Source organism: Ictidomys tridecemlineatus, chromosome 16 (assembly GCF_052094955.1).
Source record: "Ictidomys tridecemlineatus isolate mIctTri1 chromosome 16, mIctTri1.hap1, whole genome shotgun sequence".
Taxonomy (NCBI): domain Eukaryota; kingdom Metazoa; phylum Chordata; class Mammalia; order Rodentia; family Sciuridae; genus Ictidomys; species Ictidomys tridecemlineatus.
Window position 1 is genome coordinate 3,751,463 of NC_135492.1, and position 72,089 is coordinate 3,823,551.

At 36.8% G+C, this 72,089-nt stretch overlaps 1 pseudogene across 1 annotated transcript; it reads right to left on the reverse strand.

Annotated features, from left to right (window-relative positions):
* Positions 1–17,286: 17,286 nt before the first annotated feature.
* On the reverse strand, positions 17,287–45,399 carry LOC144371452 (cytochrome P450 3A9-like; annotated as a pseudogene). The gene is made up of 13 exons (XR_013431449.1): positions 45,243–45,399; positions 43,260–43,355; positions 42,160–42,212; positions 40,550–40,649; positions 37,644–37,772; positions 37,309–37,397; positions 36,480–36,628; positions 29,819–29,946; positions 25,012–25,078; positions 22,595–22,755; positions 21,003–21,229; positions 18,479–18,641; positions 17,287–17,850 (listed from the first exon to the last, which is right to left on the reverse strand). The product of XR_013431449.1 is annotated as a cytochrome P450 3A9-like (transcript).
* Between the last annotated feature and the right edge of the window lie 26,690 nt (positions 45,400–72,089).

The window sequence follows — 72,089 nt, forward strand, 5'->3', positions numbered from 1 at the left end:
ATTAGGAAATTAAAGGCACAAATCACCTCTTTAGTTAACCATGTTGATGTGATTAGTTTAGTTGGCTTTTTCACTACTGTGACCCTGACAAGAACCACTGGACTCACAGTTTCAGAGGTCTCAATTCATACATGGCTTACTCTGTTTCTGTGGTCTGCAGTGAGGCAGAATAACATGGCAGAAGAGTGTAAAGGAATAAAGAAGTTTAGGGGATGGCAGTAGGAAGCAGACAGAAACTCCACTAACCAGGGACAAAATGTATGCCCTGAAGCCAGGCTCTCAGAGACCCACCTCTTCCACCAATACCCTACCTGCCTACAGTTGCACCCAGTTAATCCTTACTGAAGAAATAATGTACTGAGTAGATTAAGGCTTTCACAGTCAATCACTTTATTTCTGAACTTTCTTTCATTGCCTCACATATGAGTTTCCGAGGGACTCCAAAATCATAACAGTGATTCTCATGTATGTTGTGGGTGAGAAATAATAAGTGAGGATTGACAAAATGGGGTCACCTTCCAGTTTTCTAGCTCAATGTGGAAAAGATGGGGAGATGCCACTCTACCCATGCGAGTCAGCAAATTAAGTACTGTAAGTTTTTGCTTCTAACACTTAAAAATAAATCTTCCTGTTGCTTTGTTTCATGGGTGATATTTTTATGTTTCACAGGGAGACCCCCAATTATGTGGATCTTACAGCCTGCCTAGTATAGTGTTGAACTGAAAAATGTGAATAGAAAAATAATGCCTTTTCAGCAGGAATAGTAGTATGGAATTCTCAGATGGTCAGAATTTTAGAATTAGAATATGATAAACAAGCCTCAGTGTTTGGGAGAGATAATCTGAGCAGAGTTTAGCCTTTTTTTCTGGATGCTGGTTTTGAGCTCATGAATTTGTGTCTAGTAATCAGGACCTGAGTCAAATTCCTAACCATGTTAGTCCCAAATGCAAGCCACAAATTCACATTTCTTTTGGAAAATTCCATTCAGTTGACTTAAATTTCAATAGTTTTTAAATCACCCAATTTCTGCTCATTTGACATCACTAAATGTGCTTTTGCCGAAAAAACAATACTCATATTGTGTTTAATTATGTGAAACACATAGATAAGAATGTTTGATCTCATTCATAATTTTTTCCTTCTAAGACTTACAGACAGGGTATTATCTTTGGAGGATAATAAAAATGCAGAATGCTTTTGTTTCATCTCTCAAATCCTCTAAATGTACCTTCCATAGTAAAACTTGAGTAGTGCCATAGAAATAACCACAAATTTAGACATTAAGAAATTATGTATGGGCAAATTATCAAACTATGAATAGTTGCATTTCTCAAGAAATTGTAGTTTTAAATCTATACATGAACATTTTTTAAATAGCTACTCATGAGATCTAGTTATGAATAGGAGTGTTTGAATGTGCTTGATTTTTTCTCTTTCACAGATTTTTGATCAAATATTAAATACAATATAAATATCCTGGAATTGTGCAAAGGCAAATTAAACATCTCCTTTATGATATGTACAAGTCTGAACAACATCATGAGCATCCAATGCAGATGAACTAGATATTTGAGCTGTTCCACTGAGGCTCTTGAAAAGTTGACAGCAGAGCCGCAGGGAAAACCTGGCCATGCTCAGGGTGGAGCTTGCACACTGTTTCAAAAAGGATGAGAGCTGGGAACTTCCTCCAAAAGAAGTGCAGTTTTACCAATGACATTAAACTGGTATTTTCTTTTTGCCAAAGACAAAAGGGAACTCTACAATACTTACCTTGCAGTAGTGCAGAAACATTCCAAAGAAAGACAAAGGTGTTGTCTCAGAATTTCCCAGCTTCTCAAACAGCACATGTAAATAGGTTCCACATGTATAAAGTGAGAGACAAAGCCAGGTCACTATGATTGTCATTCTATATATAAGAGCCTGACCAGTCTCTTACTCAGAAACTAGACCAAGCAATGAGGGAGGTAACATATAGGTGATATATAACAACTCCAACTCACAGAGAGAGAAAGTGAGCACATTCGCTCCTTACCAACTCCATTTAGAGAGCTCCCCTTAGCCCAAAGTCATAATGATGAGATAAGAGAAGTTGAGATTTTATGCCCAAATTCTTAGGTTTATACTCAATACACATTCCCAGACTTGAGTGCTTCTGCAAGGTCCAGCCTGGCATTCTGACAGGGCATTTCATTTGCATGTCTCTTTTGTATGTTGGCCCTTCCTTAATGTAGTATTTCCCAGTCTAAAAAGGGGGTGATTTTTTAAGTTACTTTGATGAAGGGATTTTGCTTAACACAGTCTATTCAATCACAGAGGGCCCATTGAGAGCCTCTGGTGACATTTTTTTCTTACAACTTGGTCATAAAACTTTGAGGTTTTTCCTTTTTTCTCTGCAATGCTCCTAGTTCAGCATCCAGCCCTTCTTTAAAATTGACTTCATATGAATCCTTGGAAGCAGTAATAATATCTTTCTGTTGAATGGCAAATGTAGCATTTTGAAACAATGAGACTTCCCTCTACCTCACACAAATGTGAGCCATGTTGAGTGTCACCCAAGTCTGTTGTCAGACAATCTGGTTGCCTTGAGCCAGAGGGAAGACTGAGTTCCCTATGTCCTCTGAGTGGTACAGTGAGGAATGAATGACTGAGGAATCATCTCCAGGCCATTCTCCCTCTCATTGAGTCTGTTCCTCCAACTGTGATGCTCAGATGGCAGCGCAGAGGCAGGCATGCTCATGTTCATCAAGGTGGCCAGTCACAGCACATTTTGTTTATTGCCCCCATGCATCAATTCCCTTTGTATGAAAACCCACAAAGGCTGGTGCTTCTTTGGCCTGGCTGGCCAGCAACTCAGATGTGTCATACTTAAAATCCCATGACAGAGTGTTCTATGTCATACAATCCCTGCCCCACTATCCCAAAAGATAAGAGAAACACGGAATAAAAGAAATGGTGTACAAGAGAGTCCTAGCAGCTATTTTAACCATGAAAAAGCTAGTTCTGCAAAAGTGGCTCCATAGTGGCAGAGGAGAAAACTGTGGCATGGATAAATTGCCCAGTATGCTCTATAATTCCTCTCATCTACATGGAGGGGGACTCTCCAAAGTTCAGAACTGTCCTGTTAACTGAGAAGAAAATATGCAATATAAAATAAGAACCCATAATGTGTTTCAGACAGTTGAAGTAAGAACTTGCTGCTGCTTTTTAGAGGAGAATGTTTAAGGCAGTGTAGGTTTCATATATTCTGTACAAATCCTGCCATTAAATACTGTGATAGTAAAAGCAAATGTGACTCCATTTTGTTTTGTGCCTCCATTCTATAAAAAGATCATGCCAAGTAGAAGGGTCATGACTGGGTCAAGATGTTCTTTTCCTTTTGCTATCAAAATTATTAAGGACATAGAACTACCTAGTGGGGCATGGTTACTATAACTAGGGTAACAGGGCTCTTTTTCTATAACTGGGGTAACTGAGCCAACTGTGATTGGTTAGGCTTCCTACTGCTTGACTGCACTCTTCTGCTTCTGTAACCTGGCTTCCTTGCATTGGCTGCACCCCAAACATCCTTTTTGTGGTTTTCAGGGTTATAAGAAGCACCCTTGCAATTGTTCAGGGCTGATCAGGGAAACAGATTTATATTCTGTTCTGTGGCCACTAATGTGCTTCAATAAAGGCTTGATTTGATTATACAGAGTGGTCTGGAAGTCAGTTTATGAAACCCTGGGATTAAGCTTTAACTATAACAGCTGGGGGCTATAGCATCTTAGGATGCTCCTCGTGCTGGCCTGTCAAATATGATGAGTGGACTCCTCTGGGGAAAAGGCAAGATTGGATGCAGTTGCTTACACCTTTCCTGGGACAGGATGAGATGTTGTCACTGTCTCCCTGGACCTCCCAGTGGGCTCTTACCTTTGTCTGTGGTAGGATGAGTCATGACTCTGCCCCATTGGAGGACTTCCTGTGTGACCTCATCTATCTGCATCTGGGGGCATGAGGAGACATTGTCTGTGTCTCACTGGAGGCCTCACTGTGGGGTCTCATCTGTTCCTGGGGGCAGAATGAGACGTGGTCTCTGCCCCATTAGAGGTCTCCCTATGTGACCTTACCGATTGTTGCTTGTCCTGCATCTGTTCTGCTGTTTGTTGTTTCTCCAGCTTCTGCCTTCCTATTTGTCATTTGTCCAGTGTCTGTTTGCCAGCCACCTGTCTTGTATTTATCTGTCCCTGTGTTGTGCATGGTTCCTTTTTTGTTCTCACAACTGCTCTTCTCTCATCAGGACTCCTTCTCTTCACCATCATCATGGGACAAGGAAGCTCTATAGAGATCTCTACCTGGACCCCTTTAACTTATTTTCTTAACAATTTTCAGAACTTTTGTTTGTTGGTTTGTTTCTGTTTGTTGCCTTTGTGTTCTGTGTTAATTTCTGCCTCAATTGTTTCTAAAGAGAAAAAAATGGACAACCAATAAAAAAATGAAACATAAATTACATCTACACATATATTACAGTAGATGGGGTAGAGAGAGAAGATGGGAGGGGAAGGGAGGGGGGATAGTAGAGGTTATGAAGGGTAGCAGAATACAACCATTACTAATAGGGCATTATGTAAAAATGTGGATGTGTAACCGATGTGATTCTGCAATCAGTATTTGGGGTAAAAATAGGAGTGCATAACTCTCTTGAATCTAATGTATGAAATATAATATGTCAAGAGCTTTGTAATGTTTTAAACATCTAATAAAAAGAACTAAATTATTTGTGTCAGACAGGGAATGTGGCTTAAGTGGTAACGCGCTAACCTGGGATAAGCGGGGTGCTGGGTTTAAACCTCAGCACCACATAAAAATAAAATAACAATATTGTCTCCACCAAATCTTCAAAATAAATATTTAAAAATTCTCTCTCTCTCTCTCTCTCTCTCTCTCTCTCTCTCTTCCTCTCTCTCTTAAAAAATTTGTGCTATCATAAAAACAAGGTTACTATAAATTAAAAGTCTCAACAGGTATATACATATAAGGAGTCAAGAGGTTTCAACTACATTTAAATTAAAAACTATAAATAACAAATATTTCATCTTATTAAAATAGAATAATTTACCTAAATTCAGGAATGTATAAGGATTATTTCAAGGTATAAACAGAAAGAAGGATCAATGGATTAAAATTATTAAAATGTTCTAATATAAAAATATATTTAGTAAAAATCTAATAGGTTTTTAAAAATAAGGTAATGTTTCATATGTATATTATATTCTGCTAGCTAACATTCATACAGAGTCAGAAAACAATATATGTAAACTTTATAAAATAATATCTTAAGAGAGAGACAAAAATCAGCTTTACAACCATTTCAAAAATTGTTCCAGGTAAAAAGTCTTTATGTAGTAAAGTATAATTTCAATACATATAAGTAAACAACAAAAGGGTCTAATTAAGTAATATAAAGGTCTAAAAATAAAAGATAAATATTAAAAGATTTATATGTTAATAAGTTGGTGATATATGTAACACAAATATTTAAAACTATTCAACGTCTTTCTCTAGAGACAAATACTAATGTACTGATATATTTATATGCTAAAATGACAAAACCTTTTAAAAATATTTTTTACATTGTGTCTGTAAATTTTATCCCCTACAACAAATAATCTTGGTTAAACAGCAACGTTTATTTTAAAGTATTGTTCTACATTACACAGTCTAGATTTTTCTTTAAAAGATAACCTTGGTTAATATAAAAACATCGATAAAAGTGTGGTACATTACTCTTCTTTACAGATTGAATGTGTTCATATCCTTCAGGTATGCAAGTCTTTAAGGTAAAAGGTTAAAGGAACATTTTGTCAAGTTGGTATTCTCCAAACTAAAATTGTCTGTAATGGTAATTTAAACTTATAAGGATAATAGATTTTATTGGGGTTTTATTTATATTATTTGATGTTTTGTAACCAAACTTTCTGTTACCTTTTACACTGGGATATAAAAATTTAAAGGCATTTTAAGAGATAATGATAGTCTAATCTGTTTAAATGTTAATATTATAAAAGATTTTTGCCACATTTCCACATAAAAGAAAGAGTGCTCAGCCTTTTTTAAATTAATGTTTCAGATGTATGTCATATTGTGCTAGCTAACATTCATACAGAGTCAGAAAGCAATATATGTAAACTTTATAAAATAATATCTAAAAAAAGAGACAAAAATCAGCTTTAGAACTAAAACACTTTACCTAAGATTTGTGAAGAGCCCTGCCTTACTTAAGATAAGGCTCTGCCTCCCACCTTACAGCATGTCAAAATAACTTCAAAGTAGACCAGATTTCAGTTAATTTAGAGTTATATTCAAAGATTGATTTTATTAAAAATATTACTATGATCTCAAATAAAAATATATAACTCAGCCAAGGTTCAAAATTATATACAAGCTAGATATGTTTTTACTATTGTCAATTTCACTTTCTATTTTCATTATAACTAAAAAAAGTGACCATGACACTCAGAACAACCAAGAGACCTTTATTGTGGCAGTGTCTGATTAATAGGGAAAAAAAGAGAAAGAGAGAGAGAGAAAGGAAAGTTTGAGAGAGAGATAAAGAGAGAGAGAGAGAGAGAGAGAGAGAGAGAGAGAGAACAAAGGGTAAGAGAGAGGGAAAGGAAGAGAAAGAGAATGAGAGGGAGAATGAAAGAGAGCAAAAGTGAGATAAGAAAGAGAGAACAACATAGGGGTACCTGGCAAGAGAGAGATTTTATAGCCAAAATCTAATCGGCTCTCTGGATCTACAAGCTGCCTTGTTGGCATACAGTGATTGTATCACTGTATTTTCTAGGGGTGTCATCTTCTGCCTTCAGGCAGACCAGGCAGGGGTCAGATGTGAGTTTCCATTATACCAGATGGGTGAAAGTCGAGTGTTCAACCTTAAGTGGGGTTGAGTGTTCAGACTTGAGGCAAACAAGCAAAGCTATAATTTGTTCAGCCTGCTCCGCAACTAACAATAACTGATGCCTGTTAATGTGTTATAGAAGTAAAACTTCATGAACACACAACCTAAGCTAATTTGAGATGTTAATCCATCATCTGTAGACAGATAATAATTTAAAGGGATTAAACTAACTGAAAAGGGACTAAAGTTATGGTTCAGCAGTAGAGTGTTTGCCTTGCATGAGTGAGTCACTAGGTTCAATCCTCAACATTAAATAAGTAAATAAATAAAATAAAGATATTGTGTTATGTAAAAAATAACTCTAAAGTTATAAACATTAAAGGTAAAACAGTATTCTCAGTATAAGACTGATAAAACTGACTTGCTGGATTTTAAAGGTCAAACTTAAAAATTAAGGTTAAAATAAAGGGGACAAGAAAACCAATATTTGGCTCTTGCCCTCTGAGTCAGCCTGAACCCAGGACAGAGGGAAGAGCTTTGCAACTCTGGGCCTCATAACCTCCTGATAAGGGAGATTAATGAGACCACTGAAGAAAAGAGAGCCAATGAGTGTACATGCTGCAAAAAGGAGGATCATTAAAAAGGGAGACATGCCTGATGCTTCCAAGGGAAGCCACATGGTCAGCAAGACCTTGACCCATCCTAATGCAGATGGCACTAGCAGAGCTGAAATGCTGCTCACAAGTTCCCCAAGAGTGTCCTCCAAGGAAACTCAGCTGACTCTTACCAATAGATAGGAAAAAGCTCAGTTTGACCAGCTTGGTCTTAAACACCTAGAAAAAAAAGTTAAAAACCAAAGAACAGCCATTCCTGGGCATTTAAAATAAACAACGTTATTTTAATGTAACATAAAATGTACACTTGTGTTAACACCCCTCAAAATAAGTAAGACTGGAGGCAACAAAATAAAAATTCTTAGGCAAGAATGCCTGATAATAAAAATTGCCAGAGTCAGAAGTTAAAGTCAGTTTAAGGCCTACATATTTTCCTAACCTCATACACAAGTAGACTTAATCAGTGTTTGCTAGTATAATTATCTTCCCCTAAGTAACAAAGAAATCTCTACTGAATGTAGAGGTCGTGCCAATAAAGATATTTTACAAAAATAAGATGACATCATCTAACTTAAATAAATGTTGTGTCTAAATTTCTGATAATTCTGACAATGTTAAAGATTTATGTCCAGAAAAAAAAGGACCTTATTAGGCTTTGTTAGGCCTTGTTATGGGAACAATTTCTCAGGTCTTCTGCCTTCTGGTAAACAATTATTAATTTCTATCATTTTCATAATATTCATGAAAAGATTTCAGATGCTACAACTGCTATTTTGCATTAATCTTATTTACAGTACTCATGTCTTTTGTTTCTCTCATAGAAGTGCACACCCCCAGGTGAATTTAAAATCTGTTCTTCCTGAACCAGATTTTTACCATGTATTCCTTGACCCTCTCAGTTTCTACAAAGGGACTCCAAACTTCTTGCCCATTGAACATTGCTCTCTCTCAGCTCAAAGCAGTAAGAACAGTCATCGCCCTTTTACTTTACAGCAGTAGTAGGTCCCTAGTATTAGAAAAAAAATTATGGTCAGTATAGATATTCGCCAATATGTCTAGCTCAGGAAGCTGTACCTGGGGAACTACCCCCATGATCACCCTGTGTGATCTCCCAGAAAGAGACACTTGCTTCCACAACCCAAATTATAAGGGGGACAACTCCCCGTTTGCGAAAAATTATGCTTCCCAGTCCCACTACAAACTCCTTGCCTAAAACTCAAAACTGTCAATAACTCTGATTTATGTAACCTACTATTTTGATGGAGAAAAACGAAAAGAACCTGGGCTTACTAAAAGGCCAGGGCCCACTGATTTATCAACATAGACAGGCTGCCCCCATTTTAGTTCTCCTCCTGGCTGGTATGGGAATAGCTGGTTCAGTATACTGCTTTGGGAACTGCAGCTCTTATCACAGGCTCTAAAAATTTTAAGTCCCTCAACCATAGAATAGATATAGATTTAGGAGAACTAAAAATGTCAGTCTCCAAACTAAAATTTTTACTAGACTCTCTGACAGAAATAGTATTTCAAACAGATGAGGTCTAGATCATCTCTTTCTAAAACAAGTAGGATTTTATATGGCCCTAGGAAAAATGTGTTGTTTTATGCTAACCATTCTGGGAAAATAAAAAAAAAAGTTTGGTGCTAGTGAGAAAGAAACACAAAACATAAGAAGCTTCAGGCAATTAGTTCCAAAACCATTTTTCATGGTCTCTTTGGCTGACTACCATCATCTCAGCCATAGTTGGACCCATAGTCCTTCTCCTGATTGGGACTACTATAGGGCTCTGCCTATTACACAAGAGTGTAGGTGAGGTTCGATTTGTGGTTCTGCAAGCCTAGCATGGTCCCTTAGACACAGAAGGATGAAAAAGAAACTGAGGCCTAATGATGTGCAAGTTTTACATCAAACCTACTAAAGCCAGTGGGAATGTGATAGTAAAAGCAAATGTGACTCCATTTTGGTTTGTGACTCAATTCTGTAAAACAACCATGCTAAGTAGAAGGGTCATTACTGGGTCAATATGTCTTTTCCTTTTGCTATCAAAAACTTTAAGAACATGGAACTACCTGGTGGGGCATTGTTTCTGTAACTAGGGTAACTGGGCTCTGTTTATGTAAATGGGGTGACTGGACTCACTGTTATTGCTTAGGCTTCCTGTCACTTGACTGCACTCTCCTGCTTCTGTAACCTGGCTTGCGTGCATTGCCTAGACCCCCAAACATCCCTTTTGTTGTTTTCAGGCTTATAAGGAGCACTCTTTAAATTGTTCAGGGCTGATGGGGGGAATAGCTTTAAGTTCTGGTCAGTGGCCACTAGTGCACTTCAATAAAGGCTGGGTTCAATTATATGTGACTGGTATGAAAGTTAGTTTATAAAACCATTGAACAAAGCTTTAACTATAACAGTAAAATAAAACTAAATTACATCACTTCTAGATGATATAGATTTATTCTTTCAACCTGGAGTGTAGAGGAAAATTCTTTAAAAAGCCCAATTGAGTCTGGGTTGTTTGTCAGGTTGCTAGAAGATTTTATATTGAGGGTAAATAAGTCTCTTTACTGATGCTAATCTCCCAGAGAGAGGAAAGATAATAAAAAAGAAAAGAATAAAACTTCTTAAAATTTCTGTCAGGTATTTTTGCTCTAGATGCTCATCATTTAGACATTTCTGTGAATTTGAGGGTGGGAGAATTGAGATTTTGGAGGGAAGAATGTGCTAGGAGAGGTTCACAGAAAAGAGAGAATTGTTCAGTCAGCCTCCCTGGGAATCTGAGGGGCTATGGTGCATTGTACAAATGGTTCTACAGCCAGGAGGGCACAGGAATCACCATATTAACAGGTACAGTCCTCCAGAATATTTTTAGCAGAAAACCCAGAAGATGAAGAGACAAAAACCAAAGAACCTGGTTTTCCCCAGAATTCCCAAAGCTTGAAAGGGTGAGGTTTCCACTGCATGTGAAAAGAACTTATGCATGATCTGTATCTTTTGAATTCTGATTCATCACTCTACGTGTAAACTCAGAGCCAATAAGATAATCCCTGGGAATACACCTCTCCATGAATCCCCAAACCCATAGTAAAATAGATTTCAGGACAGGGAGAAGCTCAATCAGTCTGCCTAAGATCAATAGAAATTTCTTAAGTGTTCATGGCAATTTCAATTCCATCATCTATTTTGATCTTCCCAATAGTTCAGGTAAACAGTAACCTGATTAGGCCTCCAACTCCAGGCTTCTGGAGGACAAAATGCTGGACAGTGACTCACAGATAGAAAGTATAAGGCTGATAGCCAGGAGGACCCAGGTCTCTATGAAAGAATTCATGGTCAGGTTCTTCACCACTTTTCTTCATCAGTTTTGAAATCTGTATTTTTCTTACAATTATATGGGCTGCCTTTGAAGAACTATGCCTGCAGAGGGTCCCTTCTGTGACAAGCTACGATTCACTGAGGCCAGTTTTTGTGCTGGGTAAAGGAGGTGGGGCCAGGGATGAATCCAGTGGAAAGGCCACTTTTGCATCTCCTGGAATTGGAGGGGTCAAGTGTCCTCTTTGCAGTTGGCAAAGAATCATGCACTCTCCTACTTTTACCTTTGTTTGAAAACAGGGACTTAAAGATACTGCCTTGGGTAAAGACATTGATTCTGGGGCCTGCAGCTGTACAATGAATAACTAAAAGCAGGATAAAACTTGGCATTCTTCCTTCATTCAGTATCCTTAATTAACTTAATATTTGTGACTGCTCAGCTCTTCACATAGACATGTTAATAATTTAAGGAGTGCTCATATAAAAACTAGCAATAGATTACAAATTTATCTAATCTATCTTATACCCCTTGAAGATTGAGTCCAGATTGAAGGGACATTCAACTCTCAGCTTTTTAAAAAATATTATTTTTAGTTGTAGATGAACAAAACACCTTTGTTTAATTTATTTATTTCTCTGCAGTGCTGAGGGTCAAATCCAGTGCCTCACACATGACAGTCAAATGATCTACCACTGAGCCACAACTTCAACCCCTCAAGTGTCAGCTTTTACAGTATCTTGTTTCCGAACCCCAGGGTGGTTCCCAGAAGTTCAGTCATTTTTTATTACCTTCCAGGAAAGGCAGAGCCTTATACACAAATAAACACAGGAGTTTATTACCTCATCAGGAGCAATCATCTCATGGGACCTACACTGACCCTTTTAAAATTCCAGGTCTGGTAGATAAACATCCTGAATAATATATAAAATTTATTCCTTTCAAGTGATAAGGACTTCTCAGGAGCCACCTAACAGTGCTAGAAGTGAGATAGTGATTCTTCAGACCTCAGTTTTGACAAGACTGCTTAACAATGCTTACCTCTTTCCCACTGTCCAAATTCTGCTTCTATTTAAACCTTCAGGTCATGCCAGCACCAAGAAGACATGACTAAAAACATGAATCTCCTTGTCTTTCTGGTGTGGCTGCACTGACTAAAGTTCTTTTCTTGATTTTTACAATTAATTTTTGGATTTAGAGGGGTGGGTGAGTGGCCAGACCTGTATTTTGTACCTGGAATGGGACTCCATAATTTTTTCAATTCTTATTTTGTGTAAAATTAATAATTGACTGTATAATCAATAATGCCAATGGTTATGTGATATTATGAGAAATCCAAGTGAAGCCACTGGGATTAATCTCCTTATATGTTCCTGGAACCTAGCTGCTTTTCTTTTTGCTATTGTTGTTGTTGTTGTTATAAGTGGACACAATATCATTATTTTATGTTCCTGTGATGCTAAGGATCAAACCCAGTGTCTCACACATGGTAGATGAGCGTTCTACCTCTGAGCACAGCCCCAGTCCCATAGCTGCTGTATGTACAAATCATGAGACCTTTGTAAACACAAGCTCCATCCATATATCTTTGCCCACACAGGTTCCTCTTCCTAGAATATTTTTGTGCCTCATAAAAGACTCCTGCTGAGCCTCCAAAAGCCAGCTCTTATAGCACCTATTTGGGTAGAGTCTTTCCTTACTAATCTCAAAGAGAAGGACAACTTATTCCTTGTCTGTTCTCCTCAGGACTCTATAGGCTGAGGCAGGAAGATCATGAGTTCAAAACCAGCTTCAGAAATGCAGTGAACCCCTAAGCATCATATATATATATATTTTTTTTTCTACTATCATTCATATATATATATATATATATATATATATATATATATATATATATATATATATATGAATGATAGTAGAAAGAACTGGTCATTACCCTATGTGCATATATGGTTACATGACTAGTGTATGTCTGCATCATGTACAACCAGAAGAATAAGAAGTTATACTCCATTTTTGTATAATGTCTCAAAATGCATTCTACTGACATGTATAACTAATTAGAAAAAATAGTGAAGTGTTGGGGATATGGCTCATTGATTAAGCACCCCTGGATTCAATCCCCAGTACCAAAATAAATAAACAAATAAATAAAAATAAATGAATAATGGCTGCACCTCAGTGGAGAATCACCTCTGGGTTCAATTCCCAGTTAAAAAAAATTCTTTCAATCTAAGAAATGAACAAACCACTAACATTACCACCAGCAAAAGCACTTATTCCTCTTAAGCAACTTCTGTGCTCTGCACACACTTCCATTGTTGTCTTCTCTACTCTTATATCACATTGCTTGTTTCCACCAGTGTTTCCCTGAACCAGACATTGAGTGTCTCAAGGGCCCAGTCTGGGTATTATCCACTATTGTGATATCCAGCAGAACGTTTTATTCCTGGCATCAAGAAAAGTTGGCTGAGTTGAATTGGGTGAGATTTCTGTGGCTCTGCATGATCCTCTCTGGGGAGTCTTTGGTGACATGGACATCATGTCTTTATTTTACTTATTTTCATAAGCTTTTCGAAGGATCAAGCCCAGAGACTCACACATGCTAGGCAAGCACTCTGCCACTGAGCCACAACCTCTAATAATTTTTAATCTCCTCTTTGATGTCTTTCACAACCCATTGTTCACTCAATAGCATAATATTCACGCTCTAGGTTTTGGAATATCTTATATTTTTTATCTTATCATTGATTTCTAATTTTATTTCATTATAATCAGATAGAATGCAGGGTAGTAGCTCTACTACTTTATATTTGCTAAGAGTTGCTTTGTGGCATAATATTTCAGAGAAGGATCTGTGTTCTGCTGAGAAGAAAGTGTATTCACTCATTGGTGGATGAAATATTCTCCATATGTCTGTTAAGTCTAAGTTATTGATTGTATTTTTGAGTTCTATAATTTCTTTGTTTAGCTTTTGTTTGGAAGGTCAATCCAGTGGCAATGAGGCATGTTAAAGTCATACAAATTACTATATGGTGGTCTATTTGACTCTTGAATTTGAGAAGAGTTTGATTGATGAGCATAGATGCTCTACTGCTTGGGGCATACATATTTATTATTTTTATGTCTTGTTGATGTATGGTTTCCTTAAGTAGTATGAAATTTTCTTTTTTATCCCTTTTGATTAACTTTGGCTTGAAGTCTATTTGATATGAGGGTAGAAACACCTACTAGTTTCCACAGTCCATGTGAGTGTGTTTTTTCCCAACCTTTCACCTTTGGTCTGTGGATGCTTTTTCCTATGAGATGAGCCTCTTGAATGCAGCATATTGTTGGGTCTTTTTTTAAAATTCAACCTGCCACTTTATGTCTTTTGATTGATGAGTTCAGGACATTAATATTGAAGGTTACTATTCAGACATGATTTGTATTCCCAGTCATTTTTGTATATTTTTGGTATTTAAATTGACTTGGTTTCTCTTTTGGCTTATTTTTCCTTTAGTGTAATAACTCCTTTTGCTGATTTTCATTGCTGTTTTTCATTTCCTTCTCATGGACTATTTTGCCAAGGATGTTCTGTAGTGCACTCTTTCTAGCTTTAAATTCTTTTAACTTATGTTTCTCATGGAAGATTTTTATTTCATCATCAAATCTAAAGCTTAATTTTGCTGAATATGATTCTTGGTTGGCATCCATTTCTTTCATACCTTGGCATATATTTTTCCAGGATCTTCTAGCTTTCAGGGTATAGATTGAAAAATCTGCAAAGATCGTAATTTGTTTTTCTTATATGTGATATCATTCCTTTCGTTGTGGCTTTTAAGTTTTTTTCCTTATTCTGTGTGCTTGAGCTTTTCATTATAATGCATCTTGGTGTAGATTTGTTGTAATTTTGTACATTTGGTTTCCTCTAGACCTCTTGTATTTGATTTTCTGATTTATTCTTTATACTTGGGAATTTTTTTGATATTATTGAAAAGATTGTGCATTCCTTTGATTTGAATCTTTGTGCCTTCCTCTATCCCAATAAATCTTAGATTTTATCTTTTGATGTTATCCAATAATTATTGGGTGTTCTGTTTATGGATTTCTACCACTTCACTGTGTGCTCAACTTTACTTTCAAGATTGTATATTTTCTCTTCATTATCTGACATTCTGTCTTCCAAGTGATCTAATCTGATGTTTATGCTTTCTCTTAGGTTTCTGTTTGTTTGTTGACTGTTTTCTTGATTTCTGATTTTATTTTCAGAATCCCTCTTTCTTGAAGTACTCTTTTGCTACCTGTATTAGCCCCCTTATCTCTTTGTTGGTGTGATCAATGGTTGCCTGTATTTTCTCAATTAGATCATCCTTTACTTTGTAGGTCATTTTAATTATGTGTATTCTTAATTCCTTCTCTGACATTTCATTAACTACACTGTCCATGGATTCTATTATTGTAGTATTTTGGTGTGTTTGGGGCAATTTTCTCCCTTGTTTTTTCATGTTGACTATGTGTCTTTCTTTCTTGCAGTGCAAATCTGAGTTATTACAGTTTCGACCCTATAATCTTATAGTTTCCCTGAAGATTACTTGTACCTCACCTTGGTTTTGGACTTTTGGCCCCCAGCGAATGAGTCATGATAATGCTACTGCAACTAAATGTGGTGGTGGCAATATTGGAGATAACTCAAGATAGCTGTGGGGTTGTGTCAAGATGGATGCAACTACTTTCAGAGATGGGGCTAAAACGTGGTCTTAACAGTGGCTTTGGGCTGCCTATTCTGAGATGCAGCTCCCTCCAAGCCCTAATTGTTCTCCCAAGGTGGAGACTACTGCATTGGGTGGGTTATGTTGATGTTTATAGGGGCTCAAGATGGAGGTGGGGTAGGCCTGAGTTCTGTTGTAGGTCTGCCAGTCAGCTGGGTGGACCTGGTATTTCTTCTACCCTTTTTTGAATGTTTTCTTGCATTTTGCACAGAAGGGTGGTAAAGGCTCACCTTGGGCTTTTCCTGATTTTTAACCTTGAATCAGCCTTTTGTCTAACCAGCCCTGCTTCCTATAGTGAAATATGGTTTTTTTTGTTCTAGGATCTGATCACCAAGACTGATCCACTGGTCTTTGCTATTAAAATGTCACTGTTACCCAGTCCCATTTTTGCAGACAAGTATGAATTTAGTTTTCTACATTCAAACTCTCTCTCTCTCTCTCTCTCTCTCTCTCTCTCTCTCTCTCTATACTCATACACACACACACACACACACACACACACACACACACACACGTTTCTCTATTTTTCTATCTGGAAAAGCATGAATTCACAGGGATACACTTCATTTCAATCCTACTTTACAGGTCTCATGCCAATTTTCTTTCCTGAACCAGAGAGTCATTTCACCAACATTTCCTATGAAAATTGGATTTCATTGTTCTTCATGTATTTACTTATTAAACAATCTCTCTTTATACAGCTAAATTCCATTTATCCTATTCTAACCCCACAAGCCCTCCTTAGCTTACCTGGGTGTTCTTTACCCTATTTAGTCAATGAGTGTTGGGGGCTGCAATCAAGTCAAGATGGCGCCTGGCAGTTTGCCAGAAGGAGTGGTTTGTGAGGCAACGCCACCAAGCCATTAAGATGGTGGGGATTACTTATTGGTGGATTGCTGTATCTAGATGTTGCTAATTGAGTCAAGCTGTGTGTAATCAGTTAGGTATATATACCTCTACTGTTCAACAATAAAGCAGTTCCCGCTACCTTGGCTTCCTGCTACCTTGGGTTCCCGCTACATTGAGTTCCGGCGCAAATAAGTGTTTATGATAGGGCATCCCTCTGCTTGGAGCCCATCTCAGGTTGCTTGGGCTCTCATACTCAGGCAGGCTGTCCCTTCTGAGAACACCTTCCCAATTGTATCTCATATTTGACTTGAAGCCACCATTATTTCCTTCTCCACCGCAAAGTGTGCCCTCACAATGCTGGACCACACCTAATGGCATTAGGAGTGAATTATTCAAGAAGGGAAGGGGATGTAGAGAGAAGGAAGAGAAGGTACAGGACAGAAGATGAAAAAATCCTGTGTAGCTCCTGATACCAGTTGAATCTCAGGAGCACTGCTATAAAAACAATTGACTATCAACCACTTTCTAATTCAATGCTAATTGTGCTTGTGATCAAATTAGGAGTTGAAGATGGACTACAAATATGTTTCTTGCTTTCCAGAATCAACAAGGGAGATAGGATGGAAGTAAGAAATCTAAGCTAGAGAGATAGTAATAACTACCTCAGTAAAGTGTTACAAATTTTGTGCTTCAAAAATGACAGAAGGCCACTATGAATATTCTTTTCCAGCAATGGGGAAACTCACAGTGGATTAACTCTATCTTACTATTTAATTTGAATTTCATAAAAAGCTTCATGTATTCACTTATTGTGATGATCAAAAGATTGAATTTTGACTTTCACTGATTGAGTACTATATATCCCCTTAAATGGGCATAGAGGCTTCAGATAAACTTCTATAAGGATATGTTTATTGACTTTCTCATTATAAAACTTATCATAACATATTTAAAAGAACACATCTTATATCAATGTCACTACAAAAGCCACCACAACCACCTTCATTTTCATTAAAAATTATTGAAAAATTTGGTGATAATTGTTGATTCTCTAATTAGAGCTCAGGAGGAGCTGCCAGTAATAACTGGCAGTGAGAGGAGAGAGCCCATTAGACCCAGAAAGGGTGAGTCTTCATGTGTGGCACTGAAGTGGGCACCTCCTTTTCATTAGAAAATACATAATACTTTGCACAGACCCTGAGCAAGGTCAGCAAAGGTCCAGCATCTCTTATCATTCATCAATTGAGGAATATAGAGTCTATCTTCATTTTGAGTTTTCTTCACAAAATACATTTTTGTTCTCTGATGTTCTGGGTCCCAGGATCTGAGGACAACAATGCACAAATCATTAGGGAAGTTCAGGCTCCACTTATTATCCAATCTCTGCACACAGAATTCAGAATAATTGGCTTTTCAGATTGAAGTATTCCTTGATCGGCTAATTTCAGGGAAATCTGTAATGTATAGACAAGCACATGGAGAAGAAATGAATGAAACACCAGGAACCAAAGCAACAAAGTCAAGAAGATACATTAAGCCCAGTAATGCTCCACAAACAAAAAAAACTACTTTTAGTATCATGTTCTTTGAATTCGTCCTACTCATTCTCTAAGGTGTGTCATAATTGGATAGTAAAATTATTCATTTATCTGAAAAATTATTTCATAAACATTTATCTTGTACAAGGCCTGAGACAGGGAAGTTCTGTAAGTTCTGGTGAGGAGAGCTTCACTCAAACATCAGAACCCTGTGGTAACCACACCTCATGACTGTGTACAGGGTCTCTCCAGGAGACTTGGAGCTGAATTTACACTGTGCTCAAGTTCACAGTCCACACATACACATGGAACACTAGTCTGCATTGATTCCATATGTTTTTTACACTTTGGTCTTCATAAAGCCATAGATTTAGAGCCCCCATGGTGTAGAACTCTAAATCTCAAAGATGGTACAAAAGAGACTCACTGGACTATAGATCTAAAAATTAAATGATGAATGAGCATATAGTTTTCTGTCACTTGGCCCCCTCTGTTTGGAAAAACATCTTCAAATAAAACATTGTATATATGAAAAGCTACTGACCTGTGTTTCCTTACAAGTTTGGAAGGAGAAGTTCTGCATTACTTTGACAAGAGCAAGTTTTATGTTCATGAGAGCAAACCTCATGGTGATGCAGTTTCGGGGTCCATTTCCAAAGGGCATGTACACGTAATGATTGATGCTGTCCTTGTTATTCTTACTGAACCTTGTCCCACAATAGATGAGAAGTAAGCAAAATATTAAAACCTAAACAGTTACTTATTTCAGTTTGTTCCTTAGACACTCTCAAGCAATGTTGTAAAAGATGATTTCTGGGCTGGTCATTGAAATCCAGCTGTGGCTTTGCTATGAGAATTGTTAAGCTATGGAATTTTTCTACCTTTCTATTACTTAGCCTATAGAAGTTTTTCCACCTTTCTCCCCCTTAGCCTATAGGATCTTTCCGTCTTTTTGAGATGAGATTAATGCTGTTTCAAAGGAAATCATGGTAAATTGAGACAGTAAAGAAAACAAAACACACATAAAATTTAAGGAGTATAAGAGTGAATACATAAAATAAAATGAGATAGTGGTTATGTCAGTTATGGCACATGCTTTAAAATTTGAAAACACAAACACACACACACACACACACACACACACTCATACACACAGAATAATGTGCCATATCTGAGGAGAATTCATTTTAGCATCAGAATAAACAAAATCCTGGGTGTTGAAGGCTCTTATAAAAATAATGGGGAAATACATGTATAGCCTATGCACATCCTGAAATATATTTTAAATCATCTCTGGATTGCTTATAATAAGTAATAATATTTAAATACTATATAAATACTTATTGTTTTAGACTGTTTAGGAGAAACTGACAAGAAAAAAGTTTATAAGTTAGTTGAAATTATAGATGGAAAAACCATACATAAGGCTGAGCACAGCACATGCCTGTAATCCCAGCAACTTGGGAGACAGCAGGATCCCAAGTTAAAAGCCAGCTTCAGCAATTTAGTGAGGCCCTAAACAACTCAGTGAAACCCTGTCTATAATAAAATACAAAATAGGGCTACTGATGTGGCTTAGTGCTCGACCACTCATGAATTCAATTCCTGGTACCACGCAAAAAAAATCATACATGCAGAGGTTGAATGTATATATTATCAGGTGCAAGCAAAAATAAAATATGATACAATCTAGTTTAGCAAAAATATCTATCTATACATAGAAATATGTTTATGAGAACATGATCATATTATTAATTCATGGTTATTTAAAGAATTTAACAAACTAAAAATTTTCTTCTCAGAAAAAGAAACATTTTGTGAGGTGAATAAAGAGACTACACCTTGGGAGCAAATTTTTACCCCTGCCACATTAGATAGAACATCAATCTCTAGAGTATATAAAGAACTAAAAAGCAAAGCACCAAAAAAACAAATAACTCAATCAATAAATGGGCCAATAACCTTAACAGACACTTCTGAAAAGATGACATACAATCAATCAACAAATATATGAAAAAATGCTCATGATCTCTAGCAATTAGAGAAATGCAGATAAAAACTATTCTAAGATATCATCTCACTCCAGTCAGAATGGCAGCTATTATGATGACAACAATAAGTGTTGGCAAGGATGTGGGGGGAAAAGTACACTCATACATTGCTGGTGGGACTGTAAATTGGTGCAGCCAATATGGAAAGCAGTATGGAAATTCCTTGGAAATCTGGGAATGGAACCACCATTTGACCAAGCTATCCCTCTTCTTGGTTTATACCTAAAAGACTTAAAAACAGCACGCTACAGAGATATAGCCACATCAGTGTTTATAGCAGCACAATTCACAATAGCTAAACTGTGGAGCCAACCTAGATGCCCTTCAGTAGATGAATGGATTAAAAATGTGGCATATATACACAATGAAATTTTACTCAACATTAAAAGAGAATAAAATCATGGCATTTGCAGGTAAATGGATGGTGTTGGAGAAGATAATGCTAAGTTAAGTTAGCCAGTTCCCCCCAAAAAAAACAAATGATGAATGTTTTCTCTGATATAAGGAGGCTGACTTGTAGTGGGGTAGGGAGGGGAAGCATGGGAAGAATAGATAAACTCTAGATAGAGCAGAGGGGTGGAAAGGAAATGGAGGGGCAGGGGATTAGCAAGGATGATGGAATGTGATGAACATTATTATCCAAAGTACAGGTATGAAGACATTAATTGATGTCAACATACTTTATATACAAACAGAGATATGAGAAATTGTTTTTATGTGTGTGTACTAAGAATTGTAATGCATTTTGTTGTCATTTATTTTTTAAAAAATCAATTTAAAATTTTAAAAAAAGAATTTAGGATAGTGAATAGACATAGTATTTGTTTTGTTCCTTGTCACAAATTCATATCATTTCGCAAGAAAGTGTTATATTTATAACAGGAAAACTGCTTAAAGTACAAAGACATATATGAAAATAATTACATAGCTACCTATATGTCATCTATGATAAGAAATACAAGGACATGCTTGGACAACCCTAGCCCAGGGTGGTTCCCTTTCCCAGAGGTCCTGTACCTTTCAAGGCGGAACTCCTCAGGCTCTGGCCAGTGCTGTGGGTCTCGATGAAGAACATAGCTTGATATCATCACCACTGTCCCCTTCCTAATGGGCACTCCATTGATTTCAACATCTTTCTTACAGATCCTCTCAAGTCTGCCAGCAATTGGGTACAACCTGAGAGTTTCATTCACCACCATGTCCAGATACTTCATCTGTATCACAGTTTCATAGGTAGCAGGTGCCTGAAGAGAAAAAAAAGAGATTTTTGGAAATTTATGTTTAGAACTAACTTTAAACACAATCTACGTAGTTTTATTAAAGTGTTAGGAAGTCCCAGGAATAACACAATATAGAAGGAGAGTAATGCTTACAATTGACTAAGCACTGTAATAACAATCATGTCCATTTGACAACCATGTCCATGGCTCATTGAGAAGTGCAGAGTAGTTTTGTACATAAGAGAACTTTGGGACAATCCCAAATTCAGTGTATAATATCCTCAGCATCATCATGTACTACTTTTCCTCATGCAAGGAAAAGTAACTAATAGAATATGACAATTACACTGAGGGAAAATATGTGAAAATCACTGTTACCTTTCTCTAGAAAAGTCACATGCCTATTTCACGAAAATAGAAAAGAGGAAATAACCAATTATATATAAATTTTTTTGAATAATCCTGCTTTGAGTATATATATGTGTGTGTGTGTGTGTGTGTGTGTGTGTGTGTGTGTGTGTGTATGTGTGTGTGTGTGTGTGTGTATGAAACTTTAAGATAACACTACATCATGGAAAAAATATTGGGAGAATCTGGTAAGTTCCATTCCAGTACCACCAAAAGAAGTCCAAGTTTGGATGGCACCATGTCACACAATTTCAGCTCCAGAGTACATTCTAAGGAGGGCAGGAAGCCACTCTCAGCCCCACCCTCTGTTGCTGGACCAGTCTCCTGGTTGTTCTTCAGGGATTCATTGTGAGCTCTGAAGAAGAGGCTTTGTGCCCACTTCACTCCAAACCAGCCATGCCAGCCCCAGAGACCAGGTGTCTTCATATCCAATAGACTCCCTACTTAGGCAGAGGAGTAAGGACAGCTGGTACTACTTGTGACTAATGCCTGGTGTGTCATTGGAGAGGATACAAAGTAGAAGTAAAGAATTTGGCTCAGGAGTCAGAAAACCTTACTCATCCCCTAACTGCTTCTCTCAAATACATTACTAGATGTGTGGAGCAGAGCATTTTCGTCCTGCCCATCAAGCCCAGGCTCACTCAGCAGACAACCAGGCAGGAGCTCATGCCACAGCTCAGCAGAGCCAATGATCTGGACACTTGAGTGACACATGCTTACACTTCCTGGGTGTAATGATGATAACTGGTAATGGATACAACTGAAACTACACTCTTTTAAAAATTCCTTGTAGTTTTGGGAATAGCATTTTCCCCAAAATACTGTTTTCTCCTTCATTTGTCTCTTCAAATCCTTTAAAAATAGAGGTTGTGGAAAGAATCAGTGACTATATTTTTGACAAAGCCTCCTAGGAAGTGAAAAGGAAGCAGTCTTGTTGAGGCTCAGCCTCCCCTCCTCCCTCTCCAGATAACATCTTCTCACCTTATTGGGCAAAGTCGAATCAATCTTCTGCTGCAGTTTGGTCTGGACATCGAGATGGGTGGCCAGTTCATACAAAATGAAGGAAAGAGCATTGCTAGTGGTCTCATAGCCAGCAAAAATTAAGATAATTGACTGGGCCACAAACTCCAGATCAGACAGGGCTAATAGAAGAGGAAACACAATTTAGGTAAATTCAGCAAATCCCAACATCAGAGTTTAGATAAAGAGAAATCCCATTAAACCCCACAGATCACTATGTAGGACCATGGAAAAGCAATTCAGAGTCACTCGCAGAGTGGTTTTCACTTTCATGTCTCTCTGATAGGGGAGACAAAGAAAAACTTTTTTTTATTCCTGTTTTCCTGAGGTCTATAACACTCTTGGACTTGGCTACTAACTATGCCATTCTCAGCACCACCAAAGATAGGTAATTGCAAGAGATACCATTTCTATCTAAGATACACAGTATGATCAACATGGACTTTTAGATACCTAGGCCCTGAAATAAACATGGTCTCTGTGCAAATCATGCAATTCAAGATTAAAAAAAAGAATACACAAAACAAGTGTTTGAAAGGTCTACAGAGTTCAGATTTATTGATGATGGTTTTCTATGTTGTCATGAGAACATTTAATTACCAAATCTTTTATCCCAGTGAGTATGAACCCCATGAAATAGGACTATAAAGTCAAGGTTCAGGCCAGGTGCAGTGGCACACACCGGTAATCTCAGTGGGAGGCTGAGGCAAAAGGATCATGAGTTCAAAGCCAACCTCAGCAACAGGGAGGTGCTAAGCAACTCAGTTAGACCCCTGTCTCTAAATAAACTACAAAGTAGGGCTGGGGATAAGGCTCAGTGGTTGAGTGTCCCTGAGTTTAATTCCTGGTAACCCTCTCCCCTGCACCAAAAAAAGTCAAGGTTTGGAGCTTGGCTTTTTGCATTCGTAGCTACTAGCCACACGTGAATGTTTAAATTTTAAACAGTTCCTCAGTGGCACTAGCCACATGTCAAGTGCTAAGAAGGCACATGTGTTTGGTGGTTATTTTATTGAAGAGTTAAACTACAGACTGTTTACTTCATCACAAAAAGCTGAATAGAATTGGGTAGATACATACAGGATAGATGGATGAATGGATGGATGGATAGATAAGTAGATAGATAGATAGATAGATAGATAGATAAATAGATAAATAGATAATATGTACATGTGAACCTAAAAATATGTACACTGGGGCTGGGGTTGTGGCTTCGTGGTAGAACACTCACCTAGCACATGTGAGGTACTGGTCCTCAGCACCACATAAAAAATAAAATAAAAGTATTGTGTGCATTTATAACTAAAAATAAAAATATCTTTTAAAAAATATGTATACTGGCAGGTTGTAGTAAGCCCAGTCCTCATCTCTAGAATTAATTGGTCAACATTCAAGACTTTATTCAGTTGATTGTCATAGTACTGGGTACCATGAATTAGAACTGCAATGGGAGTATTTGTGCATTACAGAAAAAAGCAATAAATTAGAAAAAAAATTGAAGGAGAGAGAAAAATAGTTTATATCACTGGATGTGAGAAGATACAGAAATATTTCTTTCCTCTGTTGCATGTAGAAGTATTTCATGTTAATAATGTTGCCTACTGAGAGTATCTAAAAGCAAAAATCCACAAGATGATTACAAATTTTGATTTCTAAATTTCATTAATTGCAAAAACAAAAACAAAAAACAAAGCTGTCATGAGAAACAGCGCAGAAACCTAGAATATCTTAAATCAGAAAGCAAGAAAATACTTACAAAATAAATGAAAAGGACACAGAATACACTATATGCTACTATAATGTGGTTACATGTCATAAAATGTACAAGACTACGAGCAAACCCTAAGAAAATCTGTGGACTGTGAATGCTAGAAGTGTGTCAATACAGGTTCCTGAACTGTGTAAATATAAGTCTCTGGTGGTAGATATGGGGAGTGAAGCAGTGTATTCAAGACTACATGGAGAACCTCTATGTTTTCAGTTCAATATTGCTATGGCCAGAATAAACAGAAGCTACTTTTAAAACAATCATAAAAAAAGATGACAAGAATAATAGAGGACTCAGGAGCCTACATGAAAGGGATTCCAGTGGACAAATATGGGAGAATTGAGCATCAAAATAAAAATAGTAAGAAAATAAGTTGAATAAAACTACCATGCTAGTGAAAGAAATACTTGTTTTTATCAGCTTCAGCATTTGAACATGGCTCTAGGTGTGCTTCTCTAGAAAGTTCCTCAGGCTATTGTATATGACATCCAATCATGCACTTTCTGCAACTAGGTAGAAATACTCTTCTTCCTGGAAAATCTTCTGTACATTTCCAGAACAATCTTTCCCTCTGAGTTTCCCCATCAGTAGATGAGATAGCAACCTTGTTTACCTTTATGAGACTCCACATCTTTGGAATTCTGAGAATTTATCATAAGCTGAAGAAAATCCACCCGATGCTAGAAACAGAGAGATTTCAAAGATAGCAGGGCATTAAGAGTGCAGAACTTATCTTCCCTTCTGATACTATGAATTCTTTAAGTACAGAAGTCCAGCTGGAGTTTCCTAAGTCATCAGTGAAGAAAAGCATCCATCTACAAACTTTGAAGAGTAGGATATTTCCCTGAATGAAAACTGGCTGTGGTGTCCAATAGCTACTGGCCTTTGCTCTCACTACTTGTGAGCTCCTGTGGATTCTGAACACAGCCTCCTGGCCAGAGAGTGGTTGGCTTTGTCTCTTGTTGCATTTGTTTGCTTAGAGAGAAGTCCTGGACTTCAATATTTTGTTTTACTACCTTAATTCTTCACCAAAGATGCCACAGATTAATCTCCTACAATTGTTAGAGCTCATCATCAGATTTTTGGCAAGCTTCTTGAAAACTCCCACCATGCTTGAAGCTATGAATTTTGTACTGACCCCTGGAGGGCTCATCCTGGCTCCCTGGCATGCACACATTATTGTGTCAGGCTTCATACATGAAACAAAATCTTCACCTAAAGAACCCCATGCCTGCTCCATGAGGGGCCAGAAAGTTCCAGCTACCCTGAGGATGCCTTCTGTGGAGAGTTTGTAAAATGAGAGTTTTTAAAGGTTTGGAAATGCAATGATTTTTGACTATATAAAATCTGATGAAATTAAAGCACCAGGAAAATAACTTTTATGTTGAAATTTTACCTATTAAATAGAAGGGATATGATGAAACATTTTCCCTCTATTTAAAAAAATTATTTCAACTGATATATTAAAACATTAAAATATACATATCAACAGGTACCTGATTACTTTGATATATGTATATGCTGTTTGAAGTTTATGTCAGTTCAGACACATTTTAATTGCATTTATCATTTCCTAATGGTGGATGATTTCAAAATCTATTCAGTTCTTCGAAAAAATAAATAAGATCGACAGACCTTTAGCCATGCTAACGAAGAGAAGAGAGAGAACTCAAATTACTAACATAAGGGATGAAAAAGGCAATATCACACCAGATGCTACAGAAATACAGAAGACAATTAGAAATTATTTTGAAAACCTATATTCCAATAAAATAGAAAATAGTGAAGACATTGATAAATTTCTTAAAGCATATGATTTGCCCAGACTGAGTCAGGAGGATACACACAATTTGAACAGACCAATATCAGTGGATAAAATTAAAGAAGCAATCAAAAGACTACCAACCAAGAAAAGCCCAGGACCAGATGGATATACAGTGGAGTTTCACAAAACATTTAAAGAAGAATTAATACCAATGCTTTTCAAGTTATTTCAGGAAATAGAAAAAGAGGGAGCTCTTCCAAACTCATTCTATGAGGCCAACATGACCCTGATTTCGAAACCAGACAAAGATACCTCAAAGAAAGAAAACTACAGACCAATATCTCTAATGAACCTAGATGCAAAAATCCTCAATAAAATTCTGGTGAATCGGATTAAAAAACATATCAAAAAAATTGTGCACCATGATCAAGTAGGATTCATCCCTGGGATGCAAGGCTGGTTCAATATACGGAAATCAATAAATGTTATTCATCACATCAATCGACTTAAAAATAAGAACCATATGATCATCTCAATAGATGTGGAAAAAGCATTCGACAAAGTACAGCATCCCTTTATTTTTAAAACTCTAGAAAAACTAGGGATAACAAGAACATACCTCAATATTGTAAAAGCAATCTATGCTAAGCCTCAGGCTAGCATCATTCTGAATGGAGAAAAATTGAAGGCATTCCCTTTAAAATCTGGAACAAGACAGGGATGCCCTCTCTTACCACTTCTGTTAAACATAGTTCTTAAAACACTGGCCAGAGCAATCAGACAGACGAAAGAAATTAAAAGCATAAAAATAGGAAAAGAAGAACTTAAATTATCACTATTTGTGGATGACATGATTCTATACCTAGAAGACCCAAAAGGGTCTACAAAGAAACTACTAGAACTAATAAGTGAATTCAGCAAAGTGGCAGGATATAAAATCAACACTCATAAATCAAAGGCATTTCTGTATATCAGCGACAAAACTTCTGAAACGGAAATGAGGAAAAACACTCCATTCACAATATCCTCAAAAAAAAAAAATACTTGGGAATCAACCTAACAAAAGAGGTGAAAGATTTATACAATGAAAACTACAGAACCCTAAAGAGAGAAGTAGAAAAGATCTTAGAAGATGGAAAAATATACCCTGTTCATGGATAGGCAGAACTAACATTATCAAAATGGCGATATTAACAAAACTTTTCTGTAGGTTTAATGCAATGCCAATAAAAATCCCAATGGCATTTCTTGTAGAAAGAGATAAAGCAATCATGAAATTCATATGGAAAAATAAAAGACCTAGAATAGCAAAAGCAATTCTAAGCAGGAAGTGTGAATCAGGCGGAATAGCAATACTAGATTTTAAACTATATTACAGAGCAATAGTGAAAAAAACAGCATGGTACTGGTACCAAAAAAAGCGAGTGGACCAATGGTATAGAAGAGAGGACACAGAGACTAATCCACAAAGTTACAACTATCTTATATTCGATAAAGGGGCTAAAGGCATGCAATGGAGGAAGAAGAGCATCTTCAACAAATGGTGTTGGGAAAACTGGAAATCCATATGCAACAAAATGAAACTAAATCCCTTTCTCTCGCCATGCACAAAAGTTAACTCAAAATGGATCAAGGAGCTTGATATCAAATCAGAGACTCTGCATCTGATACAAGAAAAAGTTTGCTCTGATCTACATATTGTGGGGTTGGGCTCCACATTCCTTAATAGGACACCCATAGCACAAGAGTAAAAACAAGAATCAACAAATGGGACTTACTTAAACTGAAAAGTTTTTTCTCAGCAAGAAAAACAATAAGAGAGGTAAATAGGGAGCCTACATCCTGGGAACAAATTTTTACTCCTGACACTTCAGATAGAGCCCTAATATCTAGAGTATACAAAGAACTCAAAAAATTAGACAATAAATAACAAATAATCCAATCAACAAATGGGCCAAGGACCTGAACAGATACTTCTCAGAGCAAGATATACAATCAATCAACAAGTACATGAAAAAATGCTCACCATCTCTAGCAGTCAGTGAAATGGAAATCAAAACCACCCTAAGATACCATCTCACTTCAGTAAGATTGGCAGCCACTATGAAGTCAAACAACTACAAGTGCTGGCGAGGATGTGGAGAAAAGGGTACACTTGTACATTGCTGGTGGGACTGCAAATTGGTGCGGCCAATTTGGAAAGCAGTATGGAGATTCCTGGGAAAGCTGGGAATGGAACCACCATTTGACCCTGCTATTGCCCTTCTGGAACTATTCCCTGAAGACCTTCAAAGAGCATGCTACAGGGATACTACCACATCTATGTTCATAGCAGCACAACTCACAATAGCTAGACTGTGGAACAAACCCAGATGCCTTTCAATAGATGAATGGATAAAAAAAAAACGTGGCATTTATACACCATGGAATATTACGCAGCACTAAAAAATAAGAAAATCATGGAATTTGAAGAAAAATGGATGGCACTAGAGCAGATTATGCTTAGTGAAGCTAGCCAATCCATAAAAAACAAATACCAAATGTCTTCTTTGATATAATGAGAACAACTATGAACAGAGCAAGGAGGAAGAGCAGGAAGAAAAGATTAACATTAAATAGAGACATGAGATGGGAGGGAAAGGGAGAGAAAAGGGAAATTGCATGGAAATTAAGGGAGACCCTCATTGCTATACAAAATTACATATAAGAGGTTGTGAAAGGAATGGGAAAATGAACAAAAAGAGAAATTATTAAAGTAGATGGGGTAGAGAGAGAACATGTGAGGGAAGGGGAGGGGGGATAGTAAGGGATAGAAAATGTAGCAGAATACAACAATTACTAATAGGGCATTATGTAAAATTGTGGATGTGTATTCAACGTGATTGTGCAATTTGCATTTGGGGTAAAATTGGGAGTTCATAACCCACTTCAATCTAATGTATAAAATACGATATGTCAAGAGTTTTGTAATGTTGGGAACAACCAATAAAAAATTAAAAAACAATTAAAAAAATTAATAAGAACAATTTTAACGTAGTGTTGCAATAAACATGGGAATGCATATCTCTCTTTGACATACTGATTTCATTTCCTGTGGTTATAACCTAGTAGTGACACTGTTAGATCATACGGTGGGTCTGTATTTGATTTCTGAGGGCCCTCCTCATAGTTTTCCATAAAGGCTGTCCTAATGTGCATTCTAGTCAACAATATACAAGGACTCCTTTTTAGAGCATTTGGGACTCTTTCTATCAGCAATATTTATGCCTTGACAAACTAAATTCCACGCCCATTATTTAATTGTAAATGCTTTCCCTCTGATTCATTATTTTTTCAGTATTTGGAAAATATAATTTTATTTATTTAAGTCTTTTTTATTAGTTCTTTTCAGTTATATGAGAGTAGAGTCCATTTTGACATAATTATAAAAGCATGGAATATATCTTACTCTATTTCAGTTCCCTCTCTAATTCATTCTTGTTTTTCAATTACTAGATGCTAAATTCTTTATTCTCCCCAAATGAAACCCTCTACTACTCCCAACCAAGAGTTCTTCATCTACCTTTTAAAAATATACAAAGAAGTATGGAAGTCATACACCCATAGGCAAATAAATTATCAAAAATGAACCTCTGAAACCACAACCAGATTTTACCTATTGTTTCTTTTGAAGGTGACATTCTTTCATTCTCTTTATAGCTTTCTTTAAAAAATTTGTGACATGCTTTGGAAACAGAGAGATATTCATTTTCTCATAAATTGGAGTAAGGAATGAAAATATTACTGCAGGGGAAAGAAAAAACAAAGGACACTTCAGTGAAAAATGTAAAATTTACCTGGAGCAATTACATTTTCTCTACCAATTGGAAAAGTGGACATCACAGGAGTTCCTAAAGAGGAACTATTTCTATTTGGACCACTGATTGGGCTCCAGGCCACTGGATGAGGAAGAAGATGTCATATATAGGATCACCACTATACCAGTGAGATCAGTGGCCCCTTATGCCTCTTTGGAGTGACCAAAGGAGCAAGATGAAAACCCTGACCCCTTTCCCCTTATTGTACTGGAATAGAGTGGCTTTGGATAAAACTAGGCTTTTGTCTGAAGCTGCAGTTAATCATGCTCTTCAAAAAAGAGCAGTCAGGATGGACCAACAGAGCATGTTTTCCTCAATCACCACATAAGGAATCCAGAAGGCATTATTAGAAAGAAAATTGGAAAACTCAAAGTATGGACAAATTGATCAATATGCACCTAAATAAACACTGGATGAAAGAAGAAATATAAAGTGAAATAGATAAAGTATTGAAAGGAAATAAAGAAGGTATAATATGGAATGGAGAAAAAGCCATCATTGCTCAGAGATAAATTCTCATCTATTAAATAAAAACAAAGATTGCAAATGAATGATCAAACTTTACATAATAAATCATGAAAGAAAAAGCAAATTAAACTTAAAGGAAACAGAAGAGAGAAAATATTAAGGACCAAAGTGAAAACTAATCAAATAAAAAATAAAATCAATAGAATAAATTAATTAAAACAAATGCAATTCTTTGAAAAAAAAACCAACAAAATTCACAAAATAATAGCTACTCTGACCTAGAAATAGAAAGGCTACAGTTAGTAGCATTCAAAATGAAAACTTGGGAAATACTGACATTATAAACATAGAAAGAATTATAAAGATATTGTAACAATCAGATTACACAACAATTATACAAATTACATAAATGAAATAGACAAATTCCTAAAAAGACACAAACAACAGAAACTGACACAAAAAGAAATGCAAAATATATATTGACATACATCCTGTGATGAGACTAAATTAGGAACTTTTCTACAAAGTGAAGCTCAGGTCCAGATGTTCCAAGGACAATTCTACCAAACATTAAAAGAACTAATACCAATTCTTTATCTCTTTACAAACATTCATAGAAATATCTATTATTTTATAAATATAGAATACAGTGAACACTTGTAAAAGATCCTAAAATGCCCATGTTAACCTAATCTTAAGACTTAACACAAAGATAATACAGGAGAACTACAAACTGATATATCTTATAATTATGGATGCAAAATCTCAACAGAATATTAGCAAATAAAATTATTTGTTGTTCTCTATTCTCTCTCTTCTCTCTTCTCTCTCTCTCTCTTTCTCTCCTTCCCACTTATCTATATCCTCAAAGTCTCTTTGTCTCTTTTCTCCTGCTACTAGCCAACATCTTTTGATTCCTCTTTTATGCTTCCTAAGATCTAATAACTCTATATCCTCATTTCCTACCTCCTTAACATCTCATCCTAAATCAGTCCCCCATTCTCTCTTTGTCCACCATTATAAACTGTAGATCTTTTTGCAACCTACTGTTTACATTGTTAATAATAATCAAACTCACCATTTCTGTCTATTGTGACAAACCTGTAAACATCTCAAAAGAAGCTATTTGGTTTAATTAAGCCTGCATAATGTTTGCATGGGGATATGTTAATATTGATCTCCTCTTTAAAGGAGAGGTCATGGAATTCTGCAGGGATACTATAAGTCTATTGGTAAAAACTGTAATACCTTAGATCTGCACTGATAAAGGGAAAGACATGCAAACAATATGAAAAAACAAGGGAAGAAAGTGCCCCCAAAAAACCGAGATACATTACTAGAACCAATGGCCAGCATAGCAGAAGAGATGTCCAAAAAGAGTTCAGGATGTATGTAATTAAAATGTTCTGTGAATTAAAGGATGCTATAAGAAAGCAAACACAGGAAACAAAAGGTCATTTCAATAAAGAGTTACATAGCCAAATACAGGAAGCAAAAGTTTACTTCAATAATGAGATAGAGATTCTACCAAAAAAAGGAAAAGAAATCATTGAAATAAAAAAAAACAATAAAGCAAATTAAAATCTCCATAGAAATCATCACCATCAGATTAGATCACTTGAAAGATAGGACCTCCGACAATGAAGACTAAATATATAATCTTGAAAGTAAAGTTGACCACACAGTGAAGATGGTAAGAAACCATGAGTAGAACATTCATGAATTATGAAAAGTCCAAATGTAAGAATTATTTTGATAGAGGAAGGCATACAGTTTCAAAACAAAGAAATCAACAATTTATTCAATGAAATAATATTAGTAAATTTCCTATACCTAAATAATGAATTAGAAAATCAAATACAAAAGGCTTACAAGACACCAAGTGTACAAAATCACAACAGATTCTACACCAAGGCACATAACAATTAAAATGCCTATCATACAAAATAAAGAAAGAAATTTAAAAGCCACAAGAGAAAGGAATCAGATTACATATAGGAGAAAATGAATTAAGATCTCTGCAGATTTCTAAACCCAGACCTTCAAAGCTAGAGGGTCCTGGAATAATATATATCAAACTCTGAAAGAAGGTGGATGCCAATCAAGAATCTTATATCCAGCAAAATTAAGCTTTAGATTTCATGATGAAGTGAAAAACTTCCATAATAAACAAAAATTAAAAGAATTTACAACTAGAAAGCTTGGACTACAGAACATCCTTAGCAAAATATTCCATGAAGAAAAAATAAAAAACAACAATGAAAATCAGCAAAGAGAGGAAGTACACTAAAGGAAAAGCCAATCAAAAAAGAAACCAAGTCAAATTAAAAACCAAAAATAAAGCAAAATGACTGGAAATATAAACCACACTTCAATAATAACCCTGAATGTTAATGGCCTAAACTCATCAATCAAAAGACATAGGCTGGCAGATTGGATTTTTTAAAAAACCAACAATATGCTACCTTCAAGAGACTTATCACATAGGAAAAGACATCCACAAATTGAAGGTGAAAGGTTGGGAATAAATATACTACTCACATGTACTGTGTAAACAAGCACAGGTTTTTATCCTCATATCAAATAAAGTAGACATCAAGACAAAGTTAATTATAAGGAATAAAGAAGGATATTTTATACTGCTTAAGAAAACCATTCATCAACAAGAAATAACAATTATAAATACTTATTCCCCAAACAATGAATTATGGGATAACAAGAAAATGCCAAATGTAATAGCCATCTACATTCATCAAACTCTTCTCAAATTCAAGAGTAAAATAGACCACAATACAATAATACTGGGTGACTTTAACACAACACATTCACCACGGGGTAGATCTTCCAAACAAAAGCTAAACAAAGAAACTATAGAATTCAATAATACAATCAATATCTTAGATTTAACAGACATATAGAGAATATTTCATACATCAATGAGTGAATACACTTTCTTCTCAGCAGCACATGAATCCTTCTCTAAAATAGACCATATATTATGCCACAAAACAATTCTTAGCAAATACAAATAGAGACACTACCCTGCATGCCATCAGATTATAATGGAATGAAATTAGAAATTAATGATAAAATGAAAAACAGAAGCTACTCCAACACCTGGAGACTAAATAATATGCTACTGAATAATCAAGGAATAGCAGAAAACATCAGAGAGGAGATAAAAAAAATTCTTAGAGGTAAACGAGACCACTGATACAACATCTTAAAATCTCTGTGATACTATGAAGGTCGTACTAAGAGGAAAGTTCATTGCATGGAGTTCATTTCTTTAAAGAAGAAAAAGTCGATAAATAAAGGACCTAAAATTACATCTCAAAGCCCCCCCAAAAATAACAATCAACACTAAAAGTAGTAGAAGACAGGAAATAATTAAAATCAGAGCTGAAATCAATGAAACTGAAACAAAAGAAACAATTGAAAAAATTGACAAAACACAAAGTTTGTTCTTTAAAAAAATGAATAAAATTCATAAACCCTTAGCCACACGAATAAAAAGAGAGGAAAATTACTAAAATTTGTGATAAAAAGGAAATATCATGATGGACACATCTGAAATATAGAAGATAATTAAAAACTATTTAAAAAATTTATACTCCAGTTAAATAGAAAATATCAAAGACATCAACAAATTTCTAGAGTCATGATCTATCCAAACTTAATCAAGGTAATATACACAAGTTAATTAGATCAATTTCAAGCAAGGAAATAGAAGACACCATCAAAAGCCTACATACAAAGAAAAGCTCTACCAGTCAGATTCTCACAAGACCTTCAAAGAAGACCAAAAACTAATACTCCTTAAATTATTCCATGAAATAGCAAAAGAGGAAACTTTTCCAAACTCATTCAATCACTCTGATTTCAAAACAAGCCAAAGACACATCAACAAGAGAAAATTTCAGACCAATATCTTTAATGAACATAGATGCAAAAAGTCTCAATTAAATTCTGGCAAATCCATACTACCAAAAGTGTTATACAGATTTAATGTAATCCCTATTAAAATCCCAATGACATTCTTCATAGAAATAAAAATGCAATCATAAAATTTATTTGGAAAAATAAGAGACCCAGAATAGCTAGCAATCCTTAAAAAGAAAGTGAAGCAGGAAGCATAACTATACCAGATCTTAAACTATACTACAGAACTATAGAAACAAAACCAGCATGGTATCTGCACCAAAATAGACTTGCTGACCAATGGTACAGAATAGAAGACACAGAGACAAACCCACATGAATGTGGTTATATCATACTAGACAAAGGTGCCAAAAACATTAACTGGGGAAAAAAGCCTCTTCAACAAATGGTTCGGGGATAACTGAAAATCCATATGTAGCAATGTGAAATTAAGTCCCTACCTCTCACCATGCAAAAAACTTAACTCACAGTGAATCAAGGACCTAGTAATTAGGCCAGAGATCCTGCACCTAATAGAATAAAAAGTACCCCAAACTTTCATTATGTCAGATTAGATTCTGACTTCCTTAACAAGACTCCTAAAGTGCAAGAAATAAAATCAATAAACAATAAATGGGATGGATTCAAACTGAAAAGCTTCTTATCAAAAAAAAAAAAAAGAAACAATCAATAAGGTGAAGAGAGAGCCTAAAGAATGGGAGCAAGTTTTGACAACATGCACATCATATAGAGCACTAATCTCCAGGATATATAGAGAACTCAAAAAATCTAACACAAAAATAGCAAATAACCCTATCAAAAAATGGGCTAAGAAATTGAACAAACATTTCTCAGAAGAAGAAACACAAGTGATCAACAAATGTATAAAAAAATGTTCAATATCTCTAGTAATTAGAGAAATGCAAATCAAAACTACTCTAAGATTTCATCTCACTCCAGTCAGAATGGCAGTTATGAAGAATACAAGCAGAAATATATGTTGGTGTGAATGTGAGTGGAAAGGCATTTACATTGCTAGTGGGACTGCAAATTGGTGCAACAACTTTGGAAAGCAGTATAGAGATTCCTCAGAGAAGTTGGAGTGGAACCACAATTTGACCCAGCTATCCCACTTCTTGGTTTATACCCAAAGAACTAATAATCAGCATAATACAGTGATGCAGCCACATTAATGTTTATATCAGCTCAATTCACAATAGCTAAACTGTAGAACCAACCTAGATTTCCATCAACAGAAGAATGGATAAGGAAAGTGTGGTACATATACACAATGGAATATTATTCAGCATTAAAAGAGAATAAATTCATGGAATTTTTACAAAAATGAATACAGTTGGAGAATATCATGCTAAGTGAAGTAAGCCAATCCCAAAACACAAAAAGTCAAATGTTTTCTCTCATAAGTGAATGCTGATCCATAATGGGGGCGGGGGTTATCCGAGGAATGGAGATACTTTGGATAGGGCAAGGGAAATGGAGGGGCGATGGGTGTAGTAGTGATGGTGGAATGAGATGGACATCATTACCCTAGGAACATGTATGATGACACAAATGGTGTGAATCTACTTCATGTACAAGTACAAAAAAGTGAAAAGTTGTGCTCCATTTGTGTTTTATGTAGTGGAATGCATTCTACTGTCATGTATAATTCATTAGAACAAATAAATAAATAATTTTTTTAAAAAGGAAATGAAGTACTCACGCATGCTTCAGGATGAAAGAATTTGAAAATACAATGATAAATGAAAGAAGTCAGACATGCAAAGACAAATATTGTAGGATTTGTTAGTAGAAAATTCACAGTATCAGCAAATCTATAGTTAGAAAATAAATCCATGGTTGCTTAGGCTTGAGGAATACAGAGTTTATAATGAAATGGTAGTCTGGTTCTGAGTTGAAAAATGGTCACTAGTGATGGTTGAGTATATCTTCATACTGAACAATTTAATTGTATAATTAAGTGGGGTAATTAAAAGATTGTTAATTATGTATCAATAATGATCTTATTTAAATAGAGAGAGGGAACTAATAACATGGTAGTCCACATACTTATTGAGAGAAGCAAAGGGTCAAAGAAATGAAATTTTAACAGCTTCTTGACTTTCTCCACAAAGGGATCTTGTGGGTTGTTGAGAGAATCAATGTTCACTCCAAATGATGTCGCTGTGATCACATCCATACTATAGGCTCCAAAGATGCTGAATAGAGAAAGACATGGAAAGTTAAAACCAGTGCCTCTTCCCAATCCTTCCACTACACATGCAGCAAAAAGTAGGAGTAAGTTCACATACCCAGGCAAGACAAGCAGTGAGCCACACACTCACCGTTATCTGCTGAACTCTCAGATGACTCCATGATCCTTCACACTTACTATGAGGCCTTTATGAGTTGCAAATGAGTACTGCCCTTGTTCCAGGAGTGATGGGCACAGTGAGGTGAGTTAGACTCACTTCTGAACTCAAGAAGCTTACCCAAACAGGGATAAGATCCATAATCAGACATACTACAGTAGCACAAAAAGAATGTGAATGATGATAGTTTTGTTCAAACTGAGCTTCAGCAGGACAAGGGTGGAATAACTGAGTCTTCCTAGAGGGCTCAAATAAGGTGACCTTGACCTTGACAGTATTTTGTCTTCTAGTATATCCAAAGTCACAAATAGCAGCCAAACAAACCTTGGTGGATACAGGAGAGATCCTTTCTCCCCAGCTTCCCTGTCTCCACCTGGGAGAAGCTTCTTCTTGGATGAACAGTTGGAGTTGTGACTCCAAACTTGCTTTTGTCTGCTCATTGCACTAGCTCAACATTTGGAATTCAGAAGGCAGTTGGATGGGGCTCCTGGTGGAGCTTGGAATGCCATAACTGCCCTGCTACTTACTCTTTCAAGTTGATAAACTTGCCCTTCTCTGATTCCAGTCTCATGTTATTCACCAACACATCTCCAGACTGGTTAATGATGGGGAATATCTATGCACAAAACAAAAGATCATGCATAGTTAAGTGAGGAGACTCAGTCCCCAACACTATGGCTTTCCCAGAATGAAGAAATATGAGACATTTATAATATTCCCATTATACCTCTTCTAAAACATAAAGACAAAAAAACATTTTTAGGAAGTTCAAATTCAGAGGACTATCCGTTTGAAAGGGACTACTATCTCTCTCACTTTCTACCCATACCCAGATTAATCCTTTAAGTTTCCAATGAAAAACCTTCCTATTTTATTACCTCCTTGATTTTCCACTAGTGAAGGTTGGAGACAGCAGTGTTCTTATTCTCTTCCACTGTTCGTCCCCAGACATGGTGATGGCTTTTTTCATAAATCCCACTAGACCAAAACTCTGGAGTCAAAGGAAAAGATATTTTGTCTACATAAATGTGGAGGTCTCCACAGTTGCAAAAGTTTGTTAAACAAGCTTTATTTAAAAAAATTTTAGTGTGTGATAGTAGAAAAAGAACACCTGGACTTAAGCCTAATGATGTGCAAGATTGACATCAAACCTACTAAAACCAGTGGGAAATGTGATAGTAGGAGCAAATGTGACTCCATTTTGTTTTATGACTTCATCCTGTAAAACAACCATGCCAAGTAGAAAAGTCATGACTGGGACAAGATGTTCTTTTCCTTTTGCTATAGAAACCTTTAAGAACACAGAACTACCTAATGGGGTATTGTTTCTGTAACTAGAGTAACTGGGCTCTGTTTCTGTAACAGGGGTGACTGGGCTAACTCTGATTGGTTAGGCTTACCTCTGCTTGACTGCACTGTCCCACTTCTGTTTCCTGACTTGCTTGCACTGACTAGACGCCCTAAACAGGCTTATAAAAAATGCCCTTGCAATTGTTTGGGGCTGATCAGGGGAACAGTTTTATGTTCTGGTCAGCTGCCACCAGTGTGCCTGAATAAAGGCTTGATTTGATTATATATGAGTGGTCTGGAAATCAGTTTGTGAAGCCCTGGGATGAAGCTTTAACTATAACATCCACTGCCTACTATGTCAGACATTCAATAGTATTTATTCCAAATGCCTAACCACCTAAGAGTTTGGAAGAGACACCCAGGTACCTCACATCATTTTTGGACTTTATATTCCAACCCTTGTTTACATGTAAAATTTCCTTTGGTTGAAAGCTTTTTCCAGAGGAATAGACAGGAAGAAGACCTAAGAAGACCTAGTACAACCCCCAGGGCTATTGCAGAGGAGAAATGGGTTGGTGACAGATAACAGATGTTCTTGGTCAACTATATGTTACCTAAGATCAGTTCTGTCTTTACATGCATTTACAACATAAGCATCTTGATAAAGGGGTGCTTAGATATGATAATTTTAAAAATAATAATATTTGAAACATAAAATATTTTGTCTACATAAAACTCTCAGCTAATGTCAGAGAAAAGAAAAACAAATAAATAAAAGACATACAGAAAAAAAACACGTTATTAATGGAATTTCTTCCAATATTTTCTACAAGGGAAGAGGGGGAAAGAAAGATAATTCTATTTTTCACCTGGGTGCTAGCCCACCAAAGCAAAACCCCTGAAATTTAGTTCCAGCATATATAATATATTTTTGTACTAAAATGTATGCTTCCAGCCAGGCACAGTGGTCATGCCTGTAATCCCAGCAGCTCGGGAGTTTGGGACAGGATGATCACAAGTTCAAAGCCAGCCTCGGCAATGGTGAGGTGCTAAGCAATTCAGTGAGACCCTGTCTCTAAATAAAGTGCAATATAGGACCAAAGATGTGGCTCAGTGGTTGAGTGCCGCTGTGTTCAATCTTCAGTCCCACCCCACCCAAAAATAAATATATGCTTTCAACACTCATTCACTGTAAAATTTAGGAGATTAGAAACAGAGGAAAGTTTTTTCAACTTGACAAAGAGATTCTACAAAAAATCCATTTCAGCTAACCATACACTTACTGGTGGCAAACTGAATGCTTTCTCCCAAGCATCAGGAATAATTCTACAATGTATGCTCAGTCACATACAGAAAGACAAGTAAAAATATTCATCTGAGTGTAGATTAGTGATTTGAACATGTTGGGAAGTAAATAGAGGCTGGATTTGGGCAGTGTGAAATATATGTATTATTAAACATAGCAGCAAATCTTATTATCATCCACAATTATCATACACTAATCAAAGATTTTAAAAAATTTTTTGTGATGCTGAGAATTTAACTCCAGACTTTGTGTCTTTGAGGCAATCACTCTACCAACTGAGCTAAACCCAGTCCCCAAAGTTTTTAAAAAGTGAAGATAGAGATTGTATGGGAATCCACACACACACATCAGCCTCATCTAAAATTGGGGTAAACTTTGGAAGATTAAAGTCTATATCCTTCTAAAGAAATGTTCACTCTCATAGCTCTTATACAATCTCACACTGGAATTCCCAGCTAATGTCAGAGGAAAAGAAAAACAAACAAATAAAAAGCATACAGATAGGATTTTCCCTATTTGTAGGTGCAAACGTTGACCACTGTCGTCAACACACAAGAAACCAGGCACATTTCTAAGGTTAATGAAGAATTGGTGAAAACACATTAAAAACACAATCTAAAACTGCACAAATGTAGGCATGTGATACATTTGCACAGAGCTGCACACTCATACATATAGGCACAAAAAACAGGAAAAATAAAAATAAAAACTTAGATTGTATCAATTTCCTGTTACTATAGAAATAGGAACTTAATAAATTTATAGTCATGTAAAAAATTATCATTGGGTAAAACAGAATAAATTATACATGCAACTGCCTGATAATTTTTTTGGCAAGGAATGACCTCTGAATCTATAAATATCTCAGGATAAAAATTCAGTTAATAAATAAATAAATGTTACTTTGAATTAGTCAAAGGGGAACAAATGGAAGGGTGAGGGGATGAGAATAGAAAATACTGTAGAATGAATCACACACAACTTTCCTATCTTCGTATATGAATACACAACTAGAGAAACTTCACATTATGTCCAAACACAGGCTTGGGAAGTTGTACATTGTATGTATAATATGTCAAAAGACATTCTAGTGTCATGTATAACTGAAAAGAATACATTAAAACTTAAATATAACTAATTAAATGTGAAAATGTTGAAAAGTGAATGCTTACCCACCGGTTACTGAAGACAGAATAAAATTCTTTGATGAGCACTGTTTTGATAGTGCTTGGCTCCATAATAAACAAAACAGGCTGTCAACCATCATATATGCTGTGTTAGAAAAATAGGGCTTATTAAATCTAACAGGCCAGATTTTGCAGCAGAAATCCAGACTTCGATCCTGATGTTACCTATTCTACCTGCCTAGCCCTACAATACATAGCAACATAAAGTTCTAGTTGAGGATTCTGACCTCAGAAGACACTGCAGTCTTCATAGCATAAAGGGTAATGTAGATAAAGTAGGTAGAAAGAGACAAAATACACCACCTAAGAGATCATAATTAGAAATAGCATTGGAACACTTGTTAAATCTAGATAGTGAATACAATAGTATTGCCTACACTATTTTCCATAACTTATTTATTTATTATTTATTGTAATTATTGGTGGACAGAATGCCTTTATTTGTTTATTTTCATATGGTGCTAAGGATCAAACCCAGTGCTTCACACGTGCTAGGCAAGTGCTCTGCCACTGAGCTGCAGCCTCAGCCCATAGTCTCCATAACTTTTTACATAGCCAAATATAGGTTTGTGAAAAAAATTGAAGGCAGACAATTGAATAACTTCTCACAATTATTAAGTTTTTCAAGTGGTAGCTAAAATGGGGGATTTGGAGACCCAGTGGAGCATGTTGTATCCTTGGATCACATGTTGTGTCCTTGGGCCATGTCAACTGAGCAGAACACTCTGGCCAGGCCTGTGGCTTTCTGGGGATTGATAAGAGAAGATAAAGAAGAAGAGTCAATGTCTTCTACCACTATTTTTAGTGGAGAGCAAAATTATTACATGTCTTCTTTGGCTCCCACCAATCCCCCACCAGCTCTAAAAGAGAATAGTTGCTATACTTAGCTGAGGCACCCTCCAATATAAACCCTATCAATTCACCAGGAAACTCACTAGTGGAACTATATCCTATGTCTGGTCTCAACATCAAATGGATGAAGAAGAGAAAGAAATGCTTTATTGAAAAGTCAACACTGAAAACTTAAAAATGGCATATGAGCAACAATAATCATGAAAATATAAAAGAAGAAAGAAAGTTAAGGAAATGAAAAAATCTGAACAGAAATGGTTTCCCATCTGCTTCCCAGTACCTCCCAGCCTTTTGTTCAAAAGCATACATTAAATCTAAAATTTAAATAAGAGAATTTGTCTTTAAATTAAAAGGAAATCAATGGAGGAAATAGATTATGCCATAAATTTATAAGCCAATGATTTTAAAAAACAATTCTCAAATAATACATTTTATTCATCTAAAGGGGACAAAAAGAAAGAAAAATCTGGAAGATAGGAATAGCCAGGCATTGGACACAAACTAAGGCTGGAAACTCTGGGTCATCAAAAGCAGGAGAAAAGCCAAAACATGCAACATTCTTAACCTAAGTCAGACTGTAGACCCAGATTCATGGTGAGATGCAGAACCTTTGGTAGGACAAGCCTCTAAGGACTTTGCAGCACAGAGGGTTGCATCCAAAAGCTCGGGGCTGAGGTTGTCCTCATGCTTTGGGGCACCACATCATAACAAGTCTACCAAAGATAAATTTCCAGAATACTCACCCCCATGTTTTTACATACTTTTTATAACATTCTGTGTCAAAATTAGACAAACCCTAGGAAGAAGAACAAAATGAAATTACATTACTGTTGCAAATGTACTGACATTGCATTAAATGACCCAAATCTCATGAAATCAGGCTTCTTGTTTCTAACAGGTGGTTAGAGAGAAGCTCTTATTCAGAGGCTTCTGAGGAGAAAAGAGAAAATATGCAATGTTTGAAATAAAATATGTAAAGTCACTTGGATTTTCTCTATTATACATAATCAACCAATTTCCCTTGTCTATGAATACAACATGCTTCTCTTCTGCAATATTTCTTCTTCTACTTATGTTGTCTCATAAATACTTGGACCTTCTGAATTATCACCTCCATGGGCACATGAGGAAACACAGGGTGAGGAAAGTGAGTGTTTCCCAGGGCCACGCATAAACTTTTATCTCCTCATTGAGGATCATTTTAATTTATCTCAGGTTTTAACTAGAATTCTAGTAAAATTAGGGACTTAAGGACACCAGCAACCTCTTCTAGCCTAAAAGATTTATGTTATCACAATCCTGTTGTTGAGTAAGTAAGTGACATAGTGAGCAAATAAAAAGATAACTTGCCCTATGTTGTAGCTCAACTTGGAAAAGGGAAGTTGCTACCTCTCTGCCCATAGGACACAGATAGTTAGACACTGGCTCTGAGTTTTCATCATAGAAACTAAGCAATTAATCTTCCTCATGCTAAGTTTTATTTGTAATATTTTAACTGTACAAATAAAGCATCCCAGAGGTTTGAGTGTGTCTTCCTATAACCTGCACTGAGAAAAATAAAAATCCTCTGAGAATGCTCACAGTTTGCTGAACATAAAGTCCACAGCTTACAATGTGGATGTGCCAGAGTCCTGAGCTCATCAACAGAAGGAAACCTGAGGCCAGGAGGAGTTGTAAACAGAGCCCCAGGGTAAACCTCACTGTGCTTTGGATGGGGATCTCACACAGTTTCTGAAGCTTAGAAATCTTGAAACTTCTCTCATGGAGCTGAATTTCTACTTATGTAACTAAGCAGATGTTTGCAACCATAAGAGGCAAAACAGGGAGCTCAAATGATACTCACCTGGCGATAATTAAGAACAGTTCCCAAAAAAAGGAAGAGGCATTGGCCCAGGAATTCCCAGCTTTTTAAAATATACATGTGAATAGGTCCCATATATATAAAGTGGAAGAGAAATCCAGATCAAGGGATTGTGACTGTGTGTATATAGTGGCTCAAGAGTCACTTATCAAGAATGGGAGCCATGAAGCCAGGCAGGTAACATGTAGGCCATGAATAACAACAAAACTCCAATGGCCCTAATCACATCTGCTAATCATCTCCTCTCTCACATTTCCTGAGAGACTCCAAAAGTCACAATACTTAGCTCAGAGCAGCTAATTCCATCATTAGGCTCCCAAATGCTACAGTGAATATCTGATATAAGTCCCCAAACATGAACTTAAAAATTCCTGAGCAATTCAGCCTAAATTTCTTCTAAGTCATTTCACTCACTGGTGTCAGTTCAGGAAGATGACTTGATACCATCACGTTGGCCTCTCTAGTGGCCTCCAGTGGGGGTTGTCCCCACTCTGGACCTTCTTCCCTCAGCAGAGAGAAATATTCTCTCACTTTTTCATAACTCCTATCTGGATGCCTTTTATTGCATCCCTCGTCCATGTTCTCCTTTACTCATCTGCTGTAAGAGATTAAGAACCTTGGCATATGGGGAAACTGTTGAATAAGAATAACCAGCTGGGAAGGTATATTTAAAGATATGTGCAATCTACATCATGGATGTATGTATTAGATTAATATTCCTTCAATTGTTCAAAAAAGATGGGACATTTTTAAACAGATTGGTTTTCACAAATACAGAACCCTAGGGTCCTATTTTGACCTTCAGAAGGAACGTGAGGAACATACCTCAAAAAAATTGCACTATTGAATAGAATAAAATTAAAACATTTCTATTAATTTTAAAATGCCACTGGAGGGAAAATAGATACAACAAATGCCTGAATACCACCCTTTACTTCAATTGTTACCACCAGGTTTATATTTTCTATTTTCACATCATTATGAATGCCAACTCTCATAAAAGTGGATTTAAGGTAGAAGTCAAAGATCTCTTTGGGGCAATGTCTTCTACTCTCAGTCAGAAGTAACTGCTCTTTTTACCTGATCCATGAAACCAGGAATCCCACTATTTTTTAAATATTTGTTTTAGTTGTTGGCGGACACAATACCTTTATTTTATTTATTTATTTTTATGTGGTGCTGAAGATCAAACCCAGTGCCTCACACATGCCAGATGAGCTCTCTCCCACTGAGCCACATCCACAGCCCAGGAATTCCACTACTTAAAGGAATTCTTCTACTAGATTATTTTATTCATGCTCCTGTACTGGAATATCATGGGAAAATGTTTAAAATACAAAATTGGCTTGTTAACTTCTGTCTCTTAGAGCTGCCATTAGATTTCAAATCAAGAAAGAAACAAATCTTGACACTTATGATAACTTAAAGAATAAAAGCTCAAAATTTCTCCCAAGTCTTTGCTCAATAGTTTCATTATTCAGCAGTAGTTGCATATTTCAGGGTGAAGGTATTGAGTTTTTAGAGGGAGGACTGTTTCTCTGAAAGGGAAGAGAACAGAGGGAAGAACTGAGTTTGAGCCTGTGGTAGCACCTGGGGTGCACTTGGTACATTTTACAAATGGTGCTGGGACATGGGATGAGAAGCAGGAACCACCTGTTCCACAGGATACAAGCCTTCTATACATCTCTTGTACTGCACATAGAACACAAAAGATAGACAATGACACAGAAACTTGTGAAGACTCCTCTTTACCCCCAGAATTCTGAAAGTTTGCAGAGGGTGCATGACTTTTCAGAAGGTGTCTAGTTGTTTGTAATCTGCCTCTACAGAACTCCGGCTGATTAATCTAGGTACAAATTGAGACTAAATCAGAAGTTTATGCTCCAAATCAAATCATATCACTAAAACTCTTACTCACAGATATGGGAAGTTTCAAGAGGAGAGGAACTGGGACAGTTACTCACAGGTAGAGGAGCACCAGGCTGATTCCCAGGAGAACACAGGTTTCCATGGAAAAGTTTGGGATCAGTTCCATCACTACTTTCCTTCCAAAATTTTCTCCTCTGAGTTTGACTTCCAGCTATGTGAGCTATCTTTTCACTGGCGAAGGTGCCAAGCTTGCCTTCTGTGAGCAGCTGTGAGTCAATGAAGTCAGTCTGGCATATTTATATGCTTGGAAAGAAAGTGGAGCTGGGTGTACAGCCAGTAGAAGAAATCACCTGTGCCCCACCCCCTATTGCAGAAGCCAGGTGCGCCCTCCACCTTGGCAGTTGGCAGTGAGTCATGAGACATGCCCATTTTTATCTTTGAGCTCAGGTTTGTAAAAAGTATTAATAAAAAATTCAATGAGTTATCATTATGCCCAAAGGTTATTGCTTCTTATAAGAAACTCAAGTGAAACATTGGAATTAAATGTCCTCTAATCATTTTTTGTCTCCTTGGGTTTTCTCATTACAAAACCCTTAAATTCCACCCCAAAAAAGTTATATCTAAATAACTACTCATGCACTTTCCTCTGCTTACAATGCCCTCTTGCTCAGAGAAGACTTTTTTAAAAATATTTTTTTTAGTTGTTGATGAACCTTTTTTTCCTTCTTTCTTTCTTTCCTTATTTATTTCTATGCAGTGCTGAGAATCAAACCCAGGGCCTTACATTCTAGGCAAGCACTCAACCACTGAGTCACAGCCCCAGCCCAGAAGACTCTTAATCATCCTTCAAAACCCAGCTCAGAAAAAACTTCATCTGGTAAAGGCTTTAAACACCACCTCTTCACACGGAGCCACTTCCTCCCCTGGACAACCTCTATTTTCCCTGGAACACATTTCTCTTTTTGTTGTCCTCTTTATGTACAACATTGTTGGATTCCACCTTTGTTTAACTTTCCAGAATGTGAACTTTTCTGGAGCAGGGTCTCTGTACTATCCACTATTACACCCCTAGTCCCTAGCAGAGTTCTTTACAAAGAGCTGGTATCTGGGACGTTTGGTCATTGAGTCAGGTGAGATTTCTGGGCCTCTGCAGGTTCTTTGCCTGTGTGTCTTTGCTGACCACTTAATCTTCCTGGTTTATTAATACAGAAAGATGATTTGTCTTGTTCGGGCCACCGCCACCTTCCCAGCACATTCAGGTTGTGTGCCAGTACCCAGATGGCCAGAAGTCCCCTAAAAAACGGGGTGAACAAGATGACACTGATGGATGCACTGAGTAATGTCAATCCAAGCTACGTCCTGTGCCACCATTAAGAGATCCCTGCAGTAGCCAGCAAGTTTTAGACAGATTTTAGAGCAAAGAATAACCTCTGTCTCTGAAAATAATGCATGTCCATGACCAATGGGTGTGAAAGGACAAAAGAGGAGAACAGTATCCTGCACGGCCAGGTGAACCACAAATCACTACTCACCCATCTCATGGCAGATATCACCACAGAGAGCACATCCAGCACCAGAACCCCAAAAAATGATCTCAGATTTTTCATTAGGCCAAGAGGTATCTGAGCAGGTGGCTCCCTGCTTTTTGGTAAATGTGGATGGAGAGCAGACCCTGGGAGCTGGTTTAGGAGGAGTCTTGTAAGAACAATTGTCACTTTTGAGACACTCAACAGATTCCTGATGCGAGTGATGCCATGTCTGAGTGTTTGGAAATTATACCAGTTTATCATCTCAAGTCTGAGTCAAATTCTTTGTCTGACTAGGCTGAGAAAGAGAGGTTTAGGTAACAAAGCCTCCAAGTTGTCAAAACATAACAGAATGAGAAGATATTCAAGCTGTGCTTGTATGCTTCCTTCTCTCTTTCTTCTGACTCTGTGTAAACTGATACTCACTCTTCACCAACCTTTCCTACATCTCTGGCATGCATTCAAACAAGGAGAGATTATAGTGTCATTTGATAACTACTGACAATTAACAATCTTGAAACAGACTGAATTCAGAGGCACTCCATCTGAAATTGGGAATGAATTTCTTATGTTGAGAGTAGAAGCTGGGAGGCTTCCACCTCCCACCCTGACAGGCACCAAAGAGGATGTAAATGGGGATTTCATTCCATATAGGACAACACAGACTAAATCTGCACCTGTGTATTTCCTGCTTTTTTTTTCCAGATTGCTCCCTCTTCAGATCAACCAAATATACACATGTATATCACCTGGCTTTTGTTTCTGTAAATTATAATTCTGTCTGTGAGATAGGTAAGGAGAAGTAATCTAACTACTTCCTCCTGAGCTGATCAAACTGCTTAAAGTTCAATACTCATTTTACCATATTTTGTCTATTTATTATGTGGATAGGCAGCCAAATCCAGCCAGCCAGAATCAAGGTAGGTACCAGGGTTAGGTTGTCAGAAACAATCTTACCATAATCCAAAATCTTTTTTATACTTTCTGTATAAAAAAAAACCTCTATAGAACTAATATAACTTCATCTTCCTTCAAATCATATATTTGACTACTATAATGAAATAGCCAGGGCTATTATTATTTTCCCTGTCTTTCATAGCTCTGAACCTGGTTGGACTGGTTGGGATTTGTACCAACAAAGATGGGTCAGACATTCCATGAGATGAAAAATGCATCCAGTGCTGGACCCCAATCTATGCAAAAGTTCTTTTTCTGCAAAGGGCAATCAGAGAAGCAAAGCTCTAGCCAGGCAGAGTGGCAAATATCTGTAGTCCTAGTTGTTCAAGAGGATGAGGCTAGAGAATCACTTGAGCCCAGGATTTCAAGGTCAGATAACACAGGGAGAAGTCATCACACACACACACACACACACACACACACACACACAGAGAGAGAGAGAGAGAGAGAGAGAGAGAGAGAGAGAGAGAGGCATGTTCCTCATGAACTTAATTTCATAGAAGGTAATATCATCAAACACAAAGATATTTGCATACTAAATTTTTGCTGTGCATGTCCAGGAAAGCATTATGTGCCAGAAGACTACCCTCATGACTCTGGCATCTCCTCTACATATTTAGTTAAGCGCTCACCACATACTTTAGAGATATGTTCTATATATTTAAGTATTCAGATGTTTAATCCCAGTTATTATTCTGGTTGCAGATAGTGATAGCAAAAAATAAGGACATAGTATAGATAAGGATGGTTCAGCCACATAAAATGAATTATGCAAGTATGAGACACATACAATCCTTATTAATATGAATGGTTTATCTTCTTTCTTGTTTTCATATGCAACATATAAAAGTCGAATCTCAGATTACATTCAGGAAAACATCAGGCTGATATAAGTGTAAATGAAAGGTGATCCACAAACTTAGTGATGTAAGGGTCCCAATCATTATGATATTTCCATTCTTTCATAATGGTAGCCCAAGTTGTTATTCCCATGGAAAGTCATTCTTGACTGGAATTGTCTGACTAAATTTCTCTTGGTGTAGAGAGACACAGAAGTGCTCTGGAATGATTTGTGTATAAGGTTCAAATTCCACAATTTATAATTACAATTATGAAAAAATGCAAGCAAGATTATTTATCTAACTTAGTTAAGTGCCCATTCTTCTCAGTTGGTTAAACTTGATCTTGCTAATTTGGAGAATCAGGTGGTATCTAAGCTTTGGTGGCTAGAAGAGGAAATAACCAACTCTTCTGGGTTAATGTATGAGAAGGTTGAGGAGCATGTCAGGTCAAAGAGACAGTTACTTTCATTATTGGACTCTTCCAATGAGTGCCTAACATCAGTATCACTGTATATTGGCAGAACTGTCTAGGTAGTGTGTTCAGGACTTGTGCCAAATTCTACCTATAAGCTAGTCATAATCCTTGCCTTTGTGAAATTTAACCTTAAGGGAGAGCAATGCTAATCAAGTAAATACACAAATAATATTAAATTACAAATTTTATTACAAAAGAAAAGAAAATTTGTTGAACTTCCCAGCAGTGTTTGACATAGGTGGTTTATGTGACAAGAGATGAGAAATTAAATCAATATATGACCCAGCTATATAATCCCCCATATTTATCCAACAGAATTAATCAACATACTATGCATATCCATGTGTTTGGTAGCATAGCATACTTCACAATAACTAAGTTATAAAAGCAATCTAGGTGTCCATCAACTGGATAAAGAAAATATTGTATATGTACTCAATGGAGATTTACTCAACCATAAACATAAATAGAGTTATGCCATTTGCAAGAAAATTAATAGAAACAGAGAATGATTTGGTCAGCTTTTTTTCTTCTGTGACTAAAGGACACAGCTAGCACAATTGTATGGTGAGGAAAAGTTTATCTAAAGGCTCATCATTTTAGATGTCTTATTTCATAGAAGGCCAGCTCCATTCCATGGGGGCTCAAGGTGAGGCAGAACATCATGGTGTAAAAATTATGGCAGAGGGAAGCAGCTCATATGATGATCAGAAGAGAGAGAGAGAGAGAGAGAGAGAGAGAGAGAGAGAGAGAGAGAGAGAGAGAGAGAGTTCTTCACTTGCCAGATACAAATATATACCCCAAAGCCATGCCTCCAATGAATCACTTCCTCCAGTCCCACTCCACCTGCCTACAGTTCCCATTCAGTTAATTCAATCAGGGACTAATTCACTGATTAGGTTAAGACTATGCTATATAACCCAATCATTTCTCCTCTATACCTTCGTGCATTGTCTCACACCTCAACCTTTGTGGAACACTACACACCCAAATTATAACAGAGAATATCATACTAAGTAATATAAGCCAGATTCAGAAAGTCAAGGGTTCTTTGTTTTTTATCATATGTGGAAGCTAGAGAGATATAAATGAAAGAAAGGGAACACAGGTAAACAGAAAAGGGACCAGTAGAGAAGTGGAATCAGTGGAGGGAAAATAAGGAGCAAAGAGAGGGATCTGAGAATGAAATAGACAGTTTATGCTATGTGCATATATGAATCTATCACAATGAAAATTACTCATCTATCTAATCATAATGCATAAATAAAAATTTTAAAACCATAAGAGAAAAAATAACTGAAACATATTAAATAAACAAGAAAAGATATATTTGGACTCACAGTTTAAGAAATTTCAGCCCATAATCACTTTGATCCATTGATTCTGGGCTGTGGTAAGGCAGATTGCCATGACAGAAGAGCAACATGGAGCAAAGTTCCTCCCCTCATGGTGATTGAAAAGCATAAGGAGGGCAAGGTAGGGGCTAGGGATTTGATAAGTTCTTCTAGGATCTGCACCTGATGACCTAACTCCAACTAGGCCCTAGGCTCCATCCTCTCTACCACCTTCTGTTAATGCCATACAAATGTGAATCCATCTATGGCTCATTCACAGATGAGATTAGGGAAGCTCATAATCAAATCACCTCCCCAAAATCTCCACCTCCCCACATTGCTGCACTGGGAACCAAGGTGTTAACCCTTGAGCCTTTGGGGACATTCCAGAGTCAAACCATATCATGATTTTTCCTTTAAACCTTAACTCTCTCCTACTTAGTAAGTTATGAAAGCAGAATCCAAAGAACTTGTGGGGTTGATTGTGTGAGAACTTGGGTATGCTTAGCTCTAATTCCTCATCTGACTGTAGAAGGGGCTCAGTAAATACCCTTCAAATCACAGGATCTTAAGGATCACCTGCCTCTCTCTCTACCTCTATGATTCTCTTGTATTTAAAAACAATGCCACTTCCACATTATTCTCTTTATCTTGCATATCATGAGATTCCCAGGCCCTCCAGTTCAGCCAGAAACAAAGAACTCCTGAGGACAGGACGAAGCACAAAGACAATGGAATAGACTGGACCTTGAATAAGACATCTGCCAAGGAGGTCCTAGCTTTAAAATTCTAAAGTGGCTTCTCAATTAGGAGTACAGAGTAAAGGACATCATACACATGCACACAAACACATATTTGCCCACAAACACACACACACACACACACACACACACACACACACACACACACACACCTTAATTTTGGGGATTTTTAGTAGCAGTAATTGAACCTAAGGTTGCTTAAACATCCCAAGCTCACTTTATTTTTTTTTTATTTTGAGACAGGATCTCACTGCATTGCTCACAGCCTTGCTGAATCTGTCTTCAAACCTTCAAACACATGATCCTCCTCCAGATCCCCTGGGATTACAGATGTGCATCACTGTACCCAACACACACACACACACATAATGTACCTCAAGCAACAATAGTGTTACTGAAAGCTCAATCTTGTCCCTGATGTCAATTCAATAAAAAGGAGAGTTTTGAGAAAAAAAGAAAGTTTTATTGTTCTACTGAGGAAGGAGAAGCACAGGAGACTCCTTTCCCAGAGGCTGTGATTCTGCCCATCAGGGAGAACAGAGGGTTCCTTTTTTGTTTGTTTGTTTGATCTTTTTTTTTTTTTGGATTGGTAGATGGACAGAATGTCTTTATTTATTAACTTTTATGTGGTGCCAAGAACTGAATGCAGTGCCTCATATATGCTAGGCAAGTGCTCTGACTCAACCCAAAAACTGATGGTTTTTAAAGATATAATCCATTCCAAGTGTTCCCTGTGAGAGGTTCAATTTACCTGTTAATTTGGGAGATAACCATTCTTATGGCTCCAGTCCTAAAGTCTGACTTATTTGTTCCTGTGGTGGGTGTATGCTCAAAGACAGATGAATAACTCAGCTTAGGATGGGAAAAGATAATCTTGCTCCCAACCCCCAGGTTATGAAGAGAGAGAGGAAGAAGAGGAAAAAAAATCCTGTCCACATTAAAATAAGCCTCAGTGGCGAAGCAGCCAAAGACTATATTCACAGCATGAAGTGGATGACTGATAAAATAGGTGAAATTTTTGTCTAAAACATTTAACTTTTTTTCCTATTTCCTGAAATAAATTGAAGAGTATTGGTATTAGTTCTTCTTTAAAGGTCTTGTAGAGCTTGGCTGTGTAACCATCTGGCCCTGGGCTTTTCTTGGTTGGTAATCTTCTGATGGCGTCTTCTATTTCATCATTTGATATTGGTCTGTTTAAAATTGTGTATATCTTCCTGATTCAAATGGAAAAATCGTATGACTTAAGACATTTATCGGGATTGGGGTTGTAGCTCAGTGGCAGAGTGCTTGCCTAGCATGCCTGAAGCAAGGGTTCGATTCTCAGCACCACATACAAATTAATAAAAAGATCCATTCACAACTAAAAAAAATTTTAAAGAAATGTATCGATGCCTTCAATGTCTTCTATTTTATTGGAGTATAAGTTTTCAAAATAATTTCTAATTATTCTCTGTATTTCTGTAGTATCTGTTGTGATATTACCTTTTTCATCATGTACGTTGGTGATTTGAGTTTTATTTCTACTTCTCTTCATTAGCATAGCTAAGGGCCTGTCAATTTTATTTATTTTTTCAAAAAACCAACTTTTTGTTTTGTCAATTTTCTTCAATTGTTTTTTTGTTTTGATTTCATTGGTTTGAGCTCTAATTTTAATTATTTCTTGCTTTCTACTGCTTTTGCTGCTGATTTGTTCCTCTTTTTATAGGATTTGAGATGTAATATGAGGTCATTTATTTATTAGCTTTTTCTTCTTTTAAGGAATGAACTCCATGCAATGAACCTTTCTCTTAGTACTGCTTTCATAGTGTTCCAGATTTTGATATGTTTTGTCTATTTTCTCATTTACCTCTAAGAATTTTTGATCTCCTTCTTTATGTCTTCTGCAACCCATTGTTCATTCAGTAGCATATTGTTCAGTCTCAAGGTGATGGAGAAATTTTTATTTTTCACTTTCTTGTTGATTTCTAATTTTATTCCATTATGATCTGATAAAATGCATGATTGTATCTCTCTACTTTTTTGTATTTGCTAAGAGTTGCTTTGTGGAATATTATATGGTCTATTTTGGAGAAGGATCCATGTATTGCTGAGAAGAAAGTGTACCTGTTTGATGCAGGTTGAAATATTCTACATATGTCAGTTAAGTCTAAGTTATTGATTGTATTATTGAGTTCTTTAGTTTCCTTAATGAATTTTTGTTTGGAAGATATATTTAGTGGTGAGAGAGGTGTGTTAAAGTCACCCAAAATTATTATGTTGTGTTCAATTTGAACTTGAGAAGAGTTTGTTCGATGATCATAGTTGCACCATTGTTTGGGGCATATATATTTATGATTGTTATGTCTTAATGGTATATGCTTCCTTCAGCATTAGATAATGTCCATCTTTATCCCTTTTGATTAATTTTGGCTTGAAGTCTACTTTATTTAATATGAGGGTGGACACCCCTTTTTGCTTCTGCAGCCCATGTGAGTGGTATGATTTTTCCCAACCTTTCACCTTCAGTCTCTGTATGTCTTTTCCTATCAGATGAGTCTCCTGGAGGCAGAATATTGTTCTTTTATTAATCCAGTGTGCTAGCCTATGTCTTTTGATTGGTGAGTTTAAGCCATTAAAATTCAGGGTTACTATTGAGACATGGTATTCCCAGCCATATTTGTTTATTTTGGTTATTTTACTTGATTGATTTTCTTCTTTGATTAGTTTTTCTTTTAGAGTACTACCTCCCTCTATTGATTTTCATTGTTGTTTTTCATTTCCTCTTCATGGACTATTTTGCCAAGGATGTTTTGTAAAGCCAATTTTGTGGCCATACATTCTTTTAACTTTTGTTTATCATAAAAGGTTTTTATTTCATCTTCAAATCTAAAGTTTAATTTTGCTGGATAGAAGCTTCTTGATTTGCACCCATTTTTATTTGTAATTTTTTATTATTTGCTCAACCCAATACACTGATCTTGACATATCATACATTTGATTCAAATAGGGTATGAATTCTCATTTTTTCACATGTACAGATTGCAGGATCACATTGGTTATACATCCATGTGTATACATACAGCAATCTTAGTGTCAGTTGTATTCTGCTGCCCTCCCTATCCCCCCTCCCCTCCCCTCCCATTACCTCTCTCTTCTCATTCTACTTTGACACTCATCTCTCTCTTTTTTCTTCCCTTCAACCTCACACCATCGTATATGTATTTTGTGAAATCATGAGGGTCTCCTTCCATCCTCCATGCAATTCCCCTTCTTCCTCCCATTCCCTCCCACCTCTTTTCCTTGTTTTGTGGTAATCTTCTTCTCATGCTCTTCCTTTCTACTCTGTTTTAAGTCAACTCCCTTATATCAGGGAAGACATTCAGCATTTAATTTTTAGGAATTGGCTAACTTTGCTTAGCATAATCTGCTCTAGTGCCATCCATTTCACTGCAAATGGCACCCATTTTTTTTCAGAGCTTTATATATTTTGTTCCAGGATCTTCTCTCTGTGTTTGTGGCATTGGGGTCTCAGGTGGCTTAGAGGCACAGCCTAGACTCCAGAGAATATCTCTCTGGGGCTTCCAAATATTAAGGCACTATTCCAAAATCCCAAATAAAACTCTGTGTCTTTTTGAAGTAAAGATAAAGAATTTATTCTGGCCAGGGCCAAGGAGGGAACACAAAGCCACCAGTTCTGCAGCCCAAGAATTGAATGCTGGTGGGGGGCATCTTAAAAACACAAAAAAGCACGAAGAAGGGAGGCAGGGGAGGAAAGTACAATCATAAGACATATTTCACAAAGTGGAAGGAACCAATTTCTCAGAATTGACACCTTTTTGTGCATAGTCAGGAAGCAAGCTTTCATTAGTTCTACGGTTATGGACATTGTTGTAAGGGAGCAAGTTGGCAAGGGTGGCGATTTCAGCTTCTATGTAAATGGGCTCATGCAGAAATGGGGGCCAATTCTACCCAGGGTGAATTGTCTGAACAAAATTGGGTCAGACTGACTTAATTTTCAAATCATCCCATAACAAATCCATTTACAATTTTTTTTATTAATGTCCTATGGAAACATGTGATGCTGGGACCCACTGTGCCACACCCATGCATGCACATTCCATGTTTAGTGAGATTCATTCCACTCTTCTTCCCTTTTTATGTCCCTTCTTCTTCCTCCTCAACCCCCTCCATCTATTCTTCTGAACTTTCCTCTAGTTTTTATTAGTTGTTCAAAATATTACAAAGCTCTTGACATGTCATATTTCATACATTTGATTCAAGCAAATTATGAACTCCCATTTTTTGATGAAATTACTTCTCCCGTCTATTGTTCCCTCTCTCTTTTTCTTGTATTTTTTTAATCTCCACCTTACTTGCCTTACTTTGGATTAGCTTCCTCTTAGTAGAGAAAACATTTGACGTTTAATGTTTTGGGACTAGATTATTTTACTTAACATGACTTATCTTCATTTTAACCTTTAGCTTTGATAACCTATAACAGAAAGGAGCAAAGATCTACCAACAAAAATAACTATTTTATAGATTTTTTAGTGTTGTTTATATACTTACTTTTACCAAAATTCTGGATATTTTCATATGGTTTCATGTTAATATTTAGCAAAAAAATAGTATCTGTTTCATTATAGTAGTCACAGGAGGCTATGCAGCACTTCTCTCATTCTGGTAAAGTGTCTGAAACTTTCTGACTTTGTTGTTGCTAAAATAATTAATCACCATTGGGTTTTATTGATTAAACACCCTAGAAAATTTAATGGGTGTGAACCATTTATAATTCTGCAGGGTTACAGGGCATTCTCCGTGGAAAATTAGATTTGAGTTCCAACTGTTCTTTATGACAAGTGAAATCTGGGCCCAAACTGGTGTGTTGTAAGGTGACCAGTTAATCAGTCTGCTGATTTCACAATCTCAATGGGCCTGATTAGGGTGATTAAAATATGAACTTCCTAAGTTTTATGTGTAAGTTTAAGTTGTTAGATAATAGTCAACCAGGATTATATCTACAAGGTAGAAAAACATTAGATACATGTCATTATTGGTGGCAGTCGAGGTCTGCCTTTCAGGACTCACTTTGATATATATCATCTGTGTCAAATTGTTAATAAAATCTTGACTTTTAGTGACAGGCTCTAAAGCAATGACTAACAGCATGTTCCTGGGTGTCACAAATTCCCATTCTTACCTTACCTGAACTGGTTTTTGTCTACATTTTCTGAGGTTTTTGTAGTCCCCTGAGGTTGTTGTTTAATATTCAACCAGAATTTTGCTAGTGAGATAGTGTTGTAAAAAGCTATTGGATACATGTCATCCTTGCTGACATTGTTGGAATTGTGACATTTTCCAGCTGGCTGCTAGTCTCAGTCACCTCACTTACTTTCTCTAAGAATATGTAATTGAAAGATTTAGACTTAGAAGAATATAGATTTATTCCCATGGTCGGGTGTGTGAGTGATAGATTTGTGTCTATGTTTCTAGATTCCTAAAATGATTTCACTTCAATACTGTTACTATTTCCTCCTCTTTTTTCTAAAATTCCATGTATGTTTTTATCTGGCTGTTTCCCAACTCTCCCAACCTATGGGCATTCTGCAATTCTAAAAATGCTTCCACTTTTTCAGTTTAGTTACAGTAATGACCATATGCCTCACTACCAATTTCTCTATAAATCTGTATTTTATTACTAAAATGAAGAAATTGAGGCAGGATATTTTGTAAAGAAATGATGCCATTCAGTCACATCCATGCTGTCCCAAATGATAGAAATTCATCATTTGTAAGGCTGAATAGTGTTATCTCTTGTATACATTCCACCTTTCCTTTTATCCATTCATTAATTTATGGAAACTAAAGTTGATTTTTATTCTTGGTTATCATGAATAATATTGCAATAAACATGGGAGTACACATGCCTTTATGACACATATTTTATCTAAATAAATATCCAGAAGTGGAATGCTGAATCATATAGTAGTTCTATTTCTAATTCAATATTTGTTGTATGCTTGTAGGATTAGGATCTTTTTCCTGTTACATGTTAAACTCCATGAGAGTAATAATTCTGACGTTTATATGCAGTGCTGTTGCATGTCCCAAACACAGCAGGCATGCAGCCGAGCCAATTCATAGTGTCACTGAGGTAAGGAAAACACCTTCTCCAATGCCAAGAGAGAACACCATGGGACCTGCCAGTTTCCCTACAACATCCAACCATGAGGCCTACAAGGGTTGGTTGTTCCCCTTCTTCAGCAATCAAAGCTAGATACCACCTGGTTTCCCAAATAGACCTAATCAAGTGTGCCCCTACTGAGAAGTGTAAGCTCTTGAGAACAGAGTTAAAAAAAAATCTTGTTTGCATTTAAAAAATTACTCTCTATTTTTCACAGTCAAGATTAGAAATTGTGAAAATTGAATCTAACACTCAAATCATTTCAGCACAACACTGCCTCTCTGCAATGAGAGCAAATACTTAAACAATGGAAATCAGTACAGGTTTCCCATAAGAGGAGAAACTTGGGCTAACAATGTAAGGTATAATATCAGATTCATGGAGATCCTTACAATACTCTGTATCCAGTGATAGGATCTGAGCCTAATGCCCTGTGAATATTATTTGAGACTCCACATTGATAGTATATGAAGAATACTGAGACAGAAACTCAAATATTCAATGTTGACAAAGACATTTATTATACTTGAATATTTGCTGTAGTTATCTGTTTTTCATTATTTTTGGCCAGAACACCCTAATCTTAGTCATCTTTTTAATCTCAGCACTTAGAGCAGACCTCTAAAAGTACATGCAGATGCTTCAATACAACAAAGAGTAGATGGGAGACAAGGGGTGGTTTGGGTGCTTCCTGTATATGTTCAAATAAATTGTCAGTTTGCAAACTTTTTATGTTAGAAAACATTGCTTCTGGGGAATCAAATGGCACAAAGAACATGTCTCTTATTATTATCCCCTGTAGAGTAAGACCATTTGCATCCGTTGGGAAATAGTTCTGACTATATTTCATTCCCAAGTAATGATAGCTATTGCTTTTTTAAAAAAAACATCAGAAATTTATCTGTTGCTCAAAACATTACATTGATCTTGACATATCATATATCATACATTTGATTCAAATGGGGTATGAATTCTTATTATTCCCACATTTACAGATTGCAGGATCACATTGGTTATACAGCCACATTTATACATACTGCCATAGTGTCTGTTGTATTCTACTGCCCTTCCTATCCACTTTCTATCCCCCCTCTCCTCCCCTTTTCTCACCTCACCTCTCTCTACCCCCTCTACCATAACTCATTTTTTCTCTTCTTCCCCTTTCCTTCACATCCTCTTATATGTATTTTTGTATAACAATGTGGGTCTCCTTCCATCTTCCATGTAATTACCCTCTTTTCTCCCATTCCCTCCCACCTCTCATTCCTGTTTGATGGTGATCTTCTTCTCATGCTCTTCCTCCATGCTCTGTTTTGAGTCACACCTCTTATATCAGAGAAGACATTTGGCATTTGTTTTAGGGATTGGCTAACTTCACTTAGCATAATCTGCTCTAATGCCATCCATTTCCTTTCAAATGCCATGATTTTGTTATTTTTTAGTGCTGAGTAATATTCCATTGTATGTGAAGTCTAAGCACTCTGGTTAGGGCCTAAGATGACAAGGGCAGAGGAACTGTCACGTTGGACTTGGTAATGGCACAGTATTTGTAATTATATGCTTTAAAGGAAAATGAAAACATATGAATTTCCACAGGAAATTTATTTCCAAAAAAAATAAGGAAGACATTGGGATTAAGTTGCCAGTGCTTATAGATGACACTCTGACCTTGTTTCAATGCATTCTGTGGACCCCTCTGATGGAGTCACAGAGGATGGTCCTACTCATTAATACCTTCAGTATCTCCCTGATTTTCGTTCCTCCTCTTTATCCCTGCTGAGGGAGGAAGGTAAGGATGGAGGGAAAGAGAGAGAGAGAGAGAGAGAGAGAGAGAGAGAGAGAGAGAGAGAGAGAGAGAGAGAGAGAGAAAGGGGGAGAGGTGTTCTTACTTCTGAAAATGCCACAGGGGAGCTGCTGAGAAAATAACTATGGGATAGGAATGGAATCTCAACTGATTAGCTGTTAGAGTCATAGATCTGGCTATGTCTGATGTTGACCCTGTCAGGAAATGGCAAGTACTGAGAAATGAGAAGCAGAAGACTTTTCAAACTCCCTTCACGTTAGCTCTATCTATCCTATTTTGTTGTGATCCACAGCTGTTGTGAAGCCATTCACATTCACTGAGCCTCAGTTTCAACCTCTGTGAACCAGGGATCACTCTATGAAACAGAGTCCATTAAAGTCAAGGAGAGAAGTCAGGAATATGTAAGAATTTCCTGGGCTAAAAATCAATCTCACCATGCCTGGAGATTGCCTCCCAGCTTTTCTTCCTGTCCTTTTCCTTGTCTGTAAGTATCTGTCACATATATCCTTAATCACATCTCTGCCGAGTGTCATTTTTCAGCCCTAAAGGTTTTCATATTCAGCTGTCAGAAAACTCAGTGTAGAGAATTGTCCATGGAAAGCTGTGATAGACCTGATCCCCAACTTCTCCATGGAGATTGGGATTTTCTTCACAATCAGCCTGGTGTTTCTCTGTCTGTGAGTAGCTGTCCAGGCCCTTTTCCTCTGAAACCCTGGAATTGAGGTGTTTTTTAGGGCCTTATTGTTTTAAAGTGTTTGGAAGGTCAAAACAGATAATGCTAGAAATGCATAAGTTTCTATTAATCTTAACTAGATGCTTAATATCTTCTTGAGTTACTACCCCTTCCCCCAACTTTCTATTCCTGTGTCTACAGGGGTTATTGAGAAAATTATTTCCTGGGATGATCTGATTAACTGAATTTTAGACCCAGACCAATGATCCAGAATACAATGGAGGCAAATAATACAAAATAAAAAAAATTTAAAAAACTGACCGCCATGTGCAGTAGGAACCTCGCCCCTTTCTCTATTAACTTTGGGAATTCTGGAGGCATCTGGGTTATTTGGAGATTTGTTTTATTATCTTTATCTTCTCCATTATGTCTGCTGGAGGATATGTGTGACTGTCTTGTGGATATCAGGAATTCCTGTTCTCCTCCCTCCTACTCTCCAGCATCATTTACAAAAAGCTCCACAGTGCACCCCCTACCAAGTTGGAGGGTCACACTCCACCTTCCCTCTTTTCTGTGATCTTCCCCTGGAAACTCCATCCCCTCCTAGAACTCAATTTCTACATCATGCAATGTGCAGAACCATTTACCTCTAAGTGTTGAACTTTTAGAGCAGAGACAGCTGTTGGAAATACAGAGGAGGAATTCCAGAGCCCAGCTGGCCTTGCTGAGGAATGCCTGTGGATCCTTTAAACACAAGTCTTTTCCTGAAATAAATTTTATGATATTTTACAAGAGTTACTAGATTTTTACAGAATATTTGACACATTGTCTGCTTTAAAGGCTCATCTCTGGAGAAGAAGATGTTAATTCAACCATCTGGAACACATCAAAGTTTCTCTTTTGATATTGCACAGTACATCTCTTGCTATGAACAGGAAGAAACTTGAACTTCAAAGGGCTTATTGTAACTGAAAGGTCTCTTGGGGAATATTCCTTTCATACACATAGAACTTTTCATACCTTCCCATTTGTCACTATGGGACCAACCTTCTGGGAATGACAGATACAGGATTCAGTGGTTGCTGGCAGCCTCTTTCCTTTTTCTCTCTTCTTTCTTAAGTTTGCCCCATCTCAGCCACATTGGAGTAAAGAGGTTTGCAGGATCCAGAACCCACAGCTGTGGGTTTAAGGACATGACATATCAAAGATGAGTTGCAGGCAGGTCTGCCCTAGGGAGCATCAGCCCTAATGGGTTTCATAAAGAGGTAGTTGATGAGACAGAGGCAGCAAATGAATGGCTTTGTAACTGACCCTATTTATAAGTGTGAGCATGGCTGGCACTGTGCTAACCATGCAAGTATCACTGGTTGTAGATTTCATGAGGAGAGGAATGGCCTCAACATTGGTTCCTTAGTAACCCATTTTTGTTCCCAGTGCCACTCAGGTGAAATGTGGAAAATCAGCCTTCCCTAAATGTCAAATCATACGGAGTGTCTGACAACAGCAATTTTGGTATCTCTGAAGGGGTTCAGATTTCTCTGATATCATGGGAAGCCTTGGACCCAGTTGTCATTCTATATATATATAAGAGCACTGTGAGCACTCCCAGATCTTTCTGAGAAGACAGATCGAACTTCCAGATCCTAAAATAGGAGCATGCTTCAGAGAAAAGAAAAATTATAAAACCCTCAGAACAAATTGTAAGAACGATATTACCACAGGTGCTTCATGACTTTGTGATGTTGAAAAGATGCACTTAAGCAAAATCTTATCATTCAAGGAAAAGAAAAAAAGTCTTTCTATTTCTAGCACATTTATTATTCCATTAATGAGAATCATAATTTCATGGAATAATCAATTTCACCAATCCACATAGGCAAATCAAATGCCCTGGCAGAATTTCAGTCTGAAGCTCTCAGGAACACTGTAGTTTGAGGATGTTTATCAACTCTTCATTTCAGGATGGGATCATAAAGAATTCAGGTTCTTTTAGTTAATCATGAGTTTTAGGAGGTCCCTCACTGGAGGTGGAGGGGGAGAAGGTGGGTTAATGCAATTATTGCTTTGGGGATTTTGCTGTCATTATATCACCTACATGTCACCTCCCTGGCTTGACTGCTCTGGTTTCTGAGTCTGTGACAGGCAAGCCCCATATACTTTCACAATTCCTGTGTTCTGGCTTTCTCTTCTACAGTATAGCTATGGGACCTCCTCATGTGGACTTTTAAAGGAGCTGGAGATTCTGGGACCAAAACCTCTGTTGTTTGGGGGAACTATTCTGGCTTGCTGCAAGGTAAGGGTTGCTTAAGTTTCCATTTTGCTTCTCCTGGTTGCAAAGATCCACTTAGTTCCATTTAGATTCTGCTCCTTGGGAAGAAGTGCTGAGGTTTCAGAAACTGTGTGTGGGCTCCACAGAGTATAGCCAGGATTTCCGTGGGGCTCTAACCTCATTTCTTTGGAGCCTAGTGTTTGCCTCAGGTTCACAGCCAAAATCTCTGGCACATTCAGAGGATTTTGTTTGTTCCAGTGAAAGACTCCATGCATTTTCTCTCTGAAAAAGCAATAATTTCCTCTCCATTTATCCCAAATCAACTTTTCAGTAGATGTGTCCCAAAATCCACATTCCTGTGACCTACTTTTGCATTTTAACAATGGAAAAAGTTATTCTTAACTTTCAGAAGTGGAAACTCAGAGCAAGTGTTGACCTTGCCTTCTCCTTGTGTAGAGGTGGCAGTTCTCCATCTCTCCATGCTGAGTGGAAACTCAGGAGGCAAGTTTTCTGATATTTGCTCACTTACTCACTTTCTACTCCACACTATGCCTGGGATATACATAAGTCTGTTGGTCGAAGCAGACCACTGGTGTCTTAAGATTCCTAACTCTATGAGAACTCGAGGAGAGAGCTCATGAGGTAAGAGGAAAGCATGCCCCTGGAGGAGGTGAGCATATTGTTGGGTCTTGCTTTTTAATTCAATCTGCCAGTCTAGGTCTTTTGATTGATAAGTTTAGGCCATTAACATTCAAGGTTATTATTGAGATATGATTTGTATTCCTTGTCATTTTGCTTCTGGTTTTTAATTTGATTTAGTTTCTCCTTTGGTTGAATATTACTTTAGTGTAGTTTCTCCCTTTGCTGGTTTCCACTTTTTTAACTTCATTCTCATGAAATATTTTGTTGAGAAAGCTCTGTAGCTCAGGCTTTCTAGTTGTGAATCCTTTCATTGTTTGTGATCATAGAAGGTTTTAATTTCATCTTTAAATCTAAAACTTAATTCTGCTAGATGTAAAATTCTTGCTTGGCATCTATTTTCTTTTACATCTTGAAATATTTTATTCCAGGAACTCCTACCTTTGAGGGTCTAGGTTGAGAAAACAGTTTTCTCACAGCCTTTAAGATTTTACCTTTATTCTCTGTAATTCATTCTCATTCTAATGTATCTTGGTGTAATTTTGTACATCAGGGGTAATGTAAGCCTCTCATATTTAATCTTCCATTCCATTCTTTAGGTTTGGTAAATTTTCTGATATTATATCATTAAATTATTGCTGCATTCCTTTGGTTTGTATCTCTGCTTCTTCATCTATTCTTATAATTCTTAAATTTTTTCTTTTCATGTTATCTCATAAATCTTGGATGTTCTATTATGGTTTCTGACTATCTTCTCTGCAGAGTCAACTCTATCTTCAAGATTATATATTTTGTCTTCATCACCTGAGGTTCTGTTTTCTAAGTGGTATACTCTGTTGGTGATGCTTTGTAATGAACTTATAATTTGGTTTATTTATTCCTTCATTTTTGAGGATTGTGGGTTTTTTTCCCCAGAATCTCTATGTGTTTCTTGAAGTAATCTTTTGCTACCTTTATTTTATCTCTTATCTCATTATTGGAGTGATATATTGTCTCCTGTATTTTCTGTGTTACATTATTCTGTGCCTTGAAAATCATTTTAATTGTGTATGTTTTGATGTCCTTCTCTGACATTTCTTCTACTTAGCTGTCAATGTATTCTATTATTGTACCATCTTGGTTTGTTTGGGGTCACTTTCTTCCCTTGTTTTTTTTAATGTTGTTTATGGGTCTTCCTCTATAGCAGTATAGATCTGAGGTATTACAGTTTCTACTCTATAATCTTGTAATGTCCCTGCAGGTTACCAATACCTCAATGTTAAGGGGTATATAAATATTTACAGCATCAAAAGCAAACAATATGCAGCCTTAAACTACGTAATTCCTACTTAGACAATTATAGTCTTGTCACAATAAACAGAAATAATTTATTCAATTAGTGTCCACATTAAAAATAGTAGGGTTGCATAAGGGTATACAGTTTTGAATGATGAACAAAACGGAGGCTTTAGGATATGGGATTTGTGAGGTAGAAGGTGAGAATATAGAGATATTAGGTCCTAGGGAGAGTGAAAGGGGTATAAAGCAAAGTAGGCTAGCAAGGATACCCCTGGTGTAACCAGGATAGAACCTTGGTGATGGTCTTGCATGTCCTGGATGTTGTCTCTAGATGGAATTAAGCCAGAAGAGCCATGCATTGGTAGATGTGGTTTGGACTTTTCCTCCACATGTGCATAGTTGATCTCCTCTTCCATACACGCAGCTGTGGTCAATCTCCTTTTCCTCCTCCATGTGTCTGGCTGAGGTCAGTCTCCTCCTCCTACCCACATTGGGATGAGGTCAGGTTCCTCCTCCTCTGTGTGTCTGGCTGTGGTCAGTCTGCTCTTCCTCTGCTCTGGGGCTTAGATCTCTCTGATCCACCTCCTTCATGTGTGGGGCCATGTTGGTCTGTTCTACTTCTTCCACATGTTGTCCCAGGAGATCTCTCCTATATCTCTTTAATTTCACCAAGGCAGTTTCTGATTGTTAAACTGTTTACAAAATGTATAAGAAATTTAAGGATATCTTTTGATTTTTGTAAACCCATGCAGATGTATGATTTTTGTACTGTACTCTGGATACTAAACTGTACTGTAAAAGTTAAAAACAGTAAAATGTAAAGCTTAATAGACCACTTTGCCATGTTGATGTTCTACAAACTAAAATTATCTGTAACAAAAGTCTCAGATATGTATAGGAATAACAAATTGGGTTGATATTTATTAATGTCATTAAATGTTTTACAACCAGATAAAGTAATCTGTTGTCAATAAGTTATATATAAAATTTTGTGTTACTCTTCACATTACAATTGAAATATCAATGCACTTTTAAAAATAATGAGAGCCTTATCTGTTTAAGGTAAACTTGTAAAACATGAAAACATTTTGCCACTTACCCACACAAAAGAAAAGTTAACAGCCCCCTTAGCCTTTCTCTGATCCAGGTTTTAAATGTAATGTTATATTGTGTTAACTAATATTCATATAGACTCAGGAAATAATATATGCCAACTTTATAAAATGACATTTAAAAAGGCAAAATCAATCTCAAACGTAAAACTCATTACCTAAAATTTGTCAAGTCCCACCTTACCTGAGACAAAACTCTGCCTTCCACCTACTACGTGTTAAAATGGCTCCAAAATGAGCTGGATTTCAGTTCAAATAAAGTTATGTTTGGAAGAGTGATACATTTTTTAAAGATTACTTTGATCTCAAAGAGGAATATAATGTATAAGATAGCCAAACTTCAAGATAGCTATTACACAAACTAAGCATATTTTTAGTCTTGTTAATTTCATTATTAAGTAAAACAAAGACTATGACTTTGTCTATGTCAAATTGTTTTACAAAATATTAACATCTAGTTGGATGGGAACTTATTCACTCATCCTGACTACCCCAATGGCCATGAAGGTAAATGAACTCACAGGGTGGATTTATCTCACCTGAGTCAAGACAAAAAAATATCTCCTGCAAAAGATTGGACAGACTAAGAGACCTCAACCACCCTCTAAAGATAAAACTAAAAAAAAAAAAGAAAAGTTAATTATATTTTTTCTCTTACTCAGACTGTGTTCTAAGTCCAGAATTAATAAAAAAACATATTTTGTGAATCAATTATATATATGACTCACAATATATATATTCATTTGCATATAAAATACTATATATTCATTGTTATATATATATGATTCACAATATATATTCATTGATATATATTCATATATATATATATAGGCCATTACAACCCCCTACCTCATTCAAAAGGGGGAAAAGTTATGGGCCAGGATATAGGTCCCTTAACCAGACAAACCATTTTACTCTGAGACTCCATTTCATATAAGAAATTCTTTTGCCAGAAAAAAACCCTGCCACTGCCTTCCTGATCCTGCTTAGCACACCCTGCTTATAAATGCAAATGTTTCTCTTCTTCTTGTACAATTTAAAGTTATTCTCTTTTTGGTTCCCATTTTTTTTTGGCAATGTACCCTAACTACATAGAATGATTGTCTAGATATTAGTAACTATTCTTTCAGTTATACTCATTTAGGTTTGTTTTGATTCATTTCCCCCTCTGCTTATGATTTTAGAGCTTATGACTTATGTGTATTGTTTTGAGTCATAGTAACAGCCATTTATGTTTAATGTAGGACATGCTTTACTTGTGGTTTTTAACTATAAATGATGTGTTCAAACCCTTGGAGTGGGTCAAGTAGTGCAGACAGTGGTGAATAAAAGTTCCAATTCCTATATTGAGTTTGACTCAGTGATTTATTGTAATCTCATTATAAAAATAAAGCACTAATTTTCAAAAGTAGAAATAAGACTAGTAGAATAGAGAAAGGGTAACAAAAGGAATGAGAATAGGAGAGACAGAGAAATTACTATGGTCTGGAGTGGAGCAAATTATATTCCATGTTGTATGATTATGCACATCCATTTTAATGTGAATCCTGTGTTTACAGCCACTGGGTGATTCTTTGTAGGAATTATGAGAGAGCAGAAGTGGAGCTCTTCACCACCTCTCTGGTGAGTCAGGGGAAGGGGTTAGTGGGGATACATGATGCCCTGTGTGACTTCTGAAAGTTGGTTAGAAATTCACTTAATGAAAAACAGGTTGGGACGCTCCAGGAGAAGACTATCCTGTATAGAGAAAAGAAAACAAGAACATGTCACATTTAGGGAGCTTGAGATGTGATAAATGATAACAATCCCTTAAAACATCTTATGGAGGTATAGAGTGAGACAAGACTGAAGAGGCCAGCATGTCTTAGTAAAGAAGAATCAGGTGTTGCTGAAGGCAATTTGGTTTTATCCTTTGGGTGTTAGTAGCATTTGGAGGGATTTTAGTACAAAAGAAATGTCAGCTGGGCATCGTGGTACACTCCTGTAAACCAAGTGACATGGGAGGCTGAGGCAGGAGGATCACAAGTCTAACAGCAGGCTTAGCAACTTAGTGAGGTCATAGCCTACTTAGCAAGACCCAAGATTCAAAGAAAAAAGTAAAAAGTCTGAGTACCAAAATCAATAAATAAATATTAAAAGGCCCATTTTACAAGGCTCTGCCTAGTGCTGAGCAGGGCATTTTTTGGATAATACCAGCCTGCAGTCCCATCAAGCAAGTTATAAATTCACTGTCCCATGTGGAGGGGAGAGTGTGCAGGTTTTGCAGTGCTTTTCAACATGACCCCATGATGCTCATCTTCTCCTTACTCATTTTCTCTTTCATGAATTCTGATTTTTCTTTGATTTATTGGCTTTGTCCTCATTTACTTCCTGCTTTCCTGACTATCAAAATGATTCAGATTATAAAATGACTGAACTCTTTCTACCTCTGACTGTCTGCTGACTCCAGAAATTCAGTGAATTCACGTTTAGTAATAAACTAAAGGTTGTCTGTGGATTTGTCTTTACAAGCAGTTCTGCACCATTTCATAACAATTATGAAAGAATTTTGGGAGGTGTGAAAAGAAATTTTAACCCATGTGAGGCTGAAACATCAGCCAGGTTTTTGAGAGAATCCCTTGCCCCTTCAGCAAAATTTGGAATGAGAAGTTCTGGCTCCAGGGCCCCACTTCAGAATTAAATTGCCTCAGCAATTTTCTTAATCAGTGTTGGTTTCATGGCTATAACACGGGAATTAAAACAACCAACTCTAGTTGTCTCACAGAGTAGAAATAGGATCTATCATTAAGAGAGATGTAAATGAGCTTTCTAAACTATGAGGTACTCTGTTCCCTTATTGGTTATTTTCAAAAGAAGAAAGGCTCAGGGATGGAGCAGGATGTGAGCAGCCATGATGAAATCTTCTTACTCTTAACCTCAAAATTTTCAGAAGGTTTCCTCTTCCAGAGTTAGGAGGAGAGATAGGATGTTCCACACAGAGCTAAAATGGCATCTTCAACTTGTGCCTTTGTAGAAGACAGAGCTCTGGGTACAACACTTTCAGAAGATCTGGGCCACATTTCAGTCCCTTATCTCAACATATGTTGCAGTAGGTGAGGATAATCCCATGTTGCAAGATTAAGACCCTGGGCTCTAGAGTTAGATGATTTAAATTAGAACAGTGGCTCTAGTAGTAATATCTAGGTAACCATGGGTGGATGAGTAAAACTTGTGGGACTTAGTTTACTCATTCATAAAATAATGACTATAACCACACAAATCTCATAAAGTTGTTGGATAGATTGTGCCAGATAATGAAGAAGAAGTTCTTAAAACAAACAAACAGAAAAAAAAACATACACTAGGAAAGACAGTGGAATTAATTGAATGTCACCTTCCTATGTTCATATATGAATACAAGACCAATGAAACTCCACATCATGTACAACCACAAGAATGTTATTCTTATTAAAATAAGTTATACTCCATGTATGTGTAATGTCAAAACACACTCTATTGTCATGTAAATCTAAAATGACTAAATAAAAAATATGGATAAGTAAATTAATTCTAGCTATTCTTTCCTGAGTTATTGATTTTTGTGTGCGGTTCCTTTTTTTTTTTTTTTTTTTTGCACTCCCAATTGACAGACCTCTGTAGATTTTACAGCTCAGGAAATCTGTGGCAGGTGTGTCATCTTTTAGTTCCAGTTAATTCCATCTTTTATGCATCCTGATCATAGGATCTCTTGGTTTCTGCATGAATTGGAGAAATTTGGGGACTATAATATACAAGATAATTAGAATAATGTGGAAGGGGTGTGTTTCATGCCAAACCTGAGATAGGCAGGCAGTGCTGAGTGGGTCTTCTGATTGAGATAACAAGGCTTTTGGACCTTTTTGGTCAACTTCTCCCACATAACGAAAGAGGTCCAGGCAGACTTAATGCCTCACACTTTCCATGCCTCCAGTCCCATTGATCCTGTTGTTTTTATATTTTTTAAAGAACGAGTGATTTGAAGGAAAAAAAAAGGATGAATGTGTCAAATCCTGCTGCAAAGATTTCAGTAAAGAATTCTTTTACTTCACAGAATTTATCCCAATCTGTAATTCAAAATCTGTATGAGTGGAATTTTTGTTTTTGCTGTTTAGTGTTTCTTTCCCCCAGGAAAATTTAAACTTCGTGAAGGCCAAGGTTCTGCCTGGCTTATGTGTAATGCATGGCTCAGATCCTAAATACAGCAGGCATGCCAGACCAGTCACCCTTCAGTGATACTGGGGTGAGGTATATACTTCTTCCAGTGCCAAGAGGGAATGTCCCTAGATCTGAACCTCTCCTCACCAACACAAACAAAAAGGCCAGACAATTTGGCCATTCCCTCTCTCAGCTACAAAGCTTAGATACCTGCCCCTCAAAACTTGCAAGATGAAGGTAGTCCCTACTTTTAAAAAAGGGCATTTGATAACTGAGGTACACAGATAATATTTCTATGTTCTTTTATTCATTTCTTTCTTTTTACTTTTTGCATATTTAATATTATGACTTTTGTGTTTTGAATGTAAAGCATAAACCAGTTTATTCCACCTTTTATGCATCCTGATCATAGGATCTCTTGGTTCCTGCATGAACTGGAGAAATGTGGGGACTATTCCACCTTGAGCAATTTACTTGCCCCTGAATGTCAGAACAGGCTTCTAAAAGAGATGTCACATGTGCTGACGAAGAACAAGGGGACGGACCATCCCATGGCAAGAAAAAAACTCCACCATTCAGGATTGATAGGATGCTGTTTCTCATTCCACTATGATTACTTTATTTGGCATCCTGAAATTGCCTGTTTATGTGTGCCTCTCTCAAATCATCAAAATATCTGGGGCTGAGTTTCTGTGTAACCAAGTACTTAGAGCAGAAATTTATAGATGAACAGTGAACCAAAGTTGGTGCCCTTCAACAGGTGAATGGATAAAGAAAATGTGTTCTATATACACAACAGAATATTACTCAGCCTAAAGGAATGAAATTATAAAATGTTTTAGTATATGAAGGGAGCTGGAAAATATTGTGCTAAGCCAATCCCAGAAAAACCAAAGGCCGAATGTTTTCTCTGATATGCAGATGCTAATTCACAATAAAGGTTGGGGGTTGGGGAAGAATAGAATTACTTTGGATTACACAGAAGAAAGTGAAGGGAGGAGAGGGGATAGGAGATAAGAAAGATATTAGAATGAATCTATTGGTTGTACACTATGTAGAGATACGAGGGTTGAGTAATCATTTGCATAGAGTAATAATGTGTGATTCATTCTATTATTCTTCTCTTTTTGTTTTATTTTGAGGAAAGGTCGATCTAAGTTTCTTAGGACCTCCCTGAGTTTCTGAGGCTGGTTTTTAACTTGCAATCCTCCTGCCTCAGCCTCCAGAGTCTTGGGTATTACAGACAAAATATAAATTGTCCTACTGTTTGAGATAAATAAGGAAAGACTGTACCAAATAAGCGTTGTAGGAGATGTGTTTTGGAGGCTGAGCAGGAATGTTTTATGAGGCACAAAATCATACTAGGCAGACAAAACTGTGTGGGCAAAGATTTCAGAATGTTTTGATGAAAGTCTGTTTTTAACAACAGCAGCTGTGTTGCAGAGACACATAAGGAGATTTAAGCTAGTGGCTTTGCTTTGGTTTCTCACGATATCAAATAACCTATGACATTACCAATTACACAATGATTTATTGATTTCCCACAATATATAAACTAAAAGTATTACAGGAGTTCCAGGCCAGGTACAAAAGCCAGATCTGGCCACTCACCTGAATAAACAAACCCAAATGCTAATTGTGAAAAGCAAGAAAAGAACTTTAATACCAGCCACAATGCGATACATGCTTTAGGCATATATTCAGCATGCTGACATGACCTGAAGGTTTAAATAGAAGAATAATTGGAGAAGTGGAGAAGAAGAAGTATGCATTTTTAAGTAGTCTTGGCCAAACTGTAGTCTGATGGATCATTATCTCAGTTCTAGCATTCTGAGAAGTCCTTATCACTTGAAGTGGGTAAATTTAACGTATTGCATAGTATGTTCATTTACCAGACCTGGAATGCTAGAAGGGGCAGTGTAGGTCCCATTAAATGATTGCTCCTGTTGAGGGAAGAATCTCCTCATGGTGATGTGTCTATAATGCTGTGTCATTTTTGGAAGGGATTGAGCAATGACTGAAAACTTCTAGGCACCACACCAGGTCTCTGAAACAAGGTACTGTAAAAGCTGATGATTTAATGTTTCCTCAATTTTGCCTCAGTTTTCAAGGGGGTATCAAATATATTAGGTAAATTTGGGTTAATAAATGTGGTATTTTTAGTTTTTAGATGAGCACTACTTAAATGATTAACATGTCTATGTGCATAGCTGAGCAGTCAAAAATATTAAGTTAGTAAATGATACCAAATACAGGCAGAACACCAAGCTTTATCCTGCTTTTAGTTACCCACTGAACAGTGGACCTCAGAGTCACTGCATTTACCAAAGGTAGCTTCTTGAAGTTCTTATTATAAAAAGACAATGTAAGACAGTGCATGATTCTTTACCAACTCCAAAAAGGACACCTCACCCTCCAATTTCAGGAAATGGAGACAGTGACCTTTCTTCTGGCTGTAGCTCTTGTCTCACCTCATTTTCCAGCACATAAACTGGCCTTGCACCACTTGGCACAGAAGGGATGCTCTGCAGGCACATTTCTCCAAACAGCATCCCCGAGAGTCAAAAGGAAAATTCAGAAGACAGAAGTGTTGAAAAAAAGTGGTGATGGATCTGATCCCAAATTCTTCCATAGAGACCTGAGTCCTCCTATCTATCAGCCTGGTGCTCCTCTATCTATAAGGAGCACCATTAGGAGCACCAACCTGATTAGGCCCCCAACTCCAGAGAAGAGGAGGCTAGCAGCACTTAAGACTGAAATTGAGACAGAAGTCCACACAGGTTATATCGGACTTCTGTCTGCATTTCACTCTTAATTGCTGTCTAGCCTTTTCTCCTCTGGAACCTTGGAGTTGGAGGCCTAATCAGGTTTCTGTTTCCCTTATATTTGGAAGATCAAAGAAATGATGCAATTGAAATTGCTATGAACACTTAAGAA